This window comes from Ixodes scapularis, unplaced genomic scaffold (genome assembly GCF_016920785.2).
Source record: "Ixodes scapularis isolate PalLabHiFi unplaced genomic scaffold, ASM1692078v2 PGA_scaffold13__105_contigs__length_92229423, whole genome shotgun sequence".
Lineage (NCBI taxonomy): Eukaryota > Metazoa > Arthropoda > Arachnida > Ixodida > Ixodidae > Ixodes > Ixodes scapularis.
Window position 1 is genome coordinate 4,579,516 of NW_024609839.1, and position 72,089 is coordinate 4,651,604.

The window sequence follows — 72,089 nt, forward strand, 5'->3', positions numbered from 1 at the left end:
ACTCGTCCACGTTTTTATTACGTTTAGGGCTATTTGATCAAGCTTTTGCTTGAAAAGACAACTGTGGCTGTTCTCAGCTGCTATCGGATGAGTCTAATAACTTGACCAGGCCTCACCAGTACTGTCTTGTTCCTAAAGCATACCACGTGCCTGGAAAATTCTTCGGGAACTTAGTAGTACCATCACAGGCTGCCTTTCATTTCATTCAGCAACTAGAAAATCACTTTCTTCCCATAATAGAGAGTGTGACAGATGTTCGAGGAGTGTGTGCCGCCTTGTATAGCACACTTTAAGGTCTGGGTGGTTTTCGCCTTTGCCCAGAGGAGTACCACAAAGGGTTGTTTTGCAGAATACGCGTGTGTTGACATGTTTGATTTCTTAACCGGAATTCGGACAAAGTTCGGTTGCACTCTTCAGTGGCTAGTAAGAAAGAGACAGGTTTAACTGTTAATAGCGTATTAACAGAGGCGGTTGCCAAACCAAAAACAAAAAGTGATTAAGTGGGCGGTGCAGCTTGCTCTCCAAATATTTGTTTCCCCCTTTTTCCAGCGAATGTGTATCACGGCTCCCTAACAAAAATATTTGTCCACTTTCTAAAAAAATTCGATAGAAAATAGTGTATAGAGGCTAACAATATCTGAAAGAAAATGTATCCACTTTTGTATCCACTGTCCATAGTTTTTTAGCCGCTTTTTTCTGAAGCCATATTTCTTTTCTGGACAATTTCGGGGAATATTTAGGGCCATGGAATCTTGTCAGATTTCAAATAGAGTTCTCATTCTTTGGTAATGGCTCGCCCACAGTGAGTTTGAGGCTATGCAAATTGGTGTTTTTTTATATTTGCCGGAAATCGGGAACTTGTACTATCCGGCGTGTGCTTCGCAATGTTATTATACTCTTATGACTGGTAATGATAGCGATGTCTTATTTATTTTTGCGCTTACTTCCCGTACCCGAGTCGGCGTGAAAGTGAATGTATCATACAGCATGTTCTCCGTGGAAGGGTTTTGTTAACTTGGCTCCGCTAAGAATCTATTACGAAGTGTACGAATGCCGAAGTCCTTCATATTCATTTATTTTTGTGAGTATCGATCTCTTTCGTATAAAACATACAGAGCTTCTGAAGTAAATCATGTGTACATGAATGTGGTCCAATAAAATGGGTTCGAACCACTTACTGTTGTTGACCCCAAAATGTTCCACCAGCCAGGAGTCAATGTGGTGATTGTGTAACTTCAATGCTTTGCAATATAAAAAGAACAAGAAATATATATACTTCTGCTTTGTGAAGCAAGTTGAAATATTGTTTAACACATTTTGCACGGACTCTATCGTAAAAAATGAAGCAAAAGTATGTCAATATTAAAAAAAAAAACAAAAAAAAAACAGCGGCTTCGGGAGTCAAGGTGCTCCCGAGAGATGAGCGAGGCGGGCAGGAAAGAGAGAGAGAAGGGTATTGGAGAACCGGAGCCAAAACGCCCAAACCGAAACCGAAACTAACTTGACCGGAAACGGAATCAGATTATACTTAATACCGCCCGCTAGGAGCGCTACCTGTCACTGGTCTATCTGGGCCGCTGGGGCCTATGGCAGTGTCCGCTCTTTACCTTGTGTATATTACTCTACGCTGCTACTCTTCTATTTTGGCTTTCATCGGCAATATCGTGACCGACAGAGACTAGGTAATCATGTCGTATTACACCTGAGACTGCGGTGGAAGAAATCGGAAGAACTTTCAGTAGAAGGAACAGACACAGAGAACGTCTCAAACTCAGCTTTGAGCTGAGTTTGAGACGTTCTCTGTGTCTGTTCCGAAGTTCTTCCGATTTCTTCCACCGCAGTCTCAGGTGTAATACGACATGATTAGTTACCACCAGCTCGCCTGCACTCTCACCGTCTTTTCACTAAGAGACTAGGTAACAGGGACCTGAAAATTGCCAACCCCCGTCTTTCTGCAGACGTACCGTGAACGCATACAGAAGTCAGCACGGACCCTACTCTGGACACGCTACCTCAAATCTCCGGTGAGTCGAGGTTGTATAAAAACAATAGTAATTATGCCGCAAAAGCTTGTAAACTAATTTTTTAAAATCCATCCCGTGCCTGCCATTTTGTACCAATCTCCAATAAAGGTTCCTACAAAAAGAGTTTATTTCCGTTTGTTTTTATGCAAAGAACTAGCTTTCTTAAAACATGCCCGCCAAAAATGTTACTCTTTCTGTGGATGCTAGTAGAGGGCGCCACCGCCGCGTTTTTTTTTTTTTTTTGAGTTCTCCGGCTCCGAGCACCGCGGGGTGAAGGACGTAACCACCCATGTTTGCCCTGCTGCGAGCGCTTTCCACTTTTTCACGTTTCCTCCTCTCCTGCCCTTCCTTCACCGCTCTCCGCCACCTGTTTACCTCCCTCCCCCGAAGAGCAAACACGGAGAATGGATTAGGAGACGCCTCCGTTAATCCGGCTTAACCCGCCGAAAAGGGGGCCTGCTGCTTGAGTAAAAATTATTTCCCTGCTCGAAAAATGAGGAAAAAAAAATTAAAAAAACGCCGCGGGCAGCGACCGAATGCGTTTTGCCGGATGCGCAACGCTCCGTCCGCCTTGAACAAGCTTTCATGCATTCAACTAGCATTTTTCGAAGCGCGGCAGGTTTAGTATAGGTCCTATCTTATGGACCTGCAAGACCTCCTTGTCCGCCACAAGCTAGCCAATAATTCAAGGACATAACGACGCAGCGTATTCGAACAGTGCAAAATAAAATGTATATAATATTTATAAGAACACCATTGTCTTCACTGCTTGACTTTCAAATTTTTAGTACTGGAAATAATCGTAATCAAAATATTTTTATGATTGAACACCCCTCGTCGTGCATCGAACCCTAGATTACGTGAAACGTGTTTCGGCGCGGGTGCGAATCGAGTCACCGTAAACATTTTTCTTTTTTTTTTTTCAACGTGGATTCTGATATTTAATCTAGCTGAGGTACCACTGGCAGAATATGAATCGCATACTTGGAAGGTATATACCGTTCTGGCGCCACTCATTTTCCAAGATGGCGGTTATAGTGAGGGTCGGAGATGCGTGCCGCTGTTGAGCCTGTCTAGTGTGTTGGCTTCACTGACCGACACAAATTATTTCTGGCAATACGAGGAAGCTAGGGTGTTATGAGCGCAGGTCACCTTTTTACCCTGAAAAACAAGAACGGTGTTTAGTGCAATATTTACGCAAGGATGCGCATTTTAACTCTGGAGCTAAACGGAAACTAATCTCTATTTTGGATTTAATTTCTCGATATAGGTCTTAATTTCGGATTCTTTCATAACTCCAGATGTGTCTCACATCGTAATTACTTGGTTAGAGACATTGTTCGTGAAAACTTTATTTTGTGACATACATGTTCGATACAGGCTGATATTTGTAGTTGTTGGAATCATCAGTGTATATATTTGCGCGTTCTCGCTGCCTTTTCTGGCTCAGATAATTGTCATGGTAAATTATGAACTGCGGGCCATTTAATGTTTTTTTTTGGGTATCTAGATGATTAATTGGTTTAACATTATTCTCAGCATAAGAATAAGAGAATAATTCCAATTTTTACAATATGTCCAAAAAACGTATAAAGTAACAAACGCTGTCCTCACTGCAACAACCCAAAGATCGAATCCATGTCAGATAGCTGAATTGTGTGTGTGTGTGTGTTTTTATAGCAACGCGTTACGCATATGACTTTATATTCCATCCAGTGTTTGACTGTTTGTCTATCTTGACAACGATATCAGAGTTTTTTTCATATATGCTAAAAGAAATATACCTTTCTGCAGACTATTATGGTTAAATGGCGTTTTTTTTGTGATCTTGGCATATATTGTCGTGATTTGTATTAATAATATTATTAAACTTAAGATATTTTAATACGTAATTTTTCAAGCTTTCATGTAATTGTTGCTTATGATCTAATTTCAAACGAGCGAACACATATGACAATCAAAAGTGTGCTAATAATCGTCACTGGTGCCAATTGTAGCATTTTTAATTATTAAGTAATAAAATAAAGATAGTCTGAAATCAATGAAAACATTCTAGCTAATGCGAAATATCCATGTAAAATTACATTAATTGTGGGTAAAGTATATTTTGCTATCAAAGTCGCGACTTTTGACAATGGGCAAAAGTCCAAAATCGGCGCCATTATTCATGTAGACAAAATGCCCCCCAAAAAATAAATGAAGTTTTTTTAATTACAAATTTTTTCATAACGTTTAGGTACTTTCATTTTTACGCTCCGTCGTCTTGAGAATCTCAGCCTTTCCTGTTCGAACGAACGCCTACCTGCTTGCACCTCTGTTCACTGCACCACCACGTCTTTCGTTGGCGTTGGAAGCCGGTCAAACAGTAGTAAGTTTTAGTATTGCGTATACGAGCGAACGCAAGCGCTGTGTGTTTACGTTAGCTTTGGGTGTTCCACACTGCGCTTGCGCGGAGTCCAAAACTGCGGTCTTGGATGGCGCATGGTGATGAGACGCACACACAACGTGGGGCAAGCAACTCTAACGCAACCACACACCGCTTGCGTTTGCTTCTACGCGCAATACTAAAACTGTCCAGTAAGGTACAATCCCACACCGGCTTCAGCACTACGTTGGGAGAGTGAAGAGTGTTGTTTGCATTCAGAAAAGACAATTCGAAAGCCATGATCGCGAGCAGTTCCACCATGTCCACTGAGCAGGAGAATCGGGGGACCCTCACTAGAGCGCTTACCGTTTCCGCCGCGGAAGGGCGAGCGTCGAGCTGGAGACGCGAATACTCCATCTGAAAACTCATATACCTGGTTGGATGAATGCATTATTTGAAGCTCGATTTGTTGATTCGAACTTCAACAAATCACACGCACCCATTCTCCCTATTCCTGTTTACCCAGTAATAGTCGTTCCCTCACGATGCAATACGAGTACAAGTAATGGCAGTTTATACAATCTTGACGTTGCACAGCCGTGATCGCACGGTTTTTAGAAGCGCTATAGAACAAGCACAAGCGTCGAATTTCGGTACACTGATTTCTGTCTCCCCGCCGTGACGCCCCACGAGAAAAGCGATTTCGTTCTGTCTGTGAAATTAGGAACACAGAAATCAAGATATAATCCCGGTAATAAAACAAAGCGAAATAGATCTCTGCAGCCAATACCCAACCGTTCGGGAGGTGAATAGGCAAAAGCGTATATAACTTCCGTGCCTTTACCCTCTGTACACCGCCAGAGAGAGTCATACGAACTCCTTTGCGCTATTATCAACACGAGTGCGTTTGCAAGCCGGTAGTTTGACTCGGCTGGGATTCGTCCCTTCTGGCTTTCATAGCTCTCTATGAAACCAGAAAGGTAGATACTTTGCTACATAGCGTGAGTTTGCCCGGGGCCTCGAGTTATTTACGGCCAAAATCACACTGGAGGCGCTTCAGCAATGTTCACTCTGGTCTACACACGTGCTCTCTAAAAATGCCCGTCGTCTACCTTCCCAAAAGATACTTGAAGAGCCAGTCATAGAGACCGACGGATAACGAGGCCGAAATTATGCTTATACTTCAAAAAAGACATTATAACACAAATTTGGCCTCGTCATTCCCAAACTGGTTGCCGGACGAAATTCTCTATGCGAATTGCAAGCCAGGGTTGGTTATAGTAACATAAGATACGTACGGCAGAATTCCCTGCCATAAATAAAATGATTTGGCTAACGTTAAAGTAGCGCGAAATAGGTGCAAAGAGTTTTGCGAAAGGGAGCGTGAACCGAAAAAAAGGGGAAAAAAAGGCAGAAGAAAAGGAGAAGTAAGAAAAAGTCTCCGAGTGACGTGCCAAAAAAAGGTCCGTTCATGTGATTTTTTTTTATCACGTGACCGAACAAAAAAAAAAAATAAACGAAATAAAAAAAAGAACACGATAAATAAACCATCCCCTGCCCGATTTTGAAGCTAGGCCCTCTTGATCGTGAAACTAGCGCGCTATCCGCTGCGCCAACATAACTTTTTTTCTTTCTTTCTTTATTGTAAGTTGCGCCAACATAACTCTGCCTGTAATGCTCACGCATTCTCACATCATAGGCGAAAGCTTGGGTGTTTTCGTAGTTTTTCATGCATGTGTTATTTTTATTTGCGGCAAGAGTTCACGTTCCAGAATGCTTTTAGAGTTTTGGAGCAAAACGAGTTTTCTTCATCCGAGTCACCTTCTAGAGCCAGTAGTCCGCACTAGGGAGCCTTCATGTGCGCTTTGCTAGGGTGATGCCACACTTTGTAATACCACTCGCCGACAAACCAGCAGCCATTTCGTTCCTCGGCGATAATCCGTGGGGCTTATAACCCTCCCGGAAACAAGCACCTTATCTCAGAAGTTCGGAGCAGCGTTGTGGAACCCACGGAGGGAGGATTAGCATTTTCCCCCTTGGATGGGATTACCGATGGACACAAAGGCCACTTTCCGCCGCACGGGGAAACAATAAGAGGAACAAAATGGCGGTGGAAGAGCGTGTGGGAAAGGGAAACAAACAGTTGGCATCACTCTATGCGAAGCGCACATGAAGGTACTCTAGTCCGCACTGGGTCGTCCAGCTAATCAAGCAGCTTTTTTCAAATTCTCTGACGTGCCCGTCCTCGCATCCGAGGTCGCCGTTTGACAAGCTTATTTTTCTTCCACCTGGTAGCCGAAACCCCCGCGGCAGCTTTGTTCCGTCCCCACTCCCTCTCGAGAGGTTGGCTCGCCCCGAGACTAATCCCATTCTCTAGACGCTTTTTCCATCTAACGCTGGCCCTTTCCCTCCCCGTGCCCCAGCTTCGGGAGAGAGGTTCTTCCCTGCAGAACGTCCCGTTTGTACAGCGGCCTTGAAGTCTCGTCAAGGGCGCCCACAATCACCCCGTGCATTGCACACGGCAGTCGCGGAATATGATGATCGACGGGCCTGCAATTTTGAGAGAGAATGTAAAACAGGAGGACCATAACTTGTAGGGCTGGACATTTGATCGATTAACCTACCGATTAATCGATTAATGCTTTAATCGCGATTAATCTTTTTAACCGGTTAATCAATAATATTTTAATGAACCAAAACAAAGTAAAAAGAAAGCGCTTTCACGACGCAGACAAGGACGGAAACACCTCTATGAAGGGAAACTTAAGGTCAAAATTTAGCCTAAAGTAAACTGTAGGGGGAAGATTCGTAACGCCTGACAAGGTGCAGAAGGTTACACGTCTCCCGGCCACTTCAATAGCGTTTCAGTGTCCGTTTAGCGCAGCAGAGAGAGACTATAGTGTGAACAATCAAAGGAGGTTGCTCTTGACGGAAAATATCACCGAACCTTTTGCCTCATGCAGCTGAAGTAATAATGTGTCAGTGCCTTCGAACTGTTCTTAACTACACATCAAGGTTGGTTAATAATAAAACTTGTGTATTAGGCCCTTTACCTCATGTTCAGCAAGGGCAAAAACAGAAAACAAATATTATTTTTTGACTTATTAAAAATATTATGCATGGAAATTAACGAGACCGATTAATCGAATAATTAATCGATTAAAAAGTGGCGATTAATCGAGTTAAAACTTTTAATCGACACCCAGCTTTACCATAAAGGCGACCAACTCGTCGCAGAAAACAAGTGTCCGGTATCGGTAAGCGCCAATCCGCGCCGCACTGCCCCGAGGAGGCGCCGCGTCCCCGGCTGACAGAACCGGCGCTCCCAGAGATAAAGCGCGAGTCCCGCCGCAAACGGCTCAGACGCCATCCGCAACAATAGGGCACCACCCAAGCAGCACGTTGTGAATGGGCCATCGCTGGCAAGTGTACTATGGCCAACCAGATTTTCGATGGCCCAAGCTTGGCCAAAGTGCTCGGCAATAGACGTGTTTTCGTCCTCGTCTGGTGACTTGCCATTCACTTTATGTCAGTCGCTGGCCATTCACTTCAGGCCAGTGACTGGCCATTCAACCTTGTCCAGTGGCTGGCCATTCACTTTAGGCCAGAGACTGGCCATTCACCTTTGGCGAGTGACTGGCCATTCACATTTGGCCAGTGACTAGCCATTCACTTTAGGCCAGTGACTTGCCATTCACCTTCGGCCAGTCACTTTCAGCCAGCCACTGGCCATTCACGTTTCGCCAGCCACTGGCCATTGACTTCCGGCCAGTCACTGGTCGAAAGTGGCTGTAGTTATACACTTAATAGATAATTTATCACAGACTGTCAGAAAATTTGGGTGTTCCTCAGAAGACTTTCAAGAGTTTCGGGAGGTCAAGTTTTAGAACTCAACCCCAAAAACTCTTACATAGTAATGACACGCGAAGCTGCTGCAAGGCTGTTCAATATTATTGGACTTTTTGAGTACTAAGTCTAACGACGCTGGTTGAAACAACCATTCCAGTCGTCGTGGGTTCAGGGATGGTATGTTGTCCCACCATTAAGATCCCCCGGTGATGCAGCAGTAAAAAAATAAAAAGAAGTAAATTTAGGTGAAGGGGCAGTGCAACAATAGAGAGTTTTAGTAGATCGTTCCGACACCTCCGATAGCCCCGATAACTATACCAACACCTCCGATAGCCCCGATAACTATAGCATGCATGCGCAAGGGAGGCGGTGGCGGAGTATCGGGTATCGTTATCGGAGTCATGGGAGCGATCTACTAAAACTCTCCACTGTTCCGTTACAATATTTTTCACTTTACACAAGCTTACTGGCACTAATGGGAAAGAGAAGCCTTGAGTACACAGTAAAGGTTTTTACACACTTAAGGGTGTAAATCAGTTTGTCCCTGGGCTAACACCCTTATGGCGTTCAGGCAAGCACCCTTCACAAAGGGTGCTTGCTAGCACTCTTGGTGAAGGGTGCTTGGCATGAAATGGGCACCTGCTGGGGTGGCCCAGTTGATGCTGGGCCACCCCAGCCAATCTGGCGCCGGGAGAGTATCATGCGACGTTCTGGTTATGTGGAGTTCAAGGTCACATGACGCTCTCTCGACGCTGGATTGGCTGGTAGCGTCCGCCGCGCTCGGACGAAGGGTGAAATGAAATATAGATTCCAGTGAACACTTCATTGGAATGTGTCCAATACACATATCAGGACTCGTAAATTGTACGAAAATCATATATGGTGTTACATATTCCTATATTATTATTATATGATTTACAGCTTATCATGTTTACTGAACACATTTACACTTTTTTCACTTAGAGGGATTGCCACATCACCACATACGAGGCATGTGATAAAGAAATAATGAGTCACACTAAACACAACTCACTTCATGAAGAAGTAATACAAAAGAGCTCCTTGCAAGCCACATCATAACCCCGTGGGCAATGGGGAAGTGTTACGGCACCCCCCCTTCTCTAACTCTAAGTGAGCAAGCAGTGGCCCCAAGCATCGCACTGCACGGCTGAACCATGGTGAACATCATGGTCTGCCACAAACGAAGCATGTAAAGCTTTGCTGTTTGGAGATCAAGTGACATGTTTTGTTTGTCTCAGAGGATTGCAGGGAACACGCTTCGCTTATCACTTGTCTCCTACGCGCATCTGTTTACTAATTGGAAGCAGGGTAGAGGGGGGTGGTTTAGCCCTTGACTGAACCACAGCAGTATTTCATTAGGTGAAGCTCATTATGACATCAATTAGACTGTGTTAAATTGAACATTTATTGAACCTTGAGAAATGGAAAATACAATGTATGCCATTCCATGAAATAAAGAATGCTATCTGCAAACACGTAATGAAAAATATTACAGAATGAACTTGCACTCTACAGCAAAAAAGCAAACGTTTCAGTAGAAGACGCCATCCTCTTGCACACGTACAAAGAAAATTATAAAGTTCTGGAAGACGACTATGGATAAGGAACTCGTACAGCTAAATTCTAAGCACCTCGTCTACAGGAGGTCAGCATTAGTTATCACAGAAAGTGCCCAACATTTAAAGAAAGAAAAAGAAAGCATGCCTCCATAAAACCTTCTATCATTCGTTCTGGAAGCAAAATAAAATTAACCTGATAATACTGGCGAGGAAAGTGGATTATACACTTTTAAAACGGCTCACAAAACATCTCTTCAACCACATACCTTTCTGCAAACTTTGTTCAAAAATTTAATTACGACTGTCCTTGGATTGGTGTCCCTCAAGCCAAGGAAAATCCTCTCCAGAGCAACCAGTGTGTTGGAGGCCTTGAATTCGTACTGGATGCTGAAAAGCCAATATGCTGCCAACAACATGCACAGCCCCTCTTCTGAATTAAAAACGGAAAACAAGCGCTCACGATCCTCAACAAGGTGAAGAAAGTCTGCATCGTCCAGCTCTTGCTTGTTGTAGAGGACCCATGGTGCCGGTGGGGTGTTCTCGTCCTCCGTTAGGTAAAAGGATAAAGCAAAACATATTTTAATGTAGAAGGCCAAAACATGTTTGCTCTTGTCAACTGCTATTATTCGCTGCAGTTAAGGCCATGAGCATCAGCCTCCACACAGGTATACAGTGCTTATGTGTGGACAAGTAACTGGCGGCTGCAGCAATGTAAAATGAATGAAGAATTACAATCGGGGCAACATCACAATATGCAAGTATTGTGATATAACCTTAGGGGCACTTGTGAGTATCTCTATTTCTGTACCGAAATGCATTTCCGAAATCTTTTTGTGTTTCAGTAGTGGAATACTTTTGCGATGTATTATGATACGCTGCTAGACTTCTGTATCTTGTTACATTTATTGTTAGAAATGAGCTGACAGGTTTGGAGAAAAAAAAAAGCCACGGAAAAATCCGACGCATCACTAGTTTATTTTCGCAATGAGTGCTTTTTTGCTTTGCTCTCACTTTTAACTTCTACGGCGGCCGGTTTTCTTTCCTTGAAGCGAGGCGCCAAAACAACGAGGACACAAGGAGAGAAGCAGACAGGACGAGGCGCACTTTCAACTGAACTTTATTTCAGAAAAACACAGAAACGCAAGCTATGCCCAATGTACACGTGCGCATGGGTAAGAAAAAAGATAGAATGAAGCCTAGCGCGTTTTCCTACGTGACACGAAGGGGCGCTGACACTGTGATCGATGCGAATGTGACCCAAAGTTTGCCGAAACAAGAATTGTTGGAAGCGGCGCAACAAAAATCACTCGCGAAATCTTGGAGGCCTTCACCATAAGATCTCCTGGCACCGATGTCTGTGTCAGCGCCCCTTCTTTATCTCTATCTGATAGGGAGTATACGTTCCTTCAAAATGAACGTGTCACGTAGGAAAACGCGCTAGGCTTCGTTCTATCTTTTTGCTTACCCATGCGCACGTGTACATTGGGCATAGCTTGCGTTTCTGTGTTTTTTTAAAATAAAGTTCAGTAAAAAGTGCGCCTCGTCCTGTCTGCTTCTCTCCTTGAGTCCTCGTTGTTTTGGCGCCTCACTTCAAGCATGTACAACCAACTAGCCCAACTCGCCGTTCTAATTCGGTTTTCTCTCCACCGACAGCAGCCTTCCTGTGTGCATTTGAGGTCATTGTATGGGTAAGAGGCCACCAACAAATGCACAGATGAGAAACAATATGACTAAAAGAAGAAGGCAAAAAGCAGGGATGTTTGGGCAGACACGCTTTGTCAGGCGATGTCATCGGTCGTCAGCGTTCATTGGGTGCGATAATGGGTTCTTTTCGGTATCAGCGAACATAGCCAAGGGAAGTCAAGTTGCAAAAAAAAAAAAAAAGGAACAAACACCGACAGAAGGCGGGGAGCCTAGGTGCTACAATCTATGTTAGGCACAGACGCACCCTTCTCACCTCGCCACCCTGCATTTATAAACCGTATGGGGCTGCCGACTGACCCTAACGGTACATGCTAATATTTGTCCCTTGGCCAATGTTAATTTTTTTGCCTCCTCCTCTACACTGAAAAACCCAAAGATAAAGGTTACAGAAAACAGCCAACATAAAAATGTTTCGCATGTAGCTGTAGAAATTAATTTTCAAGGGCTACATTTTAAGTACAGTCGCCGGCCATAGGAACTCCCCCGTCCGAACACCAACCGGTGCAGCAAAAATCCAGCATGCAGCGTGTCGAGGTTGACGGCTACGGTTTTCAACGGTGGAGGGGGTGATTACACATTAAAAGGTGCTCGTGATAATATATTTCTACAGCTATCCCTCACAAAAATGATCAATGAGTTTCAATTGACTTTCTATTGTGTTCCTATAGAGTCAATTGAAACTCATTATAAACTCACTGTCTAATGAGTTTGATCATTAGAAACTCAATTTTGATTCTATTGAATTTACTCATTATGAATGCAATTGAGACTGATCATAAAAACTCAATATCGATTCTATTGACTTTACTCACTAAGAATGCAATTGAGTTTGATCATTAGAAACTCAATAGCAATTCTAATGATTTTACTCATTAGGGATGCCATAGAGTTTTATCATAAGAAAGTTAATATCGATTATATTGAATTCACTCATTAGGAATGCAATTGAGCTTGGTCATTAAGAGCTCAATATCGATTCAATTGAATTTACTCATTAGGAAGTCAATTGAGTTTCCTCATAAGAAACTCAATATCGATCCTATTGAATTCACTCATTAGGAATGCAATTGAGTTTGGTCATTAAGAACTCAATATCGATTCAATTGAATTTACTCATTAGGAGGGCAATTGGGTTTCGTCATGAGAAACTCAATATCGATTCTATAAAATTTACTCATTAGGAATGCAATTGAGTTTGGTAATAAGAAACTCAATATCGATCCTATTGAGTTTACTCATTAGGAATGCAATTGAGTTTGAACATAAGAAAGTCAATATCGATTCTATTGAATTTACTCATTAGGAATGCAATTGAGTTTGGTCGTTTGTGGATTACTGCACCCGTCTGCACCGAACGATTTTTGCTTGTACCAATGTTTTTCTATTAAGGGATAGAGTCCAATGACGTCTAAACACTGTTTATCATCTATGAGACTTTCAAGGAGGAAATAGGAAACTGGGAACCTTAGTAGATGCTGAGGTGGTCACCGGCCAAATGAATACCTTTCTTTTGTAGGGTATATAAGGCGGTGGGTAGTTAAGGGAGTACGATTAGTGGGTTGTGAGTGCTTAGTTACGATGTTTGTGTTCGTTTCCTCTATGTGCTTTGTTTCCTTCATGTTGTATGCTTTAAAGAATTATGAAAAAAATTCTCAACCAGAGCAATTTTTTTTAAATGCAGTTGCAATAAATTCTATTGAAGCACGTTGCAATAATTCAATTGAAAGTCAATTGCAATATTTTTATTAAAACTCAATAGCAAAAGTTCTATTGAAACACTATTGCCAAAGTTCAATTGAAATGCAATTGCTAAAAATCCAATTAAGACTCAGTGGCCAATAGTCTGGGACGGATCAATAGCGACTCAATAGAAAAAGTCAATTAAGTTTCAATTGAGACTGAATGAGGTCTATTGAGTGAGTCCTTTAGACTTTCAATTGAAAGTCAGTTAATGTTTTTGTAAGGGATCTATGATACATTGTTGCGTTTGCACCTCAATGCACCCCTCGAATCCGTGACAGACAAAGGTGTTCTGACAAAATATACAATGAGCTGTCTGCGTCAAGAGATGAGCAATCTCGGTGGCCCGAAAGGTAACCTGCGGCTGCTGGATGACTTCATGTAAACGGACCCAGAATTCACGGGCTTGGAGAGAGGTGCAGAAACTATGTGACATTCAACTGAAAAGTTAATAAGCTCAAATTATTATCCATTTTAAGGCAAACTCCATGATTCGCACATGCCTATTATTTTCACAATGAAGCCAAAGGCGAACCAAGTAGTAGTCCGTTGATTTATTGCCGAATAGAATACACTTTGAGTACCAAACTGGATGCTTTGCTTATGTTTGGAAGGTTGCAATGGCAAATGCAATATTTAATTGGGTGAAAAGCAAAGTTTTGTAACAATTATGTGCATGATTACATTCTACAAGTCATTTTACGTGTATACACTCTGCACAGCATTCTATTTGAAAGCTAACAAAATTTTAAAAAGAGGCCGTGAGAGTTCTGTCGATGTCTTCTTCACTGCGTGTTCGTGGGACTCGGCGGACATTAGTAAAGGGGATAACTGTCACAGTACGTTAACTAATTGGCCAAAATCTGTTAGTTTTGTAATTCATGGCTTTATGGACCATGTTGCAACTGCAGTGTTAAAAACCAGTCAATATTAAAGGCTATCCCTATTTAAACCATACACAAAAAGCCAAGCGGTTTGGAGGTATTCATTGTCGAACTATTGCGTTTTTAATGTCGAATGCAAAAACCATGCTCAGCTTGAGCTCAAGATTTCGTGCCGTTAATAATGGGCAGAAGAGTGACCTAGTCATGCCGGGTACGTCGTCACTATCTCGACAGTGTGCCTTTGGCGGAAGCATCGGCGTAAAACTTCCAGGATAGTGAAGGTGCGTCCGAAGCAACCACGTCCGCACGACATCCTGAGGCCTTCTGAGCGCAAGATTTTGGAATTGGGCGACGAAAAGTCCGATTTTTAGCACTGAATATTTCGAAACTTGTTGCCATTCGCAAATTGTGTCAATTGTGTTAGTCTTTAATATTCACTGCCTTTGAAACTAGAATTGAAACATACTCCATAAAACCATTATTAAAAATTTTGGTTAATTAGTTTTCAATAACATACTGCTAAGGGTTTTCCCCTTATGTAATGTCCTCTGAGTCCCACAAAGACACATTGAAGTCAACATTCAAGTAACACTCACGCCGTTTTTGTTTTGTTTTTAACTTTGTTTGAATCAAAATAGAAAGCTTTGTATTGATGTATATATAGATATAATAAATACCGGGTGCATGTGCATGCAGCCGTGCACCATCCCACTATAGAGGTCCACTTTTTTCTCATGTAAAACTGGATCAAACGGACAAGGCCAGTTTTACATAAACCCCCAGCACTGCATGTACCAAAGACTGCCAGACATGATTGCTCACCTGATAGAACACTCTGCGCGGCTTGAAGATAGCGGCTTGCGGTCTTTGATGGTGAGTCTACTCGCTTGGTGTAGCTGGGACCTGCAATAAATTCAATACCGCTTGCCATATCCCACAAAGTAACAAAGAAAAGCCAGTAATACATAAGTCTACAGCACGACCTGTTCCATGGACCGCTAGAAATTCTCGCTCGACTCATAGAACACTTCATGCGACAAAACCCTGCACTAAAGGGGTACTCCACCGATTTTTTGAGCTACCTCAACTAACGATATTTTCTGACTCCCCGACCTTTAGCCTTTCCGGTATGCTATATAGCATCGCGAAATTCATAATAGGTATTGTGAAATCGGCAAATGAAAATGGTGCAAAAACCAATATTCAAATATTCGCGCACTTTTCAGTGCCGTGACGTCAGTGGCAGGCAGGCTTGCCAGTCGAGCAAGTAGTCTAAAAATAGATTATGCCAATCATTTGTTCCGTTCTGGAGTGCGGATACGGGAGCGAGCTTCCAAAGCACTCATTTGACATCAAGAAACTGCTTCAAATCCGTTGGGAACAACTTTTGTAGTCCAAAAAGTTAACCCCTGCCTTCCACTGACGTCACTTTGTTGTTGTTGCCAGTAGAGACTTTCAGTTTGAAAAACATGGTGAAGACCAAACTGTAAATTCAATAACTTCGCGAAAAAACAATATTTTGACCTAATATTTGGGATACTATTTTAGCGATGTTTGTTGGTCAGTTTAGCAAAATTTCAAGCAAATCGGAGACAATGAAAAAACCGGTGGAGTACCCCTTTAAGGACCGACTGAACTTAGTATAAATGTTGCAGAAAAATAAGGATCTGTATTCAGCTGTGTCAAAACACGTGATCTAATGTAATAATTGTGTGGCCTTAAACGGGTAGGGAAACGAAATTTCAGCGCTCATTTTTTAGCTTGAATGTGTTGCATGTTGCACCCTAACCTCGAAAAGACCAGTCATCTGTTGAAAGGCACAAGAAAACTAATTTTAAAGCTAAATAAACGATCTCTCAATGTGCACCTGATGGATGCATGCGGAGCCTATTTGGGAGGTAATCTAGCAACACTGAGGAACTTGCTACGCAGTCGTGACGTAGCAGATTCCTTCGGAGCAGCGCCGCCCTTTGGAATTTCAACATTTTCTTTCTTAGCTTTCCTCCTGGCTCAACTCACAAATCGCGCATTGTACCAAACAGTCCAAGAAGACGGAAAGGAAAGACTCCCCTCATTCTCGGACCCTCGTTCGTGCAACCAGAAACAGCCATTATTTCCCTAGAAGATTAGCCCCTCGCTCAAAACTCGAACAAAAGTTGCTTTCCTCATCCCGTTCAGCCCTAAGCTGACAGTGTTGTGGACGTTACGTGCTCCTTGGGCCAGCTCACGTGGCCAGCCACACGCTCGTCACGCCACGGGTACTTCGAACGGCCCGGTTGTAACGCGCTGACGCTATTGACACCACCACAACGCTGACAACGCCACCAAGGGCAAAGCTCATAACCACGCCTGCCTTGCTACTCCACGAACGCGGGGAATCTTTTCTTTCTGTTTTGGTTTGCGCCGGATATCCCATGACGCATCGCGCTCTTCGTTCGCTTCTCTTCGAGTGCTTGCTCGAGTGCACCGTTTGGAACGAAAAATATAGCCAGTCGTTCAAAATACAAACGTGCGATTATCATTTACGGTTATTATCCGTCATGCTTGACTCACTTCCGAACGAAATTTAATGATTTAATGAATGATGATGATGAAATAATTTTGACTAAAGAGAGTGACCACAAGTGTATACTGAAAGAATCGCTAACAATGGTGAAACCTAGAAATCTATTAGTGCCTTCCCTGTGTTTTGCCATAGAGTGGAAGAAGTTTCTTGGCCTATATTCTTGTTAGAAACAGGTGTGATGCGTCTGTCTGTTTTTTTTTAAATCTTGATGTTGTGCATATTTTTTATTTCCTAGGTTGAAAGCTCAAGGCATTCCCTTTTGCTTGTTCAATCACATTTACCCAAATGTTAGTAGGTTGCTTTTTTATGTTTACTGTCCTTGGGTATGTCAGGGGTTGTGAACAGTAAAACGCTGTAAGGCCCAGGAAGGAATTCCCTTTGTAAAGTGGTGGCAAACAGAAGAGAAATTGTAAAGACTGACTTCATGTCTTCCCCTACGTTTTCTTTTTTGGGTCGCCTGTTCATTTTTTGCCCATTAATACTCAGCTGTGTTTGATACTTCTCTGTGTTTGTGTCATCCTTCAGAGAACCCGTCTTTAATAAATTATGTGTTTAGCCTGTTTAGCTAGCTTGCACCCTCGTTTTTGTTTATTAATAAATGACTAGGATTCAACTGCAACCATGGTGTTAATGCATACTAATAAATAGCACCATACTTTTATTGGCTAGTGCTGATGATTGCACTAGTTAGTAGCCAATTATTGAAAAGAAATCATGAAGAATATGGGAACAGAGGATATGAACACAACACAGCGCTGTGTTGATCTCCTCCTTCTTGTCCGTGCCATCTGTATAAGGGTTCACTGGAACGACCCATCTGCTATTGCATTCACTTTAGGGCAGCTCCCCCTTCCTCATGGTGCCATCGTTCAGGAAGTGCAAGGCGGGTGTCACTCTCACTCTTGTGGTTCAGTTCCCCAGGTTCCCATAGGTTTCAAGCTGCTAGCCAAACTGAGTCAGGCCTTCCAGCCCTGCAGGAAATGTCAATTCCACTCTTTTAGACGCAGACACCCACATTTTGCATATACGTGAAAGAAGCTCTAACAGAGAGGAAACAAAATGATTGGCCTTTTTTTAATGCATCCTTTTTTTTTGCTGAGAACATACATAAATGTTACACGCTATTGTACATTCTGTGGTGCGGCTTAATTTAGGAAGAGCACTTTTTTCACATAACTTTTATATAAAAAAAAACTCAATACAATGGGTCGGGCATAAATGGGTGCTATGAACTGCCCTATACATTTACACATTACCTGATATCACCAAAAGAGTAGAGTAGCGTAGGGCTGCACTGCATCAATTACGACTTTGTAACCAATTATTAGTTGGCATTTCTTTGTTTATTACTATTGGCTATTATTCTTTGACAGAAAGAATAACCGGGCGAGTTGGTACGGTGGTAGACTTTGAACTCCATCAAATATTCAGGTTTGACATTAGTTAATTTTTTCCACCTTTTTTCATGTTTTTGCTTTTTCTAGCTGCTCTGATTTTTGTAAGGGCTTTCGCCACTACTAAAAAACGTGACATCCAAACTCCTTTATTTTTTGCATCACACGATCGTAAACTTAAAAAGTGTGCCGGTTCGGTAAACGCGAAGAGACCTAATTTCCGAGGGTAAAAGCTCTAAAAAAACGGACAAGTAAAAGAAACAAACAACACAGGGCGTTGTTTGTCCGTTGTTTTTAGCGCTTTTACTCTCGGAAATATGACGAAGAGACCGCGCGTCTCTACGGCACAGGCATTAGCTTATGCAAAAAATCATGCTGCATGCTCGCTCTTGTAACGTTTTTCTCGCTCCCGCTTTATGAAACAAATCGGTGGAGAGCGGCTGTTAGGACAAGACGTCAGAACTAACATGACCCGTGAATCTGTGATTAACACTTTGGGACGGAAACTGAATGCTTGAACTGCCGTCAGACGGCACTTGAACGCTCCGCACAAGCGTCGTCGGACGAGCGCCGCACGACGGCGCCCAGAACATGCCCACGGTTCCGCCGCACGGGAATCTTTCTTACACTGCGGAGCGAGCCACAGGTTTGGAAGAAGATACGCTCTTTTCAAATAACGAAATAACACAGGGCAGAAGCATAGTTAGAATCAAGCATAGCTTAGCAAGCACACGGTACACGACAAAGTTTGAAACAGCAGCCCACTTCGCAGAAACGAAAGAAAGTTGCTTACCGGCGTTTGCTCGAGTCGTGCATGGGCGGTTCTGAACTTACGGGCGTTGGCAAGACGCAGCGTCTCCCAGCTCTCAGTCACCGATTGTTTTTCTTGAACACGGTATTCGTAAGGAAGATATCTAAAATATCCACTAAAACGGCTAAAACGTAAAAAAAGGAGATTTCCGGAACTTCTGGAACTTCAACGACCATTCAACTACCATAATTCAACCGAGCCCACGGTATGACCGAGCCCAACGGAAGCTGATTGCAATAGCGATGGTCTTGCGCAGTCTTCAAGAGTCTCTTTTCCTTTTTATTTATTGTTATTTTCTTTAGAACGATACTAAGCAAATTATTATTATATTAGTTACAATAAGAATGTCCTTAAAATAATATTGTAAAACATTACAAAAAGTGAGTAAATCTTGGGTTTTATTTAAACTTTAGGTTGTTTCTTTTCTGTGTAAACCGAAACCGAAACTAACGTAAGCAACGTTTCCTTCGTCGTAATTGTTTGCGTGTGTGTGCGTGCATGCGCGTGCGTGTTTGTGTGCGCGCGTGTGGATGCGTCCGCGTGCATGCGTGTGTGCGTCTATGGTTGTGCGTGCGTGTGCGTCTGCGCGCGGGCGTGGGTTTGCGCGTGTGCATGCGTGTGTTCGTGCGTGCGCGCGTGTATGAGTGCGACTGCGAGCGCGCAAGCGTCTGTTTGTGCGTTCTGTTGCACTGCGCCCGCAAGAAGAACAATTGGATGTCCCTGGACACTTATAAAACGCTAACTTATTGATTATTATTATTATTATTATTATTATTATTGTTGTTGTTGTTATTGAAACATAGCCCTGAGTCTTTAGGCACAGGGCCCTAAACTTTTCTATAGCTGGCTCTAGCTGTATGTATAAATTTCTATGGCCGACCATGCAAAGCTACAGGGGGTGATAGCCTGCCATTGAATTTTCCATAGACTACCATAGGCCATTTTTGTATGGGGTGTCTCGGACTGGTTTATTATGGGATTTGCCTCTTTATGTGTGTGAGTGTTTGTGCATGTCACCATATTCTCAAATGAATATTTTACTCAGGTTGACATGGTCATGTGACAGGTTCTAGCAGCATGTCATTTATATTTGTCAAACATTTCCACTATATTTTGTGTTCATGTTGCCAGACATAATCTCGAGACTAACTGATTTTTTTTACTGTACACTTCCATCAAAAATATTTGTAAAAAATGCTAGTATAGAGCATTTCACCCTACTTTCCAATTTCTGAGCATGGAGTGATTTGTAAGAAAATGAAATACGAACTCATATATAGAATTTTGTTTGCAAACATAAAATTTGTATGCAAAAGAGACACTTTATTATCAGCTATTTGCATGCATTACAACTGACATTATAAAAAACTAGACTGCTAACAACTGTTGCTTTTCAAGCAGAAACCGTACCTGTACATTATGGACAGAGCCATATATAAGCTTTCCAAAACCATTTCACATTATTTATTTAGCACCCTCTTCTACACCCTTCTCACATTCTTCATTAAATGTAGGGTGTTACACGAAACAGCAAATTTTCGGTAAATTTATGAGGTTTTATTCCTAGTTTTTAGGGTGTTAAACGGGTGTAGCCGAAAGTGTAAGTTGCTACAACACCCCATTTACACCCTTAGAGGTGTACAAACGTTTACTGTGTAGTACGGCCGAGCATCACTGGCGTCAATCACCACGATAGCGTCGATAGTGTCAGGGCGTTGCCCACCACCCGCCAACAACCACGTTGTTTATAACAAAACCAGCGTTCTGCACATCTAGGTCAAGATGTTCATTTTCTTTTTCTTTTACGTGTGGTTCAATTTTGAACGTTTCCGTTGCGATTTTAACCGAAGCTGTTAGCTTTCGTTGACTCAGGAAATCAGTATCCTAGCACCTATATAGGACATTACTGAGACTAGCTTAAGTTTAATCAATATATGAGAGACGTCTTGTTGAGGCTCTTCCAAAACACAAAGCCTGAAATATCCAATCTTATCTGATTCAAGCACAAGCTAATCGGGAAGCGTGGCTAGCGTGGCGGTTGACTAAGCTGAGTACATTGATACATCTGTAGGTTTTTAAGGTAGAGAAGGGGGCTTATGGTCGGTGTACAAGTACACTGGCTGGGTAACGGAGGGCGCGTCTTCCAGGAAAGGGGAGCATGTGCGCCCGATGCACCCGACTACAACTTTTTTCCTTCGAGTGCAGTTCGGAAGTAGATATATGGAGCACTAACCGAAAAATCGCGGATGTGGTATTCGCGCTAAGAGTGCCGCGCAGCGACAGAGCGGTATTGTTAGCGCGAAGATGACGTGGGCGCTGTTTTCGTATTTTATTTTCATAGAACAACAACGGGCACAATATTTTCCCACTTCTGGTAATGTTACAAATTAACATATCACACGACAGTGCTAGTTAAGACAATAGCCTTTCAAGTCTAACGAAAAAAAAAACTGAATAAAACGGTGATCGTTCGCTTGCGCTAACGGTGTTCGCGCGATGCACGCACTAATATCCTGCCAACCACTCGCTCGTGATGCTTCTCTCGCTGCCCATCGTTATGCCAAAGTTTCTTCGACGCGATGAAAGTTTAGGTTATGGCTGTCCCTGCGGCGAAACTGAAAATCAGCACTTTTGGCCGAACACTTGCTGGCCGTTTTTATGTCCCCTGCGGCCAAGCTGAAAATCAGCACTTCTGGCCGAACACTTGCCGGCCATGTTTATGTCCACGACGGCCAAGCTGAAGATCAGCACTTCTGGCCAAACACTCGCCCGCCGTGTTTATGTTTCCGGCGGCCAAGCTGAAAATCAGCACTGCTGGCCAAACGCTTGCCGGCCGTGTTTATGTCTTCGGTGGCCAAGCTGAAAATCAGCACTTCTGGCCAAACACTTGCCGGCCGTGTTTATGTCCCCGGCGGCCAAGCTGAAAATCACCACTGCTGGCCGAACACTTGCCGGCCGTGTTTATGTCTCCGGCGGCCAAGCTGAAAATCAGCACTTCTGGCCAGGCGCTTGCCGGCAGTGTTTATGTCTCCGGCCGGCAAGCTAAAAACAGCTAGTTTGTGGCCGGACTCTTGCCGGCCTTGTTTATGTCTCCGGTGGCCAAGCACTTAAAGTGGCCAAGCTGTCCATACACTGGCCTTTCGTCGGCCGATCAAAATTCACTTTCTGGTGCTACTTGGGCACTATTACACTCGGAAGTCGACCAAAAATCAAACGCAGTGTCAAATAAATCTTCACACAACACATTCACAACAGCTGAACACAACTGGGTATCCCCGGACTTTCGTTAATTCCACATTTTACAGCATCAAACTTATAGATCAGGTGGGCTTCTTTCAGTTCGCGTTCTAGATTTGATTTAAAGCAAGATTGAAGCAGCGTAACAGAAGGTTTATCGAATGAGTGGTTTGGTAGTGTTAGATGTTTGGAAAGTGGAAGGCTGGGCACTTTGGTGGAGTGGAGTTTGTGATTATTAAACCTTTCATTGAATGCTCTCACGGTTTGTCCTACGTACTGCATCTTACACACCTGACACTCAAGAAGGTAGACGACATTCGGACTGCAGCACCGGAGATCTCCGTAAATTTTCATGCTAAAGTTTGATTTCGTATTCCTGGCAGTATCAGCCATCATCATGGGGAGGCAGACCCAATACTTACGCATTTTTACGGTGATGATTTCCGTTTTCGCCTGCAAATGTTAGCTGCGCTCTCATCGCTCTCATGTTAAATCACACTACAATAAGTTTGGCTTTTTCTTTTCGTTGCGGCCGTTATGCAGGTCGTTCACTGAGGCGTTTTACTGCGGTCGTGACAAATCGAACCAGCTGAATTTGACTCGAGGTTGGGAGATGTTTTATTGACTATTAGGAGTGCACGGAGCACATCACGCTTCATTTTGATGGGGTCCAGCCACCGCCGCGACCAACGGCCAAAATGCGTCGTTTTCGCAGTTCGGCGACCGTCGGAAATCTAAGAGAATTGTTGACCGATCCCTGTTATCGTCAAACTATCTGTGTGCAATGAGTCCAGGGCTTTTCTTCAGCAGGGTAACCCCCGCTGAAGAAAAGCCAGCCCGAATGCGGCAGCCAACCACGCTGCAAGCTCCCATCCCGTAGCCGGCGAAAATTAGTGTCCCGACGACGTGAGGCCATGGTTTTCTCCGTTGCGAATGCGGCGATTGCCCTGATCGTCCCGCGCACAGGTCCCATGTACCAGTAGTGGTGTGTCATCTGCTCCTGATCCGCCTCAACCACTTGTTTGCTTGCTTGCTAGCCTTCGATCTGATAAAACCTACCGGACGGAGCGCGCGCAAGCCTGCAAGGAATCCTATACTAGAATCAACCATCCATCTCGCACGTGACATGTCACCACTCTTGCACACGTTACTAAAAAAAAGTAATTGATTACAATTACTGTTACTTTTGGCTAAAAAGTATTCGATTACTTGATTACTCGACGGCAAAAGTAATTGGACATTACTTAGAGAAGTAATCGTTACTTTTACGATTACTTTATTGTTTGAAGACACATCTTTAGCTCTCGTAACAATGAACTACTTCCAACCTACATTCCACATTTGAACAAGTATTGAAGAAGAAAAACTGGCTCCCTCTTCATGGTCGTTTCACCTTCACAATGCGGACACAAGCATATAATTCATTTGAAGACGTTTAATGATTTGGGCGTTCGCCAGTGTGTGTGTGTGGGGGGGGGGGGGGGGGGGAGCGGAGGGGGTTCTAGATCTTGTTAAGCTTGAGCAAGGGTTGTCGCTCAAAGTTTGCGTCGCTCATTTTATTCACATGTGGATGAGCTCGCATGTTATACAAAAGAGCAGCAGCTCCAGGATTTGAAACGGATCATGTGTAATATCCATTAGCAGAAGAGATTGCCCCGACCACTTCTCAACTCGTAACCATGCTTGTCACAAAGACCACGTAGGGGAAATGGGGAAATATTTCAACTGCCTTTGTTATATTTTGCATCCGCTTTAGGCATTCTTCGGGTCTGGTTCTCCTACGGGCTGCGAGTAGGTACCCTAAGCAGGATTTTTTTTATTTTTTATTTATGTGTGTGTGTGGCGTGAGGGGGGCTAGTTTGAACCAAGGGCTCACAAAGCTACATTCTCTTTCCTCAAGCTTCGCCCTGAATGGCCATTGTCACTCACTGTGGCTTCCCTGGGGCATCCCACTCCCAGTCCCAGCTCGAAAAAAAAAAAGGACAGTCCACAGAAACTGTACATAGAAAGAGATTGACCTCGTTTCCTACAGCTCCGCAAAAATCTTTCTTTTTTCCGTTCGGAAAAAAAAAAGCGAATTTTATTTTTGTCATTGTATACAAAAAAAAGTGAAAGCCGTTTACAACTCCCTGTAACGCCGAATTAGAGCGCAGCTCTTGAGGAGGAGGAGGGAAGGGCACTGGGAGGGGTGAAGCGACCTGGGGGGGTCACGTGACCTTGGGGGGTCGTGACCTTGAGGGGTCACGTGACGATGCCGATGATGTCATTAGTGACGTCACTGATGACGTCATCCGTGACGATGATGATGCGGACTCCGATGACGTCATCAGCGATGATGACGATGCGGATGTCGGTGACGTCATCAGTGACGTCACTGATGACGTCATCCGTGATGATGACAATGACGCTGCGGATGCCGTTGACGTCATCAGTGACGTCACTGGTGACGTTATCAGTGATGATGACGATGGCGATGCGGATGCCGGTGAGGTCATCAGTGACGTCACTGATGACGTCATCAGTGATGATGACGACGATGCGGATGCCGGTAACGTCATCTGGGAGGTCACGTGACCTCGGCAGGGGGGTCACGTGACCCTGGGGGTGGTCACGTGACCTCGGGGGTGTCACTTGACCTCGGGGGTCACGTGACCTCGAGAGGTGTCACGTGACCTCTGGGGTGTCACGTGACTTGGCAGGGTCACGTGACCTCAGGGGGGTCACGTGACTTGGGGGTCACGTGACCCTGGGGAGGGGTCACGTTACCTCTGGGGAGGGGTCACGTGACCTTGGGATGACTTTGGGGTGACCTTGGGGGTCGTGTGACCTTGGGGTGACCTTGGTTACGCCGACGGCGACGCCAACGGCGACGGCGACGGCGACGCCGCTCAAGCCGGGAACGGGCCCCTAAGAGCTGCGCTCTAAAAGTGAAAGCCGTTTACAACTCCCTGTAACGCCGAATTAGAGCGCAGCTCTTGAGGAAAAGGAGGGAAGGGTACTGGGGGGGTCAAGTGACCTTGGGTGAGGGTCACGTGACCTAGGGGGGTCACGTGACGATGACGATGCCGATGACGTCATCAGTAACGATGACGATGCGGATACCGATGACGCCATCAGTGATGATGACAATGACGATGCGGATGCCGGTGACGTCATCAGTGATGAGGACGATGACGATGCGGATTCCGGTAACGTCACCAGTTACGTCACTGATGACGTCATCAGCGATGATGACGATGACGATGCGGATGCCGGTGACGTCATCAGTGACGTCACTGATGACGTCATCAGCGATGATGACGATGACGATGCGGATGCCGGTGACGTCATCAGTGACGTCACTGATGACGTCATCAGCGATGATGACGATGACGATGCGGATGCCGGTGACGTCATCAGTGATGATGACGATGACGATGCGGATGCCGGTAACGTCGTCAGTGATGATGACGATGACGATGCGGATGCCGGTGACGTCATAAGTGACGTCACTGATAACGTCATCAGTGATGATGACGATGCGGATGCCGGTGACGTCATCAGTGATGATGACGATGACGATGCGGATGCCGGTGACGTCATCAGTGACGTCACTGATGACGTCATCAGTGACGTCACTGATATCTTCATCAGTGATGATGACAACGACGATGCGGATGCCGGTGACGTCATCAGTGATGATGACGATGACGATGCGGATGCCGGTGACGTTATCAGTGACGTCACTGATGACGTCATCGGGGGTCACGTGACTTGGGGTGTCACATGACCTTGGGGGTCACGTGACCCTGGCGAAGGGGTCACGTGACCTTGGGGTGACCTTGGGGTCACGTGACCTTGGGATGACCTTGGGGTCAAGTGGCCTTGTGATGACCTTGGTTACGCCGACGGCGACGGCGACGCCGCTCAAGCCGGGAACGGGCCCCTAAGAGCTGCGCTCTAAAAGGCAGGTGCCGGCGGGGGGGGGGGGGTTCCCGTGGACAAATTGTAACGGTTACAAGTAATTTTATTACTTCAAAAAGTAATCAGATTACTCTTGTGATTACTGCGTAATAAAAGTAATCAACTGATTACAAAATTACTCCGAAAAGTAATCGATTACAAGTAATTTGATTTATTTATTTATTTATTTACTTACCCTCAGGGCCAGAGGCGTTACAGACGCGAGTGGGTTATTAAAAAGGTACAACACAACATACAGCATACAACATAAAATATAATACAGTAGTTATGGCTCTTTACAAAAAAAGATTGGAAACGGCAGTTTTAAAACACTCGATAGCGGGGAGTTCGGCAATGGCTCCGGGAAGGTGATTCCACATTGTTGAGGCACTAGGAATAAAAGACTCATAAAAATGTTTAGTACGACAAGGAATGGCAACTTTATGACGGTGATCGATGCGTGCTGAAACGTAATGAGGTGTTGTTAGTAGTCTTTCTTTTAGAATCGGATAATTATGATATATCTTATAAAACAAGCACAGACGGAATATTTTTCTACGTTGTGAAAGAAGAGGTAATGATAGGCTAGACTTCAGTGCGGTCACACTGGATGTACGATGATAATTTAAAAGGAGGAAACGAGATGCGCGGTTCTGAATCGCTTCTAATTCGGAGATAAGTGATTCTTCACCAGGATCCCAAACCGAAGCTGCATATTCCAATTTAGTACGAACTAATGTTTTATATAAAAGTAATTTTAATGAGCTGGGAGCAAGAGAAAAAAAGTGAAAGCCGTTTACAAATCCCTGTAACGCCGAATTGGAGCGCAGCTCTTGAGGAGGAGTAGGGAAGGGTACTGAGGGGAGGGTAGACCCCTTCCCCTTCTCCTCCTCCTCCCCTCATTCTTTAATATGTTCCGGGGGGGTCACGTGACCTCGGGGGGGGGGGGGGTGTCACGTGACTTCGGGGAGGGGGGCCACGTGACCTCGGGGAGGCGTGACCTGGGGGTCACGTGACCTTGGGTGTCACATGGGGGTCACCTCAAGGTCACGTGACTCCCAAGGTGACCCCCACGTGATCTCAGGGGGTCACGTGACCTTGGGGGTCACGTGACCTGGAGGGGTCACGTGACCTCGGGGGTCACGTGACCTCAGAGGGGTCATGTGACCTCAGAGGGGTCACGTGGGGGTCACCTTGGGGTCACGTGACCTTGAGATGACCTTGAGAGGGGTCACGTGACCTCACATGGGTCACGTGACCTCAGAGGGGTCACGTGACTTGGGGGTCACATGACCTTGAGATGACCTTGGGAGGGGTCACGTGATCCCAAGATGACCCCACGTGACCTTGGGGGTCACGTGACCTTCAGGGGATCACGTGGGGTCACGTGACCTTGAGATGACCTTGGGAGGGGTCACGTGACTTGGAGGGGTCACGTGGCCTTGGGTATCACGTGACCTTGGGATGACCTTGGTTACGCCGACGCCGACGCCGACGGTGACGCCGTCGCCGCTCATGCCGGGAACGGGTCCCTAAGAGCTGCGCTCTAAAATTTCTTCGGAGATATCCAAGCATGCGGTTGGTGTTATTTACAATATATTCAACGTGACACGACCAGGACAGATTAGCAGATATAAGCACACCCAGATATTTATACGATGATACGGTTTCGGAAGAGAGATTATTTAGACGAAAAGAAGCACAAAGTGTATCAGGACGGGAAACACGCATAGATTTACACTTATTAATGTTTAGTTTCATGTTCCACAAATCTCACCACTCAAAACATTGTTAATATCTGACTGAAGACGTGAGATGTCAGAATCACTGTTAATTTCGCGATAAATGACGCAGTCATCGGCAAAGAGACTGACGGATGAACACATATTAGTGGGCAGGTCGTTAATATAAATAAGAAAAAGTAAGGGCCCCAGAACCTACTTGTAGGTTCTGGGGCCCTTACTTTTTCATTACTTGTAATGCGTACGGTACAAGTCTGCAGGTCACGCGCACCCAGTGGCGTAGCCAGGATTTTATTTCGGGGGGGGGGGGGAGGAGGGTCGACACCCCCCCCCCTTTCCACTGTCTTTTTGTCTGTGTCAAGACGACTGCTAAAAGCAAACAGTTAGTTTCATTCGCCTAGAGCATTACGTTTTTTTTCAGCTTACTTTGAGATAGCTGGGACACCCTGTAAATGCATTCAAATGCGATTGCTTCCACCGACGTAGATTTATTTGACGACGCTGCAAGCGGGAACCACTCTTCCGGTCTTGACTGTAGAGTGACGCCAGGGCTTGCGAGTTTTTAAATATAAAATGAAGGGTGGAGAGGGTGACTTTTTGATTTTTCTATTTAGGACAAGGGGGAACCAGTTTGCGAAAAAATGAACCAGGAGTTCACAACCTCTGCTGGTCCAGACAGCGCCTTAGCCGCTAAGGCGTTCCACCGGACAGACAGAGCTTGTGGGTTCAATTACCGCTCCTGGGCATTCCCCCATCTCCCGACCCAGTGACCTTGCCCGCAAGGGCTCTTCTGAGTCTTCTCACCCCCGCTCGGGGGACGGCGACTTGCTCTGCGCTATGCCATGCTCTGCGGTTAGCGGGGTTCGTGACACAGATCACAAAGACCGATGCCGCCTTCCGAAAAGTGCCGAAGCTAGATGAGACATCCGGGGAGCTTCTAATTGGAAAGCACCAAGGCTGGCGGGGTCTAAAAGCTATAGACCCCTTTCGGAATTTTGGCAACACTAAAAAAATTTAGCTGGAATAGTAAAACATCTAGCAACATTGGGTGATTGCCGCCATTACGCAGTGTTCGACTCGTTCGACCGGTCGCTTTGCAGCGTAGCCGCCGTAGCGTTTTGAGCTATGGCTTGTGCGGGTGTTTTCCCGCGATCACCTGTTGGTCTAATGATCTATCGATACTGCCACATATAAGTATATAAGTGACAGAAAGGTGTAGCAGTTCTACAGGAGCCGGTCAGGCACAAACCGGTGCATGGAAAGAAGCTACAACTTCTTCGTCGAAGCATACGCGGTCCCCGCATCGATAAGGGCTAACTACTCACGGAACAGGCAAGTTCTTTCTTGTTTTGTGGTGATTTTTTTAGTAACATTCCATAATTTTAATACAGTTAATCATAGTGATCGAGCTTTTAGCGTGGCCACTCCGAACAACCCGGTACGCTGCCCCCGTCGTGAGCTTGTCGTTCGGTGACAGCCGAGAACTCGCTCGTTTCGTTTTTAGTACCCCTCCAATAAACTTACGACCGCGTACCAGTAACTGCAAAATGTGCCTCACGAGTCAAAGCCTTGAGTGTTCAAGAAATCGCAATCTCAAATCATACAGAACAGCAGAAACGGTTGTACGGGTGGGTGGCAGACAGCATTTTAAATTCCTTCCTCGGTAACCTTTTAAAGACTAAGAAGTTAAGCGGTTTATGGCATTCCTCACAAAGCTACAGAGTATACTTTTCAGAACCACTGATGTATTGGTTTTATTTCACGGCGTTTGTAAACGTACCACGTTTGTTTGAACCCACTCGAAATGCGACATTGGAAAAAAAAAAAAAAAAGAAGTGTGCTGGAACTGATCTTTATTTGCACAGAAAATATGCACAGCTGTTTGAGTGTAAAACCGGTGTATACATTTTTTTTATCCCATTCAGTGCAGGAAGTTTCTTCGTCAAGGGTTCCTGCTACCGAAGCAAGAGGAAGACCCAAGAACAACATACATTGTGTTCAGGAATAAAAACCGTTTAAAGAGAATAACAATTGTTGAACATGCTCTAAACACCAACTCTTTGGCTGCATTCTTACAAATTTCCAAACTGAATAGTAGCGTAACGTCCCTAAACGTCTAGCGGTACCTACTTGGCACTCTGTTTAGGCCACCACTCCAAAAATTCCCACGATCGCAAGGCGGGTTCGAGTGACCTTCAGATTCGGTGTACACCATACCTCGGCAAACCTCACTCATGCGGGCCCTCACTCACCCTCACTCACCCTCATCTTCACAGGTGAGGTGAGGGTGAGTGAGTTTCTGAACCAGGAAAATTCATGAGTGTGAGGGTGAGTGAGGACCGTGAGGGCGGTGAGGGCCGTGAGGGCCGTGAGGGCTGTGAGGGCGGTGAGGGCCGTGAGGGCCGTGAGGGCGGTGAGGGCCGTGAGGGCCGTGAGGGCCATGAGGGCGGTGAGGGCGGTAAGGGGTATGAGGGCCTGAGTGCGTGAGGGGCGTGAGGGCGGTGAGTGGCGTGAGGGCCATGAGTGCGTGAGTGGTGTGAGGGCGGTGAGTGCGTGAGGGGTGTGAGGGCAGTGAGTGGCGTGAGGGCCGTAAGGGCCGTGAGGGCGGTGAGTGCATGAGGTGGGTTGTGAGGGCCATGAGTGCGTGAGGGCGGTGAGTACGTGAGGCTCCCTTCAGATCGAGCATCTTTCTCAGCAATTTTGGTGTTAATGGCGGGTTGTTCTCTAGCTTTCCCTAGATCGACACGAATTGCTGAGATCGGGTCCGGTTCGAAATAAGCAAGCAACTCGGAGCAATTCGAATACGTTTAAAGCGGCTGCATCCAATCAGGGACGCAAAATTTTCACGTGATACCTCGTGCCGGTGATGATGACACCGAAAGACTTGGTTCTGGTTTGAAATCGATCGTTTTTTGGAAATAAACTGTTTCAGAAAGGTGCATTCCCTACCGAAAAATCCGGTATAACTTTTCCCTATCCGGATTATGGAACCGGAAATTTGTTTCTGGAAACCCGAAATCCAGATTGCAGACAAAGGACTAATTTTTGAAAACCTAAATTCCAGATAGAATCCAGATAGAATCCAGATAGAATTCAGATAGATTTCCGGTTCCATAATCCAGATAGCGAAAAGGTATACCGGATTTTTCGGTAGGGTTAGTATTCTTAACGAGATTTAAATGCATAAAAACACGTTTATAACGCGTAATTGTGTCTAAATAGTGCAAGAAAAATAAAGTTTTATGATGACGATGGCAAATTGCAGCAATTGGTTGCCGCGTGTGATCGCGGGCGACCCGTGTTGCTGGTGTTGCGACGTAAAGTTTCTGGGCGAAATTGCCCCATCTGAAGCTGGCCTGAGTGGCGTGAGGGCCATCAGTGCGTGAGGGGTGTGAGGGCCGCAAGGGCGGTAAGGGGCGTGAGGGTGGTGAGTGGCGTGAGGCAACACCTCCTAGAGAAGAAGGCCAGAGCGCTCTGAGCGGTTACGTCACAATGGCGGAGGAAGGAAGTCCATGGCGCAACTACGTGAGAATACGCTATCGACGTGAAAACAATGTCCATTGACAAGCGGCGCGGTGGTGTTCGTTCATGCGCGTTTATCCGAGATTAATATACGTTTTAAAGGCGCAGTCTTGTACAATTTATTATATATATAATATAAACGTATTATATAACGCGCTACCAAGGTTGAGAGTACCAAAATTATATTTATGAGTATTCCCGTAACCGCGGGACTACGTGCAGTTCCGCAGCACCCCACATTTTTCGAAAGGACCGGCTGAACCGGCTGCGATGCTGCTGATGCCACATGGCTCCGATTCTGGTAAATTTACGTTGTGTGTGAGCTGCTGACTGTCTGAAAAGGAACGCTGAGACATCTCAGAAGGGAAGCAAACCGAAAAGAAATCCAGTCGTTGTCGCAGGGAGCGCACACCAGCAAGAGATGGGTCGACAACGTTAAGCCTTTCGTCGCCGCTGCTCTCGTGTGTGGTACTTTCGAGACTTGTTTCCCGTCGTATTTCTGTCATCACCGTAGTCTCGGGTAGTGTTTTTTTTTTTTTTTTTTGTTCGCTTGATACTACGGCATTTACGTGCATTCGTGAAACAAGTCCTGCTACGGTTTGAGTGACGTGTGACAACTAGCCAACGAAGGCTCTGGTCGACTAATCGATAGACCTCTCTCTCGACAAAGAGAGGCTTCTTGGAGTTCGTGTTCAAATGTGTTCGTCACGGATATTGTGGGACGTATGGATACGATCGACAGGTGAGAAACAACTTATTTACGGGCTTTCTTGGTCATGTAGGACGCAAGTAAAATGCTGCAATCGTTTTTTTTTTAATCGCATGATAAATTGCAATTTTGTTCCTTGTCATTATTCGTATGCAGTTGCGTCGACATTTGTAAATATGCGCGCTAATCTAGTTTTCACTGGAAGATGAAAATCAAGTTTGTGTGATTATTGAAAGTGAGTTGTTTGTGGTTCTGTGTTTATTTATACTAAAGTTATTTTATTTCCTTTTCCGCGTTTATACTAGAATCTTAACAGTATTAAGGTGATAGTATTATTATATACAAAATAAGTTATGTTTTGTTCTAAGGCAGCTCGAGCCCATAGGGAGAAGTAAATTAGTAGACTGAGTAGTAAGTTTAGTACCCCTGCCACAGGGAAACGTTAATATATTTTCATTCAGTGATATAGGATTTAATCAGCTCGCGGTCTTGAGTGATTATACGAGCGCCGCAAGCGGATTTGTCGACCCTATAATGTCATTCGATCGAAATCACATTAATTTTGCCATGTGGCCGGGGTATGATGCAAGAATTCAGTGACTGCACGCGATAACGTCGCTTACATGATCGTGAGAAACGCTTGTCTTGCCTTGTCCGCGTTGACTATGTCTACCTGATTTTTAACTGGTCTGTTTTGCTGTTTCAAAATAACTGCGTGTCTCGCCATTTTGTCAAAGTATTTCTGTATAAAACATGCATTCCTACAACAATAATTGCATGACTCAAGGTTTTCGACTTAAAACAATCACATTTTTCGATAGACGTCTTGTACGCGTACCTCGTGCCATTTCGTACCGATTATTTAGCGGTGTAATATTTTGCTCGTGTAATAAAATGTTTTCTAGACCCGTTGCTATCTGCAGCTTTCATTTTAGCTAATATGACACGCGTATGTGACTAAAAACGCGTTACGACGGTCGATCTACGCGCGTTCCATTCGCTTCGACGCGCGCCCCCGATGGCCTTCCTTTGCGACGTCACGAGAAGAGCACTACGGCCTTGTCTTCTAGGAGGTGTTGCGTGAGGGCGGTGAGTGGCGTGAGGGCGGTGAGTGGCGTGAGGGCGGTGAGGGCCGTGAGGGCGGTGAGGGCGGTGAGTGGCGTCAGTGCGTGAGGGCCGTGAGGGCGGTGAGGGCCGTGAGGGCGGTGAGGGCCGTGAGGGCGGTGAGGGTGGTGAGGGCCGTGAGGGCGGTGAGGGCGGTGAGGGCCATGAGTGAGTGAGGGGCGTGAGGGCCGTGAGGGCCGTGAGGGGCATGAGGGCCGTGAGGGCCGTGAGGGCCGTGAGGGCCGTGAGGGCCGTGAGGGCGGTGAGTGCGTGAGGGCCGTGAGGTTCAGTGAGGGTGAGTGAAGGGCTGAAGGTGAGTGTGACTGTGAGGGTGAGGGTGAGTGAAGGGCTGAAGGTGAGTGTAGCTTGAGGGTGAGGGTGAGTGAGGGGTTTAGGTGAGTGTGGCTGTGAGGGTGAGGCTGAGTGAGGGCGACCTAAAATGCCGACCTGTGGTGTACACTGCATTTAGTTTGTACACCCCCTCCACCCGACGTCTGTTTTCTGGAAAACTCTTTACCGGCGTGAGTAATGGAAATGAACTTGCGGAAGAAGTAATCATGCATCTACACGCCGAAAAAGTACCTAAAATGGCCTCGGTTGCAGTGAAGAAGCACTGAAGGAGGGAGCCGCTCGCGCATGCGAGCCGCGCACTGAACCGCGGCCGTACATTTCCAGTTAAAAACGGGGCTCGACACACGGCCACACTACTGCAACATATAATCGTTTGCGATGCTTCCCCTTACGGATGATAAAAGCGTTTTCTTGTCTAACCCGCGAAAGTTTAGTAAACAACACGAGGACTCGGTTTTTCTTTTTGAACACTTTAGAACTTGTCTGACACGTACCTTTTTTCCGTCTCCGTCAACGTATCCATCCTGCGTACACAAAGGTACGCAGCAATGCGATGGCATATTGATGCGGCGCGCGCAGACTGGGACTCGAAAGTGTAAGCAGCACCGTTGTAGGCGATAAGATGCAGGCGGTTCTGGCGGGACCCCTGCGTGATGGCGGTGGACTTAGTTGCAGTTGTGTGCGACAGGTGGCGCTCTACCTCGAAAGGGGTCTATAACCTCTCGAAGGGGATCTTTCCCGCCGTTCTTACACAGGGGAAGAGAGGAGATCTCTATGATAGTGTATGCAGGCCGCAGGCGCCGGCTTTTACTTTTTCTCCCCATGGCCTTGGAGTTGCCGCGTCGTCCGCGGTTTCCTGATACTGTGCTTTACTTCGTAATTTTTTTCTGGAATTTCACGGACGAAGGTTGTGCCGCAATCCGGTGGGTAACCCGCACTTTGGCGCAGTCCGGCACGACGAGGCTCGCAGAGGCGTGGGAGCACCTGAGGTCGGTTGCTTGCGATGGATTCTGTCTCGACGTGGCCGCGGTGCGCCAGAGGCGGTGGTTGTTAGCTTCAGACGCTGTCGCGTCACGGACGGTCGACGCACTGGGGTATTCCGGCAGAGGAAGACCGCACAGAGTAGCATCATAGGAGCAGGTGACGTACCGTGTCCAGACGGGTCTTCCCCTTTACCGCGGTGCCCGAGGTTACGCCCGGAGCCTATAGGAAGAGCGGGTTGCGCTCTCGAACCTCCCAAGTCGACTGCCGCGCCGTTTCCCAGTTTCAACCGAACGGCGCTCTTTGCTACTAAAGTAAACAAAACACACCCGCTCCCCTACAATCGCAAAACACTCACACACAAAAAAAAAAAAAAAAAATGACCGTCACTGCGGCGAAGACACTCGTTGCCCCCAGCTCCAAACAAAGTCAACACCAAAAACGCTTAACTGAGGCATCTGGCAAACTCATCTCCGGATTCTAAAGCGCCGTTCACACTCTTGCAACCCACTACGACCGAGAGAGACCAGACCGGTTTTTAAGCCTCTTGCGACCTCTTAAAACCGGGTGCGCTGCTGCGGAGTTGGTCCTAAGAAGTCGTAAGAGGCTTAAAAACCGGTCTGGTCTCTCTCGGTCGTACTCGGTTGCAAGAGTGTGAACGGGCCTTAAGAAGTGGCAGCGCCCAAGCATCGAGCAAAAGCGTCCCCCAAATGGGAGTCGCAGAGGCCATAAACAAGTCAAGTTAGGGTCCCAGTCGGGACCGGCGAGGTGCTAACTAGCGCCAACCAGGGAGTGTCACACCAGCCGCGGCGAGTCGCGACCACATGGCCCCGCAGGCAGCCGACGCGGCGCCCTTTACAATACGCGTAGCCCGGCGGGACCAGGCCGGTTTTTGTGACAGGAAAACACGCCGGAAAAAGAAGATTCAATCGCCACACGTCGACGATACAATACGCGAAATCCCACATGTGAAATAAGGAAACAATGCGAAAGATCCTCGCTTTTTTCAGTATGTCAAAATGGTGAAAAAGGAGGCATGAGAACCGACTGATACGGGCTGGAAGCGGTCTCCGGCTTTCGAGTGACACCCCCCCCCCCTCCCTCCCCCCCGGAATATCGGGGGGGGGGGGGGGGGGTTCTGACCCCCCAAACTCCCCCCCCCCTGGCTACGCCACAGCGTGCACGGTCACGTTGGCCACAAAATCGTTTAAACTTTTTATGACTAGGCCTCACAACTATTGCAACGCGCCCCCTCCTATTATTTAGACTCCTTGACGTTAGCCATAAATCGCTACCTGTTGCAGTCATGGAACGGATTCGTCGCGGCTAGTTCTCGCGGCAGCAAGATGTAACCCACCCCTCAGAACCACGATAGCGGAGCACACAGACCGGACTGGCGCGGCGTGGCGGCCATCTTGAATTGCGTCCCTCGCTGGCTTTCCCAGCCCTTACTTTACGATTTACTAGAACACGATATCTTCGCCGCTGAAGATTTTCTTTTCCCGTCGGGACGGCAAAAACGGTCTTCTTTCGCAATGTTTTTGTGCAATCCTTAGCACTGCATGATGGCATCGCGTTGTCGTCGAAATCCTGCTAAAAAAGAAAAAAAAAGAAAAAAAGAAAACGGCCGGACCGTAAGCAAAGGAGCCACCGCTACGCCTCGCCCAGTGATGGCGTTGGTTTCTAGCAGACCAGCGAATCGCGCGGGGTCATAAGAACGCAACGGTCACGTGTCGCGCCCGATCCAATTGAAGCGAGGGAAAAGAGAAATTTTGAGAGGGAAAGGGCACGGGTTAGGAGAAAGTTCTCTTCCCATTTCAGACAATGGTTTACGTTACCTCTCAGTCTCGGTGGACTCTAGCGGCCCAGGTTTCAAGACTGAGTTTCCCAACCCCAGAAGGCAACGCGCTGCCTTTCCTCGCCTCCATCTTTTCTTCGGCTACATCATGACACAAGAGAGCAAGGAATCTCCATCCGTCCGTTGTTTCCGACAGCGTGTCTCATAATGCCTCTCCGCGCCTGTCTGCTCCCGCAGGCGGTTGTTGATACACCTGCCAGTCCGGCCTATGCTTTGTCCACCGCAGGGGAGCGGGATAGAGTAGACCCTCTCTTGTTTACAGGGTACGAACTGATGCCCGCGCATCTTAGAGCAGGTCTTACTTAGGGGAGTGCAATTAGCCATTTTGTTAACTGAGTTTGAATTTGCAGCGGAACGCCACCCCTACTTCGAATCTAGACGCGAGGGTTTTTAGCCGATGCGCTGTGTTGTGTATTTAAGCAATGACGGCCACTTTTCCCTTCCCTTGCCTGGGTGCCGTTGTTGAAGTAGGAGGGGCGAAACTTATCCTCTTGAGCGAGTTGTCCAGCAAGTCGTCGCGAAAGCCAGCCTTCCTCAAAGTCCACGTCTGCAGCCGTACAATATTCTCCGCATAACGGGGGCAGGATCTAGAACGCGCTGACGTCATAAGGGACCTTACAAGCCCTGGTTTAATTAACGGTCTTGGAGTGAGCGCTAGCGAAATGCAGAACTGGCTTCTTCCGTCCCTTGCCTAAACTCCCAGCAGATTCCCCCGGGATGGATCGCCAAACGCAGGTCTAAGTACCGGTCTAAGAATTGGAGAGTCCCGTCGGACGTGTCCTCCTTTTTGAAGACGAGGTCTGCGGGACCCGACGAGAAGGCCTGCAGGATAGTCTCAGGGTCTGTCTGCTCTTCATGCATGATTAGGTAGTCATCTACATAATGGTACGGCCAGCAGCCCGGCGCGGAATCATTCAGTCGCTCCCTGATTCCCCGATTTACGTACGTGAGAAATAAATTGAGCATAGTTGCAAACTAGAGAGTGGGGGGGTGGGGGGGGGGGGGGGGGTTACGAACAATAGACAAAACACTGAACAAAACAGACGAAGTCTCAAACGAAAAAAAAAATTGGCTTGCTTTGTACTGTTTATGAAGCCTTCAGCTGAGACGGGTTAGCCCTGCGGTGCCTGCAAAGTTTTTGCTCCGCTTTAGAGTGGCGCTAGCTTCTTGTTACCCTTTCAGAGATGCTCTCCCACCGCCAATTTTTTCCACTTATTTCGCTAAACGTAAACAACGTTGAATGCCTGTAGTCTCAAAACACCGGCAACACTGTGAGACCACTTCCGTTTCCCTTCACGAGAGGAGTCGGAGACTCAGCAGGATGGCGGTCATGGTGGCTGTCGCTCTCTTTATTCGGGTGTGTCATATTTGGAAGTTGCGAGCAGGAAATGTGCGTTGCTTTTAACGAAACGCGAATTTCCGCGACAAAATAAAATGCATCAGACCGGCATCGGACGCCGGGGCCTCCCCGTTGGAACTAGAGCGGTGGGCGCTCCCTAGCGCTGACGACAATTAGCGGCGTAGTCCGAGCACAGGACCGGCGAGTGTAACAAAATGGTCGACGAAAACAGCGCAGGTTGCCATGGTGACGAGGTACGCAGCACCGGTTTGTCCGCAACAGGTATCACAAACGTTGTCGCCACCCTAAACAGCGGAGCGGCGGAAACATGTAGGCACCCTAGTTAGCCACTCAGCCACTTCCTCAGCTAAAAACTTCATTTCACAGGACAAACTTATTCGTCACTCGCTGCCCTTTGTCCCCCTCTTTTCTTGGGTTTACTACAGTTGATCGAATGCCAATTCATCGAAGCACGCTTTAGAGAACGGGCTCGTTTTATTAAAACACAGTTTAGAGAAAGAAGAGACTCAGTCTAGAGAAACGCCGTTTATCAAAAAGGGAACAATATTTAAAAAAGGCTTTCCTACTTCTCGCGTGTATCACTGGTGCGCGTGTTAACCCAAGCCCCCTGCAGCGCTTCCGCCGCTTCGCGGCGGAAGTCTACGGTGGCGCATTACAAAAATGTTAACTCAAATGATTTACCCGCACACGCCGCTTCGTGGCGGCCGAATTCGCTATAAGGAAGCTCATTGCCATTTTCTTTAAACTGGGTTCTCTATAAAGGGATTCGATAAACTGGGGTCGGTAAAACGGCGTTCGCTAAAGCGAGCTTCTCTAAACCGCATGCCTCCGCTTTTCTTCTTCATTTTCCCAAAAGCCCTACCCCCTTCCCTCTTCCTTTCTTCAGGCCCCCGTACATTCCAGCCAACGATAAGCTCAGACGGCGTCAACTCAAAGTTGCTCAACGGTCTCCTGTCAACACACATACATCGCGACATCGCGAGGACCCCCCGGTTCTCCCAAATCAATGACAAAGCCGCCGACAGATCCCGTGTCAGGATGGAAGCATGGCGGAAAGCAGATTGCTGGAAATAGAAGACTATATTCCATTGCCCTGGTGCGAATAAATATTGCGTATTTTTGCCGTATTTCCGTGCCAAAATAGAAACAGCGTTTAGAAACCGAACACTGTGCGTTTAGAGGAGCGCCGAAAGGACATAAAAAACCCGGACTTAACTTGACCTGGTTCTTGTTTTTCAGGGGTTTACTACGGTTGATAGAATGCCATTTCGTCGAAGGCCGTTTTAGAGAACGGGCACGGTTTATCGAAGCACAGTTTACAGAAAGCAGAGCCTCAGTTTATAGAAGTGCCGTTGATCGAAAAGGGGACGCTAATGAAAAAAGGGTTTTCTACTTCGCGCGTGTATCACTGGTGCGCGTGTTAGCCCAAGGCCCCGAGCCCCCCGCTGCGCTCCCGCCGCTTCGCGGCCGGCAGTCCGCGGCGGCTCATTACAAAAATGTTAACTCACCAGAGTTATCCGCACACGTCGATCGCGGCGACCGAATTCGCTAAAAGGAGGCTCATCGCCATTTTCTCTAAACTTGGTTTCTCTATAAAGGCATTCGATGAACTGGGGTCGGTAAAACGGTGTTCGCTAAAACGAGCTTCTCTAAACCGCATGACTCCTGTTTTTCAGGAGCCTTCAAAAGTGGATAAGAAATTATGAACTGGCTGACCCTACTTACCACATTAGAGAAGTTCATTTTCACTATGATAGGCTCTCTTGAAGTGTCTTGCATAATTCAGCTTGTATTGGTCCGTTTTTATTTTCGGTTCCATTCAAAAAGTGAGCACTAAGCCACTGGACCAATCTACAACATTCATAATTTGCGGAAGCAGATAAATGGAATTGCGACAAAAGGAAAGATTGGTCCGCGTTATTTGAGGCCTATAGAAAAGCGGACCGGATGGGAGGGGCCGAAATCTTTTTTCAAGAAACACACAATCTTCCCTACAGTTCTAACAATTTGATATGAAGTAATACATGGACGCCGGCATTATTCGTTTAGGAATCAAGCGGAACTTTATATCGGATAATTATACGTCTACGTGCACTCCCATTTGATGATTATCGTGTTTTAGACTCCGTGCACAGGGTGGTTTTCAGCGGTGGGCTTTTTATCTGACTGCAAGCTAGAACGCGAGCCAGAACGCACTACGGCCGCAAGCCGTCGCGCTCTTCCCCTTCTTCTCCGTATCAATAAACATTCAAATACCTGGGCGAAGCCGTCAATCGTGCTGGTGTCGGGAACCAGTAACCGCTCATTCACACTGGAAGCGGATCCGCGTTCGCAAAGCGGTTGCGAATGCGGTTGTATAAAGATGCAGTACAATTGCACGCGCGCATGATGTCATCGAGTGCGCGTGCAATTTACTGGACCTTTTTAGAACCGCGTTCGCAACCGCCTTGCGAACGCGGATCCGCTTCCAGTTTGAATGAGCGGCAAGTCTGACCCTTGAAATGCAGGCGTGACGCAAAACCCAGAGGCGTCTCGCTCGCCCACTTACGTTCTTCTCAGGCGGTGGTTGTTTAAAGGGGAATATCTTCTTAACAGTAAAGCAATGTCCCTAATATTTTACGGTATCTGCTACAAAATTACGTTAGCCATTACTCGTTACTTCTGATTAAAAATGGCAGCATGGTGGTTCGAAAGCAAACTAATTTTTATTCTGCGCACTACAAAAAATGGCAAAGAAACCCCAACAAAGCTATGTATAAACGACTTCATTTCAAACTCCCTCGGAAGACACTTTCAACGTCCCCACAACCGGGATCAAAAGACGCGTGATTATCGCTTTCTCGAATTCTTCAGCGTCCTTGTTGCAGTCTTTGTATCGAAACTACTAAGGCCACCGTCGCCATGCCTTGAAGGAGAAGCCGTCTCGCTGGAAAGAGATATCCGCTCAGAAGGCAACAGTCTGCCGCCGCTCGAACAATTCTGCCGAATCGTTCCTAGTTACTCCAGCTGGTCAAGACTTTCTCTTCAAAATAAATATATTCTCTTTCTGTCAAAAACAGAAAGGATAAACGCTAAATCTGGAAGCATTGACGTTCCCACGCTTTGAACCAAAATAAGTGGCAAACTTATCGCAGGATTGAAAAGCGTCCGTCACCAGACAGGCGTCACCATCTTTTAGAATCCCTGCCGCCGTGGTACAAAGGTGGGGTCGCTCGCTGGGTAACGACGACTCCCGTTCAGAAGGTCGCCTCCCGCTAAATCCTCTGGTCACCCTTTCTCCCATAGCGCCTTAAAACTAGACAAAAGACTGCGCAACCACCACGGACGACACCTTCTTTGTATAGGGGTTAGCCCCCAACTTCCTGGCATTCAAAGACCGAATTATGCTGGACGCTGCGTCCGCGTAGTCCTTCTCGCAGTTCCTGGTTGCGTGTCAAGGCTACTATACCATTTCTCTAAATAAAGAGACAAATTTCGTAGCAGTAATAGTGATGGCTTTCGTCTGCTTCGCCCTTACTTTGCCGCTACCGGCGTGAAAAAAAAAAAGTTTTTGGACATGAAAGACAAACTTAGGATAAAGGGCAGACTTGGAAGTAATCCTTTATAAGTAACGGGATTACTTGTAATTAATTACATTTCTTGTAATTTAGTGATTAATCCGTCACTTCTTTGAAAATGTAATTTGTAATGTAATCTCGTTAATTTTTCAGTAACGAATTACTGAAATTACTCGTTACAATTCTTCCGTCCCGTCAGGGGGAGAAACAGAGTGGAAGAAGGGCCATGCAACCGCATTCGCGCTTTTGGCATGGTAACGAGACTCTCGTGAGGTGCTGGTGAGGGAAACGAATTCGCGGAAAGCACCACAGCCCAGCCAAAGACCGTTTCTCGACTCGTTCGTACGGTCAGCCAGGCTGGGAGGTTTCGACTAGAGTGCCTTCATGTGCACATGAAGGCTCCCTAGTTTCGACACTCTACAGAAAGGCAACAGGCTTCGACTTCTTGGAAAACGAACAGACTGCTCGGAGCTTACAAAAGAGCAGAAAACGGATGGACCATAAAACCGCGGCGTGAGGTTCGTGTCGAGTGGGGCCGTGGACGGGGTGACCGTAGCGCATACGTCCGCTCCCTTCCCTCCTTCCCCCGCCTCTACCCTCCTTCTTCCCTCCCCACTCCTCCGCGCCTTGTTCCCCCAAAACAATTTTTTTTTAAACGAAGCCGTGCTTTGCTTTTGGGTTTTTCCGCCTATACCACGCTCACCCCGCGAACAGAGAGGCTATTGAGACCTCGACCCTGCACATCCTTGACAGCGCTGTGCAAGCTGAATACTAACTGGGCCAATCAGCTATGTGGCTTTTTTCACTTGACTTTGCACTAGCGGATGCTTAGGACAAAAACACGAGACGTGATGGCGGCAGTTCATTAGAACAAAGAAAAATCTAGCGCCAACCCAGCTGTCAGTTTAAACAGTAACTTTCGACAGCAGACAATATGCTAGTCGGGGAGCACAACAAAACGGCTTGGGTTCTCGACAGCGGGTCGAGCCTGCGGGAACTTAGACCGACATTTTAGGGAAAGGAAACATAGCCCGAGTTTTTTGAGAATAAACGGTGACTCATTTGGACACTGGAGTTGTGAAGCCGCCTGTAGTGTAAACGCGTGAAAGACATGGAAGTGTGCTGTTCACTGAAAGTTAGGCTCTCTTAAATAATTTCTAGGCGGGAAAGTCAGTTCAGCTGAGAGATTGTGCATTAATATTTCGTGTGACGTCTTGGTTCTGATAAGTTTGGTGATCAATAAAGAAGATCAAGTGGGTCATTCGGCCGGATAACAACCTTCATCAAGGAGGAGTCTTTGAGATGTACCGAGAGCCAAGTACCGCATCTTGGTCTCACAGCCAGTCCGTTTTAGTAGGTAAACCAGCCCATATTTAGGCAGCAGGCAGCAAACAGAAAAACCACATCTGGAAGCTCGCCGATTCTGAACTCGGTATAATTCGAATGGTGTGCGTGCCTCCACCGCCCAAGTGCATTCGTCGCATCTTGAGCACCTGTTCAAGCTTTTTAAAACTTTATATATGCGTTCTCCTAAAATTATTAACCTAAGATATTGGGTAGAAAGTAATGAATATGTTTATTTTTGTTTTAATTTTGATGGTGCGCAAAATTTTCACCTCCAAACACGCAGTATATAGTGTGTATTTTTCGTGTTCCTTCGGAGTAACGCCAAAGTAATCGAGTAATGTAACGAAGTAATTAATCGATTACTTTTCACGGGGAGTAATTTTTAACGGTTATCCATTACTTTTTAGCAGTCTTGGGTAAGTTACTTTTAAAAAGTAATTCGTTACAGTTACAGTTACTTTCAGAAAAAAAAAGTAGCGAAGAATTACCGTTACAATTACCGCAGCAAAAAAGTAACTCGTTACAGTTACAGTTACTTTTAAAAAGTAACGACGTTACTTCTCTATAACACAAACCAATTAGGAAAAACTAGACCACACTTTTCACCAAGTTTATTTCCATAAAATTAAAAACAAAAGAGTGCTTTTTACTTTATGTTGTAACTTAGCAGCAGGTGCTTCTCAAAAGTAGTGTCTGAAAGTTTCCCTTGTTTGATAACGAACACGTCCCAGCCCTTGCTGAACAGGCGCTCGTCTAACGCGCTGGATGGGATTGCTGTGTTGTTTCGCCGGAACAGCTTTTTGATTGCCGGGTAGGCGTTGAGGCAATATAGTGCCGTTTTTTGCGGTCTAGTTGTTAGTAACCACCTCCACCACAGAAAAATACACTCTGTACGCCGGCCATTTTAGTTCTTTGTTCTTATCAACATTCATATCCTTGGTAGCACTAGCACATTGATGGCTCGTTGATGGTTGCGCTGGGTTCATAGAGTCCCTGGACAAATTTCAGGTCGTACCCGGCAAGCTAAAAACAAACCCCGCGCAAACAGCAGTAAAATTTTCCTCGACTGTTAACACTGCACCGGCGACCGGAGTAATGGCGCAAATCAAAATACGAAGCATGCGCAGTGCCCTCCGCGCGTATTGTTTCACGTTTGATTCACCCGATTAAAAAGCGTCTGCGCAGAAAAAAGAACAACCGCAGAAGAGATAGTTCTTTAGGATACTAAGATGCAAGTGTTTAGTCACAAAGTACAAGCGCGTGCTAAAAATGACTACTTTTTTTTTTTTCACCAAACCTACAAATGGCTATATTCGGGTTGTGACTGGCGAGAAAGAACGTATTCAGAAGTTAATTTGTGCAAAAGATAACTTGACACTCGAAATGTCAGAACAATTTGGAAAGCGCAAAGAGTGGCTAAATTGTACTCGTTCAGTGATATATTATACATAAAAAACTGGAAAGTAACGACAAAAGAAACGTCGTTACTTTCATCGTTACCTCAGAAAAAGTAATAGAAGTACAGTTACAAGTTACATTTTTAAAAAGTAACTCGTTACAGTTACAAGTTACCAAAAAAGTAACGAAGTTAAAGTAACGCGTTACTAGTAACGCGGTACGACCCAAGACTGGTTTTTAGGCCAAGTAATTGTAACTGTAATTAATTACTTTTTTGAAGTAACGGGCACAAGTCTGGCTAAAGGGCTTATAAACGCTCGCCACCTTTTTCAATCATATATACACGTAAAGATACTACGAGTACGCATGTAATAAGAACCAAAGTATGGCCCGCGCTTTACTTTGTTTATAATCACCAATAATCTTCTTTGGTCACTATTATGGGTTATCTTAAGACTAAGCGATCGGTGTCCTATTTTCGTGGCTTGTGTAGCCTAAACCGGGCTGTGACTAAAACCGGTGTGGCTATAAGGTATGTTGTTTGTGAGCACTCCGTGTACTGTACACTTGCCTTTGTCATGCAATTTCTGCCTCTAACCAACAAGGCCGCTTTGGAACGCTTGTTATAAAAGCCCTTTTTACTGACATCTCGCACTCACTTTTCGTGCAAGATGGCAACGACCACCGAAACTTTGTTATTATGGCCCGGGCTAAAGGCTAAACTCCGTGGAGCGAATTATGCGACAAATAACTGACGAACGCCGCCCGACGGCACGCTCGCTTGGCGCTTGACGTAGCACCAACTGTGCTGATGCCACGCGCAGAGCAAAAGCCGCCAGGCTAAATTCGTCGATTTTTTGCTGTCTATTCGTCCCATGGAGTTGAGCCTTAAGTGCTATGTTTGAACTGACCGAAACGAAGTCAGACAATTTGCTGTTTAAATGTCTGCTCTGTATGCCGAAACTAGAACTGCTGAGCACATCCAGGACGTCGAACTCTAATTTGAAAAAGCACATTAAGAGTTATTCTTCAATGTCACTTACCTTTTTTCGTTAAAATGTCGTCGTTAAGCCTTCTTAGCCAAAAGAACGCACCTTCCTTTCGAGATAGTTTTGTTAGTCGCAGTTTTTCAGCTACATCTCACCATGCTCATTAATGTAACCTAGCGAAAAAAGCCTTCGAAAACGGCTTAGTTTAGTTACTTGTATAATTCAGAAGAAAAATAAATTAATCATAGAAGTTATATATAAACACGCCTATGTGAGATATGTTTGCGGTTTATTTAGACAGTTTTTTCTATACTAATTCGTGATGCAGTTTAGTTAATCTTTCGTTGTTCCACACGACTGATAACTAGAAATTAACAGCGGTGCTTCGCACCAGTCCTAATTGATTTCTTTTCAGCCAGTCCCTGTATTCGCAGAAGCTGACAGGGTTCGCGGTAATTTCAGAGAAACGGAAGACCGAAGCTACAACCCACTTTCCCAACACACCCTTGAGGAAGCAGAGGAAGATCGACCGTATGCATCAAACTCACGTTTCTCAAGAAGTGTTCGACAATCTTATAGGCACGTTTGTGGTTGAGACTCCACAGTCATATACTAACAGTGAAACACAAAGTAACGACAAACTAACGTAAACGTAACGTCCGTTAGTCATATGACAAGTAACGACACAGGTATTTCGTTACATTTACAAAACTGAAACGGAGCTCTGTAACCCGTTAGCTTTTTTCCAAGCTAACGAGTAACGCTATTTCATTGATTGTTCTCTACGTCCGTTCATTTCATCGAATGCCGTTTCATCGAATGCCGTTTCATCGAAGCCGTTTCATCGAACACCGTTTCATCGAACGCCGTTTCCTCGAACGCCGTTTCATAAAAGCCGTTTCATCGAACAACATTACAGTGTGTAATATTTTAAAATTTACTTTAATATTTGTACACATCATCGAATTCTCTCTGATTTTTTGTTCTTCTTTTGTTTTTGTTTTTATATCACTGGGTCCAGTGACGAGATAAGTTCCATCGTGAACATATCCTGCTTCGAGAAGAAAGGCCCTATGAAACAATGACCCCTCTCCATGTCACATGAAACAATTAAAAATGAGACAAAAAGAGAGAGCACAGACATTTAAAATTGTTTCATGTGTCTGTCATTTATTTGCAGTGTCGTGGTTTCAGTCATGTATGTACAGGAGTAAAGCTTTTCAGTAAGTCGCATACCCAATTGTTTTTATTTCCTTTTATGGAAATTGTTTTTATTTTTAGTAATTTGACACCACCTTCAAAACAATTTTACAAGTGACTACCTTGGTCTAAACAAATGCAAAGTGAAACATCTATAAAGCACTGATATGCCCCAAAACTTGGTACAGAGCCATAACAGAGAAATTCGATGAAACGGCCCTTAGCGATTCGATGAAACTGCCATTAACGATTCGTTGAAACGGCGTTCGATTTAATGTCCGTTCATTCGATGAAACGGCTTTCGATGAAATGACGTTCGGCGAAATGTCCGCTACCCATTTTCGGTAACGGGCACAACACCGCTGGGAGACATTTCCGGTGTCAAAAGGATCGGAGATACGGAGTCGAAAACATGATATCATCGAATGGTAGTGGACATACACGTAGAATGATCCGGTGCAAAGTTTCGCTTTATTTCCTAAACGAATCATGCAGGCATCCAAGTATACCTTCATACCAAATTGTTAGACAAAACTGTGGAGAATATTGTGTTTTCTTGTAAAAGATTTTGGCCCCCTTGTCTTTCCTTTTGTCGCATTTCCACTTCTTCGCTTTCGCAAATTATGAATGTGGTAGATTTGTCCAGTGGCTTAGAGCTCACTTTTTGAAAGGAACCGAAAATAAAAACGGACCGATACAAGCTGAACTATGCAGGACGTTTGAAGAGAGCCTGTCGTAATGAAAATGAACTGCTCTAATGTGGTAAGTCGGGTCAGCCAGTTCATAATTTTTCATCCACTTATGAAAGACGCCGGAAAAACAAGAAACCAGGACAAGCTGAGTGCCGCAAGGCGCCTCGTATTGTTGTGGTTGTCCCGGTTTTTTATGTACTTTCGGCGCTCCTCAAATCTCACAATGTTCGATTTCTAAACGCGGTTTTTTTTTCGTCCAGAAATAAGACAAAAATGCGTAATAATTTTTCACACCAGTGCAATTCAATAGAGACTTCTATTTCCAGCAAGCTGCTTTCCGCCATGCTTCCATGTGATCCTCCAGGCCGAGAATGTTTGTGTACAGTGATTAAACTATCGACATGTAAATTGATATGCACTATAAATCTGGCACTCTCTCTTAGAAGCAGCGTGTTAGTACGCACAAATTCCCCCACCGTCTTGCCTTCTAATCACGTGGAAGGAAAATGGAAATATCCCGGGCATGATTTGTGCAAAAGGCTAGATTCAACAGTCGCCTATTATTTCTACAAACCCCCTTGACAGATTCACTACCATATATTGAGTCCTTTCTCCAAGAAGCGAGGCTTTGGTAGAAATTCGTTGGATGGGCCTCTGTTCTTTGTGGTGGCGCGGGGAAAAAGATGAAGAGAGAGCGGCGGGGGGGGGGGGGGGGGGGGGGGGAAGGGAAGGGAGGGAAGGAGGCAACAATTTTTGCAAGCTAATATGTGTTTTGTTTTGTTTTTTGCGACAATTGCGACATTTTTTTGCGGGTAGGTATGCCTTTGTTTAGAGTGCTACAATATATGGTGTAAACAGTTTTACGCATTTCCCACAAATGTTTTATCGTCAACGACAGTTTGTAAAGTATTACGCACTGCCTCGGGTGCTTTGACCTTACGCACTGGAGCGTCACAGGAGCGACTATTTCCGCCAAATAAATACGAGGACCTTTTTCTCCCTTTGAAATCTGAATCGACCACTTCTGTGGCATCACGACGAACATACTCTCACCATGAGATCATAACAAATAATGATTGATGATGAAATTGATTGAGTCCTAACAGTAGAGCCACATTATTTAGGTTGCAAATAATTGGGCGACGTTCATGCGATGTTTTTACTGCCAAGTTGGAATGTGTTGAGAACGAGTAGCCGAAAACCCTGTGTGCAGACTGCTTCCTGAAGTGGCCTGATATCTGCCCGATTCGAGAAAGGGGGGAGGGGGGAGAGAGAAAGGTGTGGTTGTTGTAGGAAGATGATAATATATATTCTCACTCAGGAGAGCCACCGGTCATTCAAAAGTCGACTCGCTCATAATGGGAAAGCCTGTCGGGCCACATCTATAGTAACTATGAGTAAAATGTGGTATACACCTAAGTTACTAAGAAATTATGATCATGCAAACGATGAGGCGTTGTGGATACAGGTGAAGCAAAGACTTATTTCACGACTGCACCGTCTTTGTTAGAAGCCAAAATTGCGGCTTGCTTCTTCCACCTTCCTGACGCCAGGCTTGTCGAATATTTGATAAATTCGGTAAAGCGTTGATCGCGGAAGCCCGCGCCAATATTTAAAGGTCTTTATCAAGTTATAAAACAAACATCGAGCAGAGGTAAGGACGAATAAATTCGCAAATTAATTCAAAATGGGATGAACAACCTATGAGGGAGATCTATGTTTCGGACAGTAATGACGAGATTAGAGAGAGCAACTTGATTTATATGTCTCGGAAAGAAATGTATTATCGACGACCTGAACCCTTTATTGCGCAAGCCAATCCTTGTGCAGACGCGGGAATAGTTCCAGCAGCCGCGAGATGCCAGAGGGCGGCTGCTGTAACGACCCCAGCACACCGGGGCCCCTCGATCTCCACCGACCGAGCGGTATCGGGTCTGCGTTGGGCCGCACTGGCGTCCTCAGTCTCGCGGATTGAGCGTGCCCGCGACAATGAGGGGAAGACGCCTGGAAGTCTCAAGGTCGTTGTCGCGCTCGCAGCTAGCCGCTCATTGTGCGCTTTTTGAGGATTATCCGTACAAGAAAAGCCGACACAAAAGAAGCCCCTGACGTCACGTGACTCTTGGGATAGGGTGAGAAGAGGAAGGGCGCGAGAGGCATTTTCCGAAAGGGCAACTCCGCTTCATTTTTGGTTTTGAAGAAAACAATGCAGTCCTCTTCAGTAACGCATAGGAAGACCACAGTCAAATATTACGACGCAGATCTGTCTAAATGTTTCCGAACCGGCAAACTTTGCAACTCGGCAAGTTGCCGAAACCGGCTGAAGCGGAGACCGGATGCGCTTTTTGCTCTGGATTCAGGCGCGTTGGCGTCAAACTGACGTCATTTCCTGCGCGCAGGCGCGCGTTTTCGCAGGAGCGTTTGGTTTCTAGCCAAAACTAGGGGTGTCGCGAACCGGCCGAGGTTCGAGTTCGACCAGGTTCGACTTTTTCGAACTTTTAGTAGAAAATTCGACGAACCTTGTATTAAGGTTCGACCCATGTGCGCATGCGCGACAGGCTGGCCAGTTGGCTTCGGATTGGATGGTGATGGCTAAGAAATAAATTAAGGGCAGCGCTGATTGGTTATTTCACTTAATACAGTACAAAACAATTAAGTTATTAACCTCTTCAGTGATTAGAATTAGTTTCTTTAAATTGCAACTGTTTATAAAATAAAATAACCCTTTTCTTAAAAAAAAAAAATTCTCCAAACCTAGACATGCTTGTATCAAGGTCTGGCCACACTGTCCACAAAGTCGAACCGGTCGAATGGTTCGACAAAAGTTCGCGACACCCCTAGCCAAAACTTCTAGCCGACCCAGAACAAGACGCGCGCGCCGAGGCGTCGAAGCGGCTCTCGCTCAATGAGGGTCGGTCGAACTATCACGTGATCCTGCGCGGTACGCTATTTCGTATTCAGCATATTTCAAAGTGTTCAAAAGCATTTTTATTTTCCATGGAAAAATTAAAAAAAAAGTGTTTCTTCTTACAATCAAACCCATTTTATTTACTTACTCTTTCATTTAATTTTTATTTTGTAGTATTTGCGTCAACATCTACATCGCGTGTTGAGAATTCTGATATCTGGCAACGCTGATAACGCGCGGCCGGTTGTGCTTGGCTTTGCCTGCATGCGGGTGCCCCCGAGCTTTGCGAATTTCGCTCCCTCTCGTCCCGCTTTCCACCTTTGCTGGCACACCAGAACCGGAGCCGGCTAGCTGTGTTAATCATTATCAACCAGTTATTAAAGACGGAAGCTGACTACGTCTCTGCTGTGAGGCGTCAAAATTATTTTCTCCGAAAGATAGCTCCTTGTGGAACAACCTTCAAAACATGATGGCTCTTCCAACTGGCGACTAAAAATTTACGCAGAAACACGTTCTCAACATATATTTTTTACGCATTTCATATCTGGTTTGATATGAATCAACGTCGTGCAAGCTTGAGTCCGTGTGACCATTATAAAATTTCCATTTGTGCTGCAATGACCAAATTGTCCATCTAGCGTATCTTATAGTCTCAAGCGAAGAGAGAAGCTGCGTCATAGTATGGCAGACGGAACTCACGTTTGCAAGTGAAATAAACGCTATCATCATCATCACTTCAGCTTAGCCTTGAACAGTACATTGTGGCAATGCTGCAGTGCCCTTTCTCTCAAATGCTTTCAAACCCGGGTGCCGCGAGCACTGCAAACCAGTTGCGACATTGCAACTCGCTGGCAAGTATGGCGTCGGAGATGGACGACAGCGTATTCGACATGGTGAAAGTTTGTTGGACAGTGAAATCATTGATTGAAAATTGAATACAACGGCCAATCTCCTGTTGTCATCCGCGGCCGTGGTTTGATAGAGATCGGGATATTTTTGGCTGTGGCGTTCTCCCCCATGTCGCAATGGTAAACGTGCACGAATTAGCAGAAAAGATCCATAACCTGTGCGGTGGTAATATATCCAAACTCTGCAAGTGTAAGTAGTTATAGCCCGCCATCAACTAGTTAAATTTGAAACCGCAAATATGTACAGCCCGGCGACTCGCCGGCTTTGGCAATTAGGTCTCTGCAGGCGCGACCGGGGGATGCACCAGCTTTGGTAGCGAATGGACTAGCAAGCGTCGTACCTTCAGCTATTTTCCGAATTTTACTACACGGCAACGTTGCAAGAACACTGAGATGGGAAACTCACCGCTGAAACCTGGGCCCCTTGGCGTCCACCGTGACCGAGATAAATTCGACAATTTCGCCACTCTTAATCTTCTTTTTTTCTTCTTTTTTTACTGTGGTCACCTTCAGCTTGCATAAAGTATGTTAATGCGTAAGAACAAACAGAAAAAGCTTTTTTTCTTGTAAATTTTATTAGAGTTTAGTACCAAATGACGTGCGCGTGATCTTCTCTAATATCTTTAGCTTCAAGGTTTTACAGCACAATTAATATTGTTTTTATACAAACTTGCCTCAGCGGTGATTTTTTTCAGGTAGAGCGTCCCGACCTTGGTGCATCGCATCCTAAGAGAGTGGTTCTATAGTAACGTTGGTACACGGTTTCCTAGGCAACATTGAGCTCGAAGCCGTGCAGGCCCATTCACACCGGCGGTTGAGTCGCGTTTGTGGAAGAGTTTGCTCAAAGGGGTACGGAAACCAAATTCTAGAGCCCATCTCTTTGCTTGAACATAAAGAGGGTTAAAATAGGACTTCACCAATACCAATATTCCGTAGGATAACGCGAGAAACCGAATTTTAAACTGAATAAAACGATAACCAAAAATCACCTCGTGGATGTCTGTGAAGCTTCGATGGAATGTCCTGACGACAACATGCCCGTAAGAGCAGCGCCACAACGGGAAATACGGTCACTCATAGGCATTACTTAGGCCTGGACGAAGCCGTGCAGGCCCATTCACACCGGCGGTTGAGTCGCGTTTGTGGAAGAGTTTGCTCAAAGGGGTACGGAAACCAAATTCTAGAGCCCACCTCTTTGCTTGAACATAAAGAGGGTTAAAATAGGACTTCACCAATACCAATATTCCGCAGGATAACGCGAGAACACGAATTTTAAACTGAATAAAACGATAACCAAAAATCACCTCGTGGATGTCTGTGAAGCTTCGATGGAATGCCCTGACGACAACATGCCCGTAAGAGCAGCGCCACAACGGGAAATACGGTCACTCATAGCCATTACTTAGGCCTGGACGAAGCCGTGCAGGCCCATTCACACCGGCGGTTGAGTCGCGTTTGTGGAAGAGTTTGCTCAAGGGGTACGGAAACCAAATTCTAGAGCCCATCTCTTTGCTTGAACATAAAGAGGGTTAAAATAGGACTTCACCAATACCAATATTCCGTAGGATAACGCGAGAACACGAATTTTAAACTGAATAAAACGGTAACCAAAAATCACCTCGTGGATGTCTGTGAAGCTTCGATGGAATGTCCTGACGACAACATGCCCGTAAGAGCAGCGCCACAACGGGAAATACGGTCACTCATAGGCATTACTTAGGCCTGGACGAAGCCGTGCAGGCTCATTCACACCGGCGGTTGAGTCGCGTTTGTGGAAGAGTTTGCTCAAAGGGGTACGGAATCCAAATTCTAGAGCCCATCTCTTTGCTTGAACATAAAGAGGGTTAAAATAGGACTTCACCAGTACCAATATTCCGCAGGATAACGCGAGAACACGAATTTTAAACTGAATAAAACGATAACCAAAAATCACCTCGTGGATGTCTGTGAAGCTTCGATGGAATGTCCTGACGACAACATGCCCGTAAGAGCAGCGCCACAACGGGAAATACGGTCAGTCATAGGCATTACTTAGGCCTGAACATAGTACCGAGGCGCTTTGGTGAAGAAAGCAACAGTAGAGTTGGCCACCGTTCGTTTTAGTATCGGGTGGTCTTTCCGGCAACGCTTCTTTGGGGTGGTTTGGAGATTGTGTTCGTGCGATGTAATATTCACGCTACTAAATGTCTGCTTAAACGGGCCCGCATGCCCATCTTTCCTGATCACGAGATAGCCGCCTTCGTTGACCGCAAATGATAACGAACTCGATCGCTAAGAAGTCAACACAACTACCATCGTTGCTAAAACTAGACGACCCGTACGGCTGTGCAAAGCGGCGCGCATGTAAACAAATCCCTGCGGCGCTTTTCGGGGATGCGGGAGAGAGCCAACTTCCAGGAAGATGCGTTTGAAGTAAAAAAGTGTCAGCTAGCAAGATCCACGTAAATCCCTGTTCGCGCTGAGCAGAACCGCACTGGCCTTGCGTTCTTGGTAACCGCTTCGAAAACGGTCTTTTACAACCGATTTTATGAACCGTTGGGCCTTTAGACAATCGCAACTCGATGCTGACGAGACGCTCGGCAGAGAAAGATTGGACTAGCATTGAGTCGCTCCCAAAAACTGCTCTCACTCGACATGTTTTGGCGTATCTTGTCGAAATAAAATGGACATAAGAAAAAAACGTGTACGTACCCAAGTTGCGAAGGCAATCCATATGGCTTTTATTTGAGCTCTATAACACACACACACAAAAAAAAGGAGATTGAATTGAGGAGAGTGACCCTTCTCGACGAGATGGTTCGTCACCGCTGCACCAGAAAACAAGCTACGTACGACGAGGGGAAAGACTGGCCTTCTTACCCCAAATTATAGGTCAGGGTTCAAACTATTCATACGAGGAGGGTCCACAGAGGTCGCGTGGGCGTATTCCACTCATCAAGCCAGCCGATCGTCTGGTCTTGCCACGGATCGTCGAAGAATTTTGCTAAGCCTACTAGCGTAGCGTCTTCAGTGGTCGCTTGGTCGGTGGGTTCTTGTCGTTGTAGCTTTTTCAGGTATCCGTGATTCTAGCGTTTGTCTCCGCCGCGGCGTTCAGTTTCAATTACTTTTTTTTCTTTCCTCTCGTTGGGAAGCGCACAGAGAGCACATAGAAATGCACGTTGGTCGTCGCGACGACGTAAGCGAGCGATGTGGCCGGCGATGTCAATTTGATCATAAAAAGTGCGTAAAGCTTTGTAGCTGTCGTAGGCAGGGTCGTAGGATCTCATCGTAGCGTGCGAAAAACTTGCGATAATTTCGCTTCGTGAATACGGAACTTTTCTGAGGTTTTGCTGTAAGATCGTTTTGTGAGTAAGCTCTGTTACCTGTTGCGGACGACGAAGACAAGGCAGACGGGTCGTACAAATACGACTCTAGGCAGAATCGCTTCTCGGCCATCATGGCCTGGTGATGTAGCGGCGTTGGTCGGCGACCATTCACTCGAAGCCGCTCCAGCCGCTCCGCCGGCTCTGCAATATGCTATAGCCCTCGGGTACTTCGACTATGCGAGATTCTAACACGCTGACGCCACCAAGTGGCAAGACTCATAACTACGGTATGCTTGGCCCTCCGAGGCATGATGACTTCAAGACCGTGCCGGATTTCCCGAGGTGCATCGCGCTCTTCGACGGCTGGTTTTAAAGCGCTCGCCGAAATCCAGGCATTTAAAACGAAAAATACAGCCATCCGCTTGAAATATGACTATGCGATTATCAGTTATTGGTTTATCTGATTCTATTTGACTTATCTCTAGGTGTTTCGTGTATATTTTAAATTTCGATTCAGTATCCCTTTAAAGGGATACTGAACCAAGGAATTTGGTGTCCATAATAAGTGACGCACGTTCTTTCCACGAGCCAGCAGCCGCCGGTGTACGCGAGCACAGGCAACAAAAATGACGTCACAGACCTCCATTCGTGGTTGAGATGACAGTGAAATGTATGGGCTTCGGACCAAAGGAGAATAAAGACAAGTTTTTCAACTACACAGTGGTGCCTGGTGTAAAAAGTAATCGATGAATTGGTCTAACAAGCACGTAGCTTTCACTTGTAGAGATGAAAAGCCTGTCTTTATTCTCCTTTAGTCCGAAGCCCATGCATTTCACTGTCATCTCAACCGCGAATGGAGGTCCGTGACGTCATGTTTGTTGCGTGTGCTCGCGCACACCGGCAGCTGCTGGCTGGTGGAAAGAACGTGCGCCACTTATTATGGGCACTAAATTCTTTGGTTCAGTATCCCTTTAAAGATTCAGTGCAATTGCTCGCGATTCGATGGAGAAAACGGGAGGATCTGCTAAGCATTCGCGTTTCGAACGCCGGTGTGATTGAGCGGATTTAAGCTGTGTGTTTGTCGTGTCGATCAAAGTTGCATCAGAAACAAATTGGAGACAGTTCACTACACATCGTTGCGATTTTCACGTCTGTACTACACTGATACTACGTTGCTTAAGCAACATGTCGCGCGCTGCAGTCGCGCAACATTTCAATTATGCCGCCTAGAAAACGTTGTACCTTCAACCTTTTTCCGACTTTTAGCGCACGGTTTCCTAGGCAGCATAGAATTCGAAACAGTAGCCTAACGCTGTGCCTTTGTCGTGCTGATCAATGTTGCTTTAGAAACAGATTGGAAACAGTTCACTACACATTGTTGCGATTTTCACGTCTGTACTACACTGATACTACGTTGCTTAAGCAACATGTCGCGCGCTGCAGTTGCGCAACATTTAAATTATGCCGCCTGGAAAACGTTGTACCTTCAACCTTTTTCCGACTTTTAGCACACGGTTTCCTAGGCAGCATGGAATTCGAAACAATAGTCTAACGCTGTGCCTTTGTCGTGCCGATCAATGTTGCATCAGAAACAGATTGGAAATAGTTAACTACACATCGTTGCTATTTTCACGTCTGTACTACACTGATACTACGTTGCTTAAGCAACATGTCGCGCGCTGCAGTCGCGCAACATTTCAATTATGCCGCCTGGAAAACGTTGTACCTTCAACCTTTTTCCGACTTTTAGCACACGGTTTCCTAGGCAGCATGGAATTCGAAACAATAGTCTAACGCTGTGCCTTTGTCGTGCCGATCAATGTTGCATCAGAAACAGATTGGAAATAGTTAACTACACATCGTTGCTATTTCCACGTCTGTACTACACTGATACTACGTTGCTTAAGCAACATGTCGCGCGCTGCAGTTGCGCAACATTTAAATTATGCCGCCTGGAAAACGTTGTACCTTCAACCTTTTTCCGTCTTTTAGCACACGGTTTCCTAGGCAGCATGGAATTCGAAACAATAGTCTAACGCTGTGCCTTTGTCGTGCCGATCAATGTTGCATCAGAAACAGATTGGAAATAGTTAACTATACAACGTTGCGATTTTCACGTCTGTACTAGACTGATACTACGTTGCTTAAGCAACATGTCGCGCGCTGCAGTTGCGCAACATTTAAATTATGCCGCCTGGAAAACGTTGTACCTTCAACCTTTTTCCGTCTTTTAGCACACGGTTTCCTAGGCAGCATGGAATTCGAAACAATAGTCTAACGCTGTGCCTTGTTGTGCCGATCAATGTTGCATCAGAAACAGATTGGAAATAGTTAACTATACAACGTTGCGATTTTCACGTCTGTACTAGACTGATACTACGTTGCTTAAGCAACATGTCGCGCGCTGCAGTTTCGCAACATTTAAATTATGCCACCTAGCAAACGTTGTACCTTTTACTTTTTTTACCTTTAGCTCACGGTTTCCTAGGCAGCATGGAATTCGAAACAGTAGCCTAACGCTGTGCCTTGTTGTGCCGATCAATGTTGCATCAGAAACAGATTGGAAATAGTTAACTACACATCGTTGCTATTTTCACGTCTGTACTACACTGATACTACGTTGCTTAAGCAACATGTCGCGCGCTGCAGTCGCGCAACATTTCAATTATGCCGCCTGGAAAACGTTGTACCTTCAACCTTTTTCCGTCTTTTAGCACACGGTTTCCTAGGCAGCATGGAATTCGAAACAATAGTCTAACGCTGTGCCTTTGTCGTGCCGCGATCAATGTTGCATCAGAAACAGATTGGAAATAGTTAACTACACATCGTTGCTATTTTCACGTCTGTACTACACTGATACTACGTTGCTTAAGCAACATGTCGCGCGCTGCAGTTGCGCAACATTTAAATTATGCCGCCTGGAAAACGTTGTACCTTCAACCTTTTTCCGTCTTTTAGCACACGGTTTCCTAGGCAGCATGGAATTCGAAACAATAGTCTAACGCTGTGCCTTTGTCGTGCCGATCAATGTTGCATCAGAAACAGATTGGAAATAGTTAACTACACATCGTTGCTATTTTCACGTCTGTACTACACTGATACTACGTTGCTTAAGCAACATGTCGCGCGCTGCAGTCGCGCAACATTTCAATTATGCCGCCTGGAAAACGTTGTACCTTCAACCTTTTTCCGACTTTTAGCACACGGTTTCCTAGGCAGCATGGAATTCGAAACAATAGTCTAACGCTGTGCCTTTGTCGTGCCGATCAATGTTGCATCAGAAACAGATTGGAAATAGTTAACTACACATCGTTGCTATTTCCACGTCTGTACTACACTGATACTACGTTGCTTAAGCAACATGTCGCGCGCTGCAGTTGCGCAACATTTAAATTATGCCGCCTGGAAAACGTTGTACCTTCAACCTTTTTCCGTCTTTTAGCACACGGTTTCCTAGGCAGCATGGAATTCGAAACAATAGTCTAACGCTGTGCCTTGTTGTGCCGATCAATGTTGCATCAGAAACAGATTGGAAATAGTTAACTATACAACGTTGCGATTTTCACGTCTGTACTAGACTGATACTACGTTGCTTAAGCAACATGTCGCGCGCTGCAGTTGCGCAACATTTAAATTATGCCGCCTGGAAAACGTTGTACCTTCAACCTTTTTCCGTCTTTTAGCACACGGTTTCCTAGGCAGCATGGAATTCGAAACAATAGTCTAACGCTGTGCCTTGTTGTGCCGATCAATGTTGCATCAGAAACAGATTGGAAATAGTTAACTATACAACGTTGCGATTTTCACGTCTGTACTAGACTGATACTACGTTGCTTAAGCAACATGTCGCGCGCTGCAGTTTCGCAACATTTAAATTATGCCACCTAGCAAACGTTGTACCTTTTACTTTTTTTACCTTTAGCTCACGGTTTCCTAGGCAGCATGGAATTCGAAACAGTAGCCTAACGCTGTGCCTTGTTGTGCCGATCAATGTTGCATCAGAAACAGATTGGAAATAGTTAACTACACATCGTTGCTATTTTCACGTCTGTACTACACTGATACTACGTTGCTTAAGCAACATGTCGCGCGCTGCAGTCGCGCAACATTTCAATTATGCCGCCTGGAAAACGTTGTACCTTCAACCTTTTTCCGTCTTTTAGCACACGGTTTCCTAGGCAGCATGGAATTCGAAACAATAGTCTAACGCTGTGCCTTTGTCGTGCCGCGATCAATGTTGCATCAGAAACAGATTGGAAACAGTTAACTACACATCGTTGCTATTTTCACGTCTGTACTACACTGATACTACGTTGCTTAAGCAACATGTCGCGCGCTGCAGTTGCGCAACATTTAAATTATGCCGCCTGGAAAACGTTGTACCTTCAACCTTTTTCCGTCTTTTAGCACACGGTTTCCTAGGCAGCATGGAATTCGAAACAATAGTCTAACGCTGTGCCTTTGTCGTGCCGATCAATGTTGCATCAGAAACAGATTGGAAATAGTTAACTATACAACGTTGCGATTTTCACGTCTGTACTAGACTGATACTACGTTGCTTAAGCAACATGTCGCGCGCTGCAGTTGCGCAACATTTAAATTATGCCGCCTGGAAAACGTTGTACCTTCAACCTTTTTCCGTCTTTTAGCACACGGTTTCCTAGGCAGCATGGAATTCGAAACAGTAGCCTAACGCTGTGCCTTTGTCGTGCCGATCAATGTTGCATCAGAAACAGATTGGAAATAGTTAACTACACATCGTTGCTATTTTCACGTCTGTACTACACTGATACTACGTTGCTTAAGCAACATGTCGCGCGCTGCAGTTGCGCAACATTTAAATTATGCCGCCTGGAAAACGTTGTACCTTCAACCTTTTTCCGTCTTTTAGCACACGGTTTCCTAGGCAGCATGGAATTCGAAACAGTAGCCTAACGCTGTGCCTTGTTGTGCCGATCAATGTTGCATCAGAAACAGATTGGAAATAGTTAACTACACATCGTTGCTATTTTCACGTCTGTACTACACTGATACTACGTTGCTTAAGCAACATGTCGCGCGCTGCAGTTGCGCAACATTTAAATTATGCCGCCTGGAAAACGTTGTACCTTCAACCTTTTTCCGTCTTTTAGCACACGGTTTCCTAGGCAGCATGGAATTCGAAACAGTAGCCTAACGCTGTGCCTTGTTGTGCCGATCAATGTTGCATCAGAAACAGATTGGAAATAGTTAACTACACATCGTTGCTATTTTCACGTCTGTACTACACTGATACTACGTTGCTTAAGCAACATGTCGCGCGCTGCAGTTGCGCAACATTTAAATTATGCCGCCTGGAAAACGTTGTACCTTCAACCTTTTTCCGTCTTTTAGCACACGGTTTCCTAGGCAGCATGGAATTCGAAACAGTAGCCTAACGCTGTGCCTTGTTGTGCCGATCAATGTTGCATCAGAAACAGATTGGAAATAGTTAACTACACATCGTTGCTATTTTCACGTCTGTACTAGACTGATACTACGTTGCTTAAGCAACATGTCGCGCGCTGCAGTTGCGCAACATTTCAATTATGCCGCCTGGAAAACGTTGTACCTTCAACCTTTTTCCGTCTTTTAGCACACGGTTTCCTAGGCAGCATGGAATTCGAAACAGTAGCCTAACGCTGTGCCTTGTTGTGCCGATCAATGTTGCATCAGAAACAGATTGGAAATAGTTAACTACACATCGTTGCTATTTTCACGTCTGTACTAGACTGATACTACGTTGCTTAAGCAACATGTCGCGCGCTGCAGTTGCGCAACATTTAAATTATGCCGCCTGGAAAACGTTGTACCTTCAACCTTTTTCCGTCTTTTAGCACACGGTTTCCTAGGCAGCATGGAATTCGAAACAGTAGCCTAACGCTGTGCCTTGTTGTGCCGATCAATGTTGCATCAGAAACAGATTGGAAATAGTTAACTATACAACGTTGCGATTTTCACGTCTGTACTACACTGATACTACGTTGCTTAAGCAACATGTCGCGCGCTGCAGTTGCGCAACATTTAAATTATGCCGCCTGGAAAACGTTGTACCTTCAACCTTTTTCCGTCTTTTAGCACACGGTTTCCTAGGCAGCATGGAATTCGAAACAGTAGCCTAACGCTGTGCCTTGTTGTGCCGATCAATGTTGCATCAGAAACAGATTGGAAATAGTTAACTATACAACGTTGCGATTTTCACGTCTGTACTACACTGATACTACGTTGCTTAAGCAACATGTCGCGCGCTGCAGTTGCGCAACATTTAAATTATGCCGCCTGGAAAACGTTGTACCTTCAACCTTTTTCCGTCTTTTAGCACACGGTTTCCTAGGCAGCATGGAATTCGAAACAATAGTCTAACGCTGTGCCTTTGTCGTGCCGATCAATGTTGCATCAGAAACAGATTGGAAATAGTTAACTATACAACGTTGCGATTTTCACGTCTGTACTAGACTGATACTACGTTGCTTAAGCAACATGTCGCGCGCTGCAGTTGCGCAACATTTAAATTATGCCGCCTGGAAAACGTTGTACCTTCAACCTTTTTCCGTCTTTTAGCACACGGTTTCCTAGGCAGCATGGAATTCGAAACAGTAGCCTAACGCTGTGCCTTTGTCGTGCCGATCAATGTTGCATCAGAAACAGATTGGAAATAGTTAACTATACAACGTTGCGATTTTCACGTCTGTACTAGACTGATACTACGTTGCTTAAGCAACATGTCGCGCGCTGCAGTTGCGCAACATTTAAATTATGCCACCTAGCAAACGTTGTACCTTTTACTTTTTTTTTACCTTTAGCTCACGGTTTCCTAGGCAGCATGGAATTCGAAACAGTAGCCTAACGCTGTGCCTTGTTGTGCCGATCAATGTTGCATCAGAAACATATTGGAAACAGTTCACTACACATCGTTGCGATTTTCACGTCTGTACTACACTGATACTACGTTGCTTAAGCAACATGTCGCGCGCTGCAGTCACGCAACATTTTAATTATGCCGCCTAGAAAACGTTGTACCTTCAACCTTTTTCCGACTTTTAGCGCACGGTTTCCTAGGCAGCGTGGAATTCGAAACAGTAGCCTAACGCTGCGTTTTATCGTTCCAATCAATATTGCGTCAGAAACAGATTGGATACAGTTCACTACACATCGTTGCAATTTTCACGTCTGTACTACACTGATATTACGTTGCTTAAGCAACATGTCGCGCGCTGCAGTCGCGCAACATTTAAATTATACCGCCTAGCAACGTTGTACCTTCAACTTTTTTTTACCTCTGGTACACGGTTTCCTAGGCAGCATGAAATTTGAAACAGTAGCCTAACGCTGTGCCTTGTTGTGCCGATCAATGTTGCATCAGAAACATATTGGAAACAGTTCACTACACATCGTTGCGATTTTCACGTCTGTACTACACTGATACTACGTTGCTTAAGCAACATGTCGCGCGCTGCAGTTGCGCAACATTTAAATTATGCCACCTAGCAAACGTTGTACCTTTTACTTCTTTTTACCTTTAGCTCACGGTTTCCTAGGCAGCATGGAATTCGAAACAGTAGCCTAACGCTGTGCCTTTGTCATGCCAATCACTGTTGCGTGAGAAACATAATGGGGACTGTTGCGCAAAATCGCCCAGCACTCCCACAACATTCGGAACATTCTCGCAACATATCTACAACATATCAATGTTATTTGGGTTATTGGAGGCAGTTCAGCAGAAAGGTTAATATTAGTAAAAGCTAACTGTTCACTTTTTCAACCCAGTAATACAGTCATCGTTTAAACTCTCAGGTGAAGCGCCAAAAACATGACCAATGATTATGACAAAAACAATTGTGGCACAAAAACATCGAGCAGTAGCTGGCAAACATGAAGTGTCGTAAGCGTTGACGATGCAGTGTACCGCATGACGTTGTTTTGTGCATTGTGTCCTTCTTGGTTTGTTTTATTTTATCTTGACAGGAATGTTCTCAATATACCAAAACACTTTGTCGGAGGAAAATGCGCTTTCTTCGGTAGAAGAGCAGCACCTGTTTTCGCATCTTCAATGTAAACTCTTTGTATTAGACATCGCTGATTGTTCGGTCGCTAGCGCAAGATACTCATGCTATTGTACGCTGTTTACTGCGAAACTTTCTCGCTTTCATTGTGTTTCCGTTACGCAGTCTCTTATTGTACCTCGAAAATGAACAATTTTTATATAAGAAAAATCAACTTTTGTCAACTTTTATTTTGTTTAGATAAAAAGGACGGGCTCTAAAGCTGCGTTCCGCAAATCTCTCGCAGGTGTGTCTGCCCAGTGGCTCCCACAGTTCAAGCGCTGCATATCAATGCAAGACGCCGGATATTTTTAAGCTGAGCAACCTCTTCATTGTTTTTCTACTCTGCCAAGTGACCGCACGCGTGCTCGTCAGCCATGTTTATTGCGGGGGCTTTCGTAACCGCGCTGCCGCAACCGGCAGCCCGGGGGCCAACTGAAACACCTACAATAGCATAATGTAACATCCTCTTTTTTTTTTGCATTGTGGGATTATCAGTATTTTTAAGGTACATAATCCTTCAGTTACCGTATTTTCAGGAATAATAGCCGCACTGTTTATAAAGAAAACCTGAGAGTTCGCTTCTCCGCGGAGCACGCGGTTTGCCAATTGTTACGATCGACAGCGTGATTCTAGCTGTTTACAGGAGAGAAATAACGTCTTTGCGCGAAGATACCATCTGAGAAGGTTGCATTTGTATGGAAAATCATGTTCTCGATCTAGTTATTCGCTACATTTATGTGCAACGTGATGATTGGCTGTATATGTGCTTTGCGGGAAAGTAGACACAAGGGCCTTGTTCATAAATAGTGCGGCTCTTACCCGAGTAAATACTGTAGTTTGGTACTCAGCGTTCACGAATTGGTCGGATATTTAGGCTGCTTGGACCCTTTGATTTTGCCTTCAGTGGACATTTTGCCGACACAGCCGTCTCCTGCTGCGATTTCTTCCTGAGGGTGGCTTTCGGCCTGGTCGTTGTCCACCTCGGTTTCTTCTTAACCACTCCACGTTGGGTCTAGCACCTTCGCATGAAGGCTCTAATTCGCCACAGTACAAACATTTGTATTCGTTTCAACATCATACGATCTATTCTTTGCCCTCTGCACGACTAATTGGAGCCCTAATTTTTCTTCAACCAGAACCAACGAGCTTTTTTGTTTGCATGAATTCTTAGTGGATGACTGTTTTATTCTACCAATAAAACATAAAAATGAAATAAATAATAATAAAAAAACTCTCGTGTGTGCTCATTTGTTTCTACAATCATTTAGGCTACATGTCGCCGTCTGCTTTGCATTCTCTGGTTGTTACCGCGTCACTTTTCTTGTCTGCGACTTTCATCCGTGCTGCTTTGGGGAGCGCTGAGCTCCCAACGAGCGAGTGAAGTTTGATCTATGATATGGGGAATATCAGAGAACAAAAGAGGTCCACTGACGTTTTCGGTACGAGTTTCGATGGCGACCTCCAGGCTCATCTGCAACTCTACTCTGGGTGAGATGGGCCTGAACGAGGAGGGAAACCTCCAAAACGAGCCGCTGTCAACAGCGGTGTCATCACCGAAGCTGACGCTGAAACATCGGTACTCGTGATGTCTTAGACCACAAAAACCGTCGCTTAAAACTTTCTTTATTCGAAAGACATAGCATATTGCCCTATCCGGTTTCCTCAGGACCACCAGCTTGTTTTAGTTGATTGAGGCAGTTCTTTCTGCTCCCTTCAAAGAGACGACCACGAGAAGGAAAGCCACGATTACGATAAGTCGATTTCTTCATATTAGAGACGAGCTGATTAAGTAAACAGTGGTCGACTTAAAAAAAAATTCAAAATGTCAAATGTTTTCTTATATATAAAATCTCTTCGAAAAACATTTTTGATATAAATGAAATGAATAATAAAATATCTCCCGCTTAAAGACCTCTATCCTCTGGCTAAAGAGTTGAAGATAACAAATGTAAAAAAGAAAAAAGGCAACAAATAGTCGATGAAATTAAATAGAAATGATGACTACGAAAAATGTCAAGCCATTTATTTCGTATTTAGCGATGATTTGTTCGATAAACCACAACCGCAAATACCAAAAGAAGATATATAAAGTATACTTGCGGTCACTGGATTGATCCATCCTAAAAAGACCTTCTTGAACGGAATTTGAAAAGACATCGAAATGTTGAAGTGGCAGCAGAGGCCCCCCTGAAGACGATGTGTATGACTACTACCACGAGAACCTCGATGAATTCTTAACCTTTTTTTGAATTCCTCGAGTTCATTAAAGACAATGCCATGCGAAATATACTCGAAGTGGAACACTTGAGACGAAAATGCGTCTAAACATTCGTCTAGATGATTAAATAGAAAGAGAAGACCAGGTTATTGATTATGGTATAGTCCTTCCGAAGATTGATATCATGGGTAGACTAGAATGAGAAAACAGATTCATAATGAAATTCTTATCAAATTTCAAGAACTTCAATTAAAAAGATCCGGTTGGAGCTTTCGAAAAAATAATTGGAATTAATATGCCACTCACTAAATATCAACTCTTGAAAGGGGCAACAGACATCCTTCTACCATTATAATGCAATTGAATGCAAAGGTGCAAGCGAGCTGGACAAGAATGACGAAAATAATCCCTGGAGAAGGGGAACAAGAGGAACAAGGGGAACAAGTCCTTTGTCCCTCTTGTTCCCCTTCTCCAGGGATTATTTTCGCCATCCTTCTACCAGATTAAATAAAGGCTAAAGAGGCTGCGATTGATGTTCAAAATAAGGTCAAAATATTCTAATTGGGTTGTACTTTCAGCATTACACGTAGCAAACGGTCTTGTTGATATCGGTTTTAAATATCGAGATTATCAGAACGAAATAAATTTTGACGGCATTAAATCTCCGGTCTTAGTTAAAGATTAGTGAAAGTTTTAAAGACGAAATAAAATAAAAATTAACGTGTTTGCCTTCGATGGCACCATAGGTGTGCTCTATAATGGGAAGATAACTTTTATATAAATGTATAGTAAGCATCCTATTGTATAAATAACATCATTGTTAGAGAAAGCATCTAAGCAGATTAGTCCCCCACTTTGAACATAAGGGAAAGGTATATACATGCGAACGATGTACCTTTATCAAACCACGAAGATATTTTGAATGACGACAAAGAGGTTTGGGAAATAACTTAATGTACGACTTTTTCTATGATGTTATAAAAAGAGATACGGTGGGAGAATAAAAATTCTCTGTAATGACGCAGATAGTTTAATAAATGGCGTTTAGACTGAAGACATCTACAAAGATATGAAAGAAATGAAGTATTTTGATACCTCTTATTATCCAAGACATCAAAAACAATTTAGAGGACAATAAAAAGTAATTGGTATGTTTAAAGATGAGTTGAATGGAAATATCTTAATGGAATTTGTGGCACTTTTTATACCAAAATGTTATTCATATAAAGTTCTGATACAGTAATATCAAAGAAGGCCAAAGAAGTTAAAAATACGTTGAGAAAAAGGATCTACACTTTGAGAATTGCGAAAACGTATTAGAAGATAAAAAATATGATGAGAACGACAAATAAAATATACACCGAGACAATGACGCAGAAAGCTCCGACCTTTGGAGATAATAAAATAGTTACCTTAAAGTATGAAACAAGTTTATTAGCATGTGGACATTATATTTGCTAAAAGGATGAAAATTATCTATTATAAGATACCAATTATGCAGTGTGATGTCACTCTTTAACTCAAAAGAAATTTTAGGATTATTAACAAAGAGGCTTGTAAACGGTAATTCCAAAATCAACAACCAAATGTGCCTGCACTCTCCAGTGGCACGACATGAATGGCAGGCAGACCTACAGAATGAGCACGCAGTAGAAACTATGGGTATAGACCTTTGTCCGGAAGTGCTCTTTTTAGCCTCGACCGCAAGGAGCAAAAGCGAACAATAATCTCGAACCCAGACGCTCACGGGGAGGGGGGGCTGCGTCGGCCTGCGCCGCCGCTTCCCGTTGAGGGTTTCTTCGCCGGTGTGCCGACTGCCGTTTCGCCGGCATCGGTCCTGTTTACCGCGGTATGTGAGTATAGTGCCCGTAATGTGAGAGCCGTGTGTCCATACGCCACTTTACCGCTGTTGGTTTCCATCTAGCCGAGCCAGAAAACATCTCGCGACGAGTTTACCGCGCCGCGAGTGACGAAGAAGAAGCAAACAGGGCGACGGTTTGTGCGATTGCTTTGGTGGCTCCGGTGTTGAGTGTCTTCAACGTCCTCGTGAGAAGGTTCCCCTGCCCTTCGAAGTTATTGCAAGCACCACGAAAGATGTGGAATCATCGTCTCAACTACAAATAAGCAGGCCTTCACGAGCAACAACGGTGCCGAGCAGGCGCTCGGCACAGTTGTGTCAGGCTCACGCAGCCAGCGGCACAGTTGTGTTGGTTGTGTCGTCAGATGTTCAACAACGCCGAGGTATTTTCATTTATCATTTGCAATGGCTTCAAGAGTGGGAAATTAATCTATTTCGCGGATTGTTTACGCTGAGGCGAGTGCCCTCCGTTGCAGTGCCGTCGTCGCGCTAAGTGCAGAGAAAACCGGGTGGCGATGGCGGCGGTGCTCTTTGATCTTGCGCCGTCGGGTTCATGAAGTCCGGAGTAAACGTACGTACGTGCGTCTGCTGGATCGGTGTTTTGGACTTCCTCAAAACTCTTTCTGACGCGCATTTTCCTTGTGAAGCTTAGTAGCTCATTACACCTCATCGTCGACTGCGCTCATTTGACTACGACGGACGAACCTGCGTGATGTGAATTTCACTGCCTAAGATCCTTGGTGTGCTGTAACGAGGGCTAATAAAATATCACCGCGAACTTCTGAACAAACGAGTCGAAGTTTCGTCTGCTATCATAACTGATCGCCTGTCACAATATTAATCAGTAGCGTTCCTAGACTCCGCCCCCACAGGCACCGTGCTTCGTTGCCCGATAGTAAGTGTCTCCTGGTACCTCGTAGAATTCCAGCTCCCACTTAAGTAAGTACCATCCTTTAGAACTGGCAATTAATAGTTTCGAACCCAGACGCTTGCAGTGTGTGTTTGTGTGTGTGTCTGGGGGGGGGGGGGGGACGCGTGCTAACATAATCGGAGCCCTCGTTTACGCCGCTCCGCAGCGGCAGACAAGGCGCCACATTACAAAAGAAAGCTAATCCAAGCTGCCTATGTAACTAGACCCATTCGCTAGTCATTCGATAAAACGTCGTGGTCTCGTTTTCATTCGCTAAAACGGCGTTCGATCAAGTGAACGCCTCCCACTTATTTCGGCTCGGCAGAGCCGCGCTGCCGCAGAAAGGCAAGCAGATCGCGAAAATCGGTCTCAAACGTGCCACGAATGTAATGTCGTATACAAGAAGCCAACAATCAAGCATTTGAAAGCTACAAGAAAGCGGTAGCGAAATATTTACTGCGCAATGAACCCGGACTGAAACGCGGATGTCAAGGGTCAGCAGACACCGAGAACATTTAAGACAAGAAAGGTTTTCTCTTGTTTTCGTGATCGAGATGGGTTCTCGAATGTTCACGACATCTTATCTGTTGAAGAACGGGTCGCGGAGGCTTCTGCTGAAGACATCGTCCACGATGTGCCGGTGCATTCGGACAGCCTGTCGCATCCAGCTCCCCAAAGCAACGCCGCCAACGCAGCCCCCCCCCCCCCCCCCCTGCCTGCCAGTTCTCTCCGCGTGGTGGTGCGAGCGTAGATAAACATGGCGGCGCCCTGGAATTGGCGCGGACACTGGTCTATATCTCCTGCTGAACACATGTGCCAAAAGGAGGTTTCACGGCATTCATTTCCCATCACCAAACTTCTTGCAATCAGTTGAATACAAGTTCAAGTAGTGAACTTGTGCTTGCCAATGGCTCCCTAGTGATGTGGAGACTTTCAAATATTTTTTTTTTTTAAACACGAGCAATGACCTGCATAAAAATTATGTGACTTTGGCAGAGAGAAGTTACCTCGACAAAACTTTGCCGCGTCTATTCGTGTGCTTGAAGGGATACTGAACCGAAATTTCGAGCTCACAAAACAAGGCTGGAGGGAGAGGCGGTACGCTGTAAAACCGAAAAACATCACTCATACAGCGATATCTCGAACGGATCGTTGTATTTTGAAAAATAAGTGCGCGATTGAATACGGCCAACGAGGCATGCGACGTCACGATTCCCATTCCCTCTCCTCCTCGCTACGTCCCGTCGAGCTGGTGAACCGAAGCGAGGAGGAGAGAAGCGAGGCCGTTTCCCCTCATTCTCAAATTCTCCCCGAGGACAATGACGTGAAAGAACTCGCTCGATCGCGCTCTTCTTTTCCAAAAGTACGGCCATCCGTTTGAGATATCGATGTGCGAGTGATGTTTTGGGGTTCGTAGCGTCCCGTTCAACGCTTCTGCCACCTTATTTTACAAAATCCAAATTTCGGTTCAGGATCCCTTTTACAAAATTTGACGCGAATCGGCGACAATGAAACGGAAACGTCCGAGGACCATAAAGGGAAATACAAAAAGGATGCATAATTACAAAATAAAAATTTAGCCGTAGCGACCACGGGCAGAGAACTCCGGTGATGCTCTCGGCTTGCCTCTCTGCAGACGAGAACTGTAGAGACCAGAGTACAATATCCGGTCGGAGCTTGCAGCCACAAGGTGCTTCATGCCATGAAGCCCCAGAGGCAGCTGCTAGTGGAAGTAAAGGATTCAAAGTTGAAGAGCAAGCATGAATTCATTGGCTTGTGCTTCCATGAATCAATGATATTTCAATGCAGCACTATATTGCCAAATTATCCTTGGCGGCCAGCACTGAAAACCCAAAGAATTTTTTTAAATATCTCAGCTTAAAGTGTACCTCGGCGGATGCTTCAAGCCATCGTTGCGAATTCATTGCAAAAATCAAGCCATGAAGACTTGTAGTTGGACGCCACGTTACGTCGAGCTTATAATCAGGTGTGACCCTGTTTTTGTTACAATAACTTGTAGTGCACCAAGAGTAGTCCAGCTTAAAGAGAAACGAAGGATTGACATTTATGAGTGGGGCCCTGGCCTAGTCGTGAGCTGCATGTCGAGGTAGACACTCAGGCTCTTCAACCGGGATGATTGCTGCTTGTCGCACCACTACAAGCTTGTGCTTCGAGCTGAGCACATGACCTTGACAATGCCATTATTTTACAAGCAACTGTATGAATGTTATAAATGACTGTAACTAGCAGGAGAGACTGCATCTCAGCGACTAATGACTTGAAATACTTACTTGAAGGCTGATACAGTGATGTCTCCTTAATATAAACACCTGCGTCCCCCACCCCCCCCCCCTCCAAAAAAAAAAATCGTCCATAATTTCTGTTGTCCATATTAACGAGACAAAGATGCATGCAATTTCCCAGTTTTTACCCGAAAATGGTGACCATTTAGTGAGGTACCGATATTACCAGAATATGTAACGACGAGGCATGACTGTATACCAATTAAATACAAAACAATTACCTGGCAGGCACTCTATATTTGAACAGGCTGAATCGACTGCCCATTCAGTCAAAGAAATCGATGAGTAAAAGGACAATACGAACAAAAGTATATGTTAGTATTCCTTTTGTACCTCTCAGAAGAGGGCCCTTTGAAGGCTAGGTACGCAAGCTACTTGATTCAGAAAGTGCCTCAGCTACACAAATGCGTACGCAGTAGAGCTACTCGCCAAGCCTTCCCTCCTGAGCTCTGTCCACGTTAAGCTGAGGTAGAGTATAGACGTTACACGCTTACTGCAAGAGTGAAAACGGCAGAGAAAAGTCGTAGCTCTTTTACCTCTAGCACACGTAATACCTTTGATTACGTATGGGCCTCTCGTGAGCCTCGAGCGTGCACAATGGCTACGTTTCCATGGATGCGACCATGGCGCATCGAATCGAGATGTGACCAGACACGCGCCCGCGATCCTCCTTTCCCCTCCTCGTCTACCCAATCATAGGCGGTTAATCTCGATTCGATTCGCTACGATCGCATCCATGTAAACTCAGCCATTGTTGCGAAAGAGCCCAGGAGACGACCTTGCCCTTCCAAACCGACCGGCACGGGTGAACGCCCTGGAGCATCGTCACCAGGTGGCTACGCTCAGCGGTGCATGGAGGCAGGGCAGAAGGCGCCCTGGCGTCGCCAACATGCCTCTTGCGAAGGAACGACGTGGCCTCCAACGAAGGATTATTAAGTTGACAGACGCCAGTGTCATCGGGCTTTACCTTCCGGGCCCTCTCCTTCCTGCTTCGATCTGGCCTCGACGCGCGGCACCTCGGCAGCCGTGGGACGCCCTCGACAAAGGAGGGGGCTTTGCGTCCTCCCTCAGCGTCGAGCTTCGATGGGATTATTCCCTCACGCACGGAGGCCAAGACGCCTGCAATTAGGGATCTTTGCCCCGTCCGGATCGCGATGGCGCCGGTGACCAACGAGATCGATAGGCCACACCGTGACCAAGGTCGCCTGCCTTTCGGTGTGCGCGACGCGTGTGGCAGTGTGGGGGAGAGGGAAATGGCGTGCCTGGCCATTAGGAACAATGAACCCTGGGGATTCCCTGCTAGGGATGTAGAGACAAACGAGGTTATAAAAGCAGCAGCAGGCGGCTGCTAGCTTGTGTTCTTTTGTGTTCTCGACAGTGTTCTCAAGTGTTTTTGAGTTGATGTAACCTGTTCATATGTATATATAAAGAGTTTATTATATTGCCACGCTCGGTCGGCGAGCGACCGCGTGCGTGGCCGAGTGGTTATCGCGCTTGACTGTCGCGCGGAATGTCTAGGTTTGATTCCAGTCAGTGGAATGCTCTTTTATTTATTCTTTCAACATTTCGTTCTCGTGAGGTCGAGAAGATTCTCGTCTGATCGAGTTCCGAAAGTTCCAGTCGTCGAACATTCTACGCCGATTAGTCCGGAAGCTTACGCATGTACATAAGGCGCTCCGCGTGGCCAACCGGAGTCAGTTTCGCCCCAGCGCTGGACTCTGCTCTTTCGCCGACTTCGACGCCCGCGACGCTCTGCTGTTATCCATTATTATCTTTTGTACTCTTTTATTTTTGGGCACAAGTTCGCCCCATTAAACGTTTAAGTTTCCCCAGTTATTTTTTGTTTCCTCGTTTGTTCCTTCGTGACAATATAAGAGACACCCCTCCTGCTCCCTGGTCCTTCGCGATTCCTGCCTCCACATGAGTTCCTGCCCTGGCTCGGTTCCCTGCCGTACCCAAAGTGCCCGGACAACCACGCGTTCCCAACAACTGGTGGCAGCGGTGGGATCGACTTCGCCGGACCATAACTTCTTGTGTGGGTGAGTGCCCGGCCCTTTCTTTCTCAATCTGCCAGACCCATTGGCTCTAAGTTTTGCTTGTGGGGGTTGGAGATAGTCGTTGTTAGAAGGACTGTGTGACCGTTCTGATGCGATTTTTATGTGTGAAAGAGGGCCACAGAAGCCAGATCATTAGTCTCGAGGCATTCCGTTAGCACGAGTTGGTACAGGTTTGTACCGAATTAGGAATCGATTTGGGGCAGACAAAACGAAAACCGCACATTATAAAGCTCCTTCAGGCCGAAGACGTCAGCGTTGAGGAGTTCACAGAGGCTCTGGAGGAAGTTCGCGAAAGGGAGCGGGAGGAACGCAGAAAGTGGGCCGACGAGAGGGCTTTCGAGATGGCGAGATGGGAACTCGAGGAACGCGAGTATAAGCGCGAAATGGAGCGGCTCGACTACGAGTTCGAGCAGCTCGAGCTCGCGAAGAAATCGCGGGAGGTTGAGTCCCTTCGTCGGGCGACAACAGGTGTTGAAGCGGTGACAGGGAAGGCGTGTCAGGGAAATGAGAAAGTGGGCGCTGGGGACACTGAGATGACCGGAGACCAACGTCTTTTTCCCGACACGGCCGTCTCCGTTCTTCGCAAGACCGACCCACACCCCGAGCGGCGGAGCGGCGAAGGTGACTTGGAGGCAGCGACAGAATTGGTGTGTCAG